Raw genomic sequence first — 72,089 nt, 5'->3', positions numbered from 1 at the left:
CTGACGATGGTAAGATAAAGAAAAACGCGTGCCACCGCATAAACTGATGCCATACTCACACTTTATCCCCCGCGATCAACATGAGCTGAAGAGGAAGAGTGCTGCTAGCTCGGCTGTGATGCTGAAGTCCGCGCGTGTGTGTGTGTGTGTGTGTGTGTGTGTGTGCTCAGACACTTGTTTCTCGCTGCTGAAGCGATGATGATGATGATGATGATGATGAAGACAGATGCTTGATGACGCTGGCAGCCGAAGACAAGCGAAGCATCATCCAAACTCACTCTATTCCTCCATCATTGCAATGGACTATTTACACATTTCCGTTTAGATGTAGCTTAAAGCAAAGAAAAGAAAAACACTTCTGGTATTTTGCTTTCAGATACTTTAGCTGGTGGTGCTTTTTCTATGATGTTGCAAACTGGTATATTTATTACAGTATTTTAATATATTTTCGTAAATAAAAACACACTGGTTTGCGCAAACAGTTTTACATTTACTGCACTTCTTGTTTTTGTTCTTTACACACACACACATACACACACAGTTTCTCTGTAGAGGACATTAAGGCTTGTTAAAGAAAAAACAGGTAACACTTTAAAATAAGTAAAGGTATCATTTGATAACAATAATACACTAACATGAAATAATGAACATTTTGTTCTTGCAGCATTTATTAATCTCAGTTAAAATGATCATGTTAGCTCACAGTTACAACTTTTACATTTTAGATTTTAATCATTTATAAAATGTTGGACATAACCTCACATAATATTAATAAATGCTGTGTAATTATCGTTAGTGTTAACTCATGCAGTGTAAATGCACATGTTCCTCTGTGGGTTTGAACCGTGTGGTTTCTCACAGTGAAATACTTCCAGCTGCACTCTTCAGCACAGTTAGGGGTTTCCTTCCACACTGCGCTGTATTTTCTTCTTACGTTTGCCCCTCAGTAAATGATGAAGCAAAAAGGTTTGTGATTATATCTTACAACACCACATCCATTTCTGCACACCTTCACAGGAGACGAAACAGGCTGAGATGCAGAGTATAGACTTCATCCATTACTTCACCTGAACGGAGCTATACATGCCATAGAAATATGTTGTATAATGATAAGCATGTGTGACTTTATGCATCCTAAAAGAGCAAAACTCTGATATATTGATTTGCATTCATTCACTTTTCATGTTTAAATGATGTACAATGGAAAAACAATCAAACGCCCAGATCAAGAACGCTTCAGAGTAATAAATGGCTGCTAAACTATTCAATCTTTCCAGTGTTTGGTCTGAAAATGACAGATGTGTCTGGTCCCCTGCTGTAAACCTCTGCACTGAACGCTCCCTCGCTCTCATTATTGGGTTTTCTGCATTGAATGCTCGTCTAAACTAAAAGACAGTGTAAGCCATGTTGATCTTGGACCCTCACCAACCTCCCACTTTTTGTATTTCGCTGGCTTCATCTAAATGACCGTTCTGACCGATTCGGTCATGGATGTCCGTGGGCCATGAAAACCTCTGTTAACCGTCTCGTCGTGTGCCAACATCCATCAGTGTTTGGCTTCGCCTGTCTTCTCTTGTGTGGTGCACATCAGCGGTCTGCTTTCTGACAGATCCAGTCTCTTTAGAAATATCCGGACGGAGACCAGTCATGTGCAATGGGTCGATGAATAAAGCGAAAATGAACTATACTTGCATTTTCTGCATTACTTACTAATGCTTGCATAGCTTGCATAATTCAGATCTGCCTTAAACTTGACTGTTGCCCTGTGTGTGTGTGTGTGTGTATATATATATATATATATATATATATATATATATATATATATATATATATATATATATATATATATATATATATATATATATTAGAAGAGCAATGATAATTCATGATGCAAATATTAGTGCAGTCTTACCAAAAATGCACAAATTTACTATACTTTAAAATGTATATGTCTTTTGGGAGATTTCAAAATGAAAAAGCATAAACAATTATGAATATCAAAAATAAATATCATATCTAATTTGTTTAGAAAAAATTACTAAATTAATCGTATTTGTTTATTGAAAATAAATAAAAAAATAAATTTATAAAAATAAATAAAGACACTTTTGTCAGTTTTTGGATATGATCAAATGGCTCAAGTGTATCACACTTTTGTGGAAAAAGGGAAATGCACTTGAATGCAATCTTTGGCTCATAGATGTGTTTAATAGCAGATATCTCTGATATGCTTTCTCTTGTAAGTCTGTACATGATCATTATCATCTCCATTAGAAGTCTGTGGCTGTATAACAGCTGTTTCTGTAATGCCTTTCTCTGCACTCACTCACTCACTGCCAAAACTGTCAAATTATTTTCCTGTTTGTTTTTCTTTTGCTGTTTGTTTCTATAACCTCACAGGCTTTGGTAATGTAAAAAAGATGAAACACAGAGCTCTCTTTTCTTAGGGCTCAACATTTACCACAATATCTTGTTTTCCCTGAATTATTTCTCTATTATCCTGTGGTATGTTGCCGCAGGCCTTTGCTGATTTCCAAGAATTATTGTGTGACCCTTGGATGAACCCTCAGCATTAAATCATTGAAACGTGAGCGTGGAGCGGCGACGGCTGAAAGGTGCCTCACAGATTCAGTGCAGTTACTGTATGCTCCTGTTCCCAGGTGTGCAGAAACCATTCAGCGTTCAGACTCCAGCAGCTGAGCCTAAAACATCAGGAAGGGATATTCACTGAATTAACAATTAATCTGATTCCTGCCACACTCTATGGGAAACTCAGCTTCTCTTTTTAAAGTATTTTTTATAGGCTATTTATTTTATTTTTTTTTTATATTTAAAGAATAGTAGCTACTAAAAAAAAATAAAAAAATTAAGACACAGAATGTGACTTCTTGTCCTGTAGCGGTTGAAGCATAAAACTACGAAAAACTTGCGGAGGAACATTGTTTTGTTCATTACGTGAGCTGTGCGTCGTCTGCGCTGTTCTTCGTGGATGAATCTGATGGTATGAATGTCCCAAATATCCCTTACAAAAAAGAAGTTTATTCAAGTGTGCTATTAGTGTACTTCTTTTAAACTACAAATAGGAAAGTATGCTTTTAGTTTACCTTTTATGTACTCCTGTACTATGTGACTAAATAAAAGAAAAAATAATAAAAAACGTTTCTTATAACACTAAATATATTTGAGCTGTACTTGTGCTCCTAGAAACCGTGTTTTCATTGTTATGCAGTAGAGGGCGCTAGTACACATCTTCTGCACAGAATTTACAAAAAATAGAAACAGCACATACTAGTCAGGCGGCAAGGAAGTCGACCGGAAGTTGAAGTCGGGTGGGGGCTGCCATCTTTTAGCAGAACTTCACTTGCGTTAGCATCCCATTGACTCCCATTCATTTTGGCGTCACTTTGACAGCGAATAACTTTACATCTGAGGCGTTTAAAGACTCCGTTTGTCCATTATTTATTTCTAAAGATACACGACAATGTATAAAGGGCTCCATTACCTTCTATTTTACATTATGGCCCCGTATAAACAGTTTTTGTAAAAAATAGGCTAACGATTGCGTCATAACCACTCGTCTCTCTGTCGCATTACCGTACAGACAGGAGGAGAAGCTCGCAGCCAATTAACTTAATATGGCGTACTAGTGTTTCATTTTAAAATACTATACAAAGTAATTAATCAGAATACTTACTCCTGCTCACTCACGACAAAGAACTCCCCGCTCAAGCTCGCCGTCTCTGCAAGATTAACGATGGCAGTTTGCACGCACAGCCACTTAGAAGATGTACATCTGTCAGACAGGTTGCTGACGTCGTCAAGCTTAGTTTGAGTCTGCGCGTCAGAAACGGAAGTGCTAAAAAACGCTAAAACTGGGCTTCATTTGTCTCAATTGAGTTCCAATGGGGTCGCTGTGTCCATTTCTTTTACTGTCTATGATACTAGCACACTTAATCTAACACGATCATGAGATGAAACAGCATCAAAACTGCAATGTTATGGAATAAAATGTTGACAGATGAAGAGGTAATAATTACAGTAAAACTTTGGGGTGTTGATCGACTTCATCTACGTTTTGATTATCATTCTGAATCCAGTTCATAGTCTTTTTTCAGCTTTTTGTTCATTTATTATTATTATTATTATTTATTTTTTTTTTCACGAAACTCACCCACATTAAAGTGTTAAAAAAAATAATGCATGAAGCTAGAAAACAATGTTTTTGTTTACACGCAGATACCCTGTTCTTTATTTGTATGCAAAATAAATACAAATTAAAACCTAAATAGGGACATAGTACGATGTAAAGTTCACTTCAAGAAAACTATACTTATATATACTTGTATACTTGCTGTATAAAATATACTATAGAGTGGTCCAGTTTAGTCCCATGGAGTATTGAAACAGCACTTACAAATGTTCTGCTATATTTGTATACTTGCTATATAAAGTATACTTAAAAATATACTGGAACTTTACTTAAATATACTTAGTAAAATAAACTTGAAGTATACTACTCTTTGGTAAAGGACAAATATAAACTGGTATGTGGCTTACACTGTTGATTTGACTTGCTGAAATCAGTTGTTTTACGCTGGTCACGAATTAACAAATTAGAAGCACCAAACGAGGATTAGTAAAGAGAAACGTTGGAGGATTTTGAAATAAGCCAAGAGGAGACTGGTTTTCTTTTGCTCCTACATTTCCCAGAGGCTCACACACGACTCAAACATCTTCCATCTTCCTCCAGACGTCTTCTGCATCCCACAGTCAGCAGATGTCAAAAAAAAGTGTTTATTATATTTAAACCTGGATTTTTATCTAACAAAAATGCATGGATTCGCTACAGGGGGACTTTATTCACCCAGCATGGTTATTTTAATTTAAACGCATGGAAATACAAATCCTGTTGTAAACAATGGTGAATTTCCATCATCATTCCTCATAGATAAATAGATATGGTTAACTGTTGCAACACACCAGAAACACTTCTAGACATTCAGCGCTCCTCCTCAACCTCATTCTCTCGTTCTCCACCTGCTCTTTCTCACTTTCCTCGTGAATTCTGTTGAATCGGAGCCTAAAGCAGAGGTCCAGCACATGTGAAGCTGATCGCTCTTCCCATTCAGCGGCTGTGAAATACAGGATGAACAGAAACACAGCAGCTGATATATTTGAGATTCCCCAGACATCAGGCTCAGGTTCCCAACGACTGAGTCAGTCATTTATTTGTCTGGGGATGGATAACATTCCACTTCTTCATTTCCACATGGATGTCTGTTTCTCTTTCCTTCTGATAAGCATGTAATATTCAGAGGTTCTCTTCATATCTGCGTGTTTTGTGTGTGTGAAACAGTGTGAGATAAGTGATTGTTCAAACAGCTTCATCAGAGCGATGACAATGTTTATGCAGCGGTCATCAGTCAAGTGCACTGACCAGCTCAACCCCATCCAGTAAGACATCCATCTCTTCAGCCAAAGCACCGACTGCTTTATTTCATCCTCAAAGTTTTATGTGCAGAAAAATAACAAGACGGAAACCTGAGCGCTGTGATTTTCTCCTCTTTTTGGTTTCGGGGAGGTATTTAAACAAAAGGCTTCTGTTGTTACTAAATCAATGTTAATTTGTGACTTGGCAGACGTTCGGTCAGAGGATGCTTGTGGTTTTCTTCACGTAGCTATCTTGTGTCTTTCTGTAGCACAAATGCTATACTTACACTCAACATGAGCTTGTAGATATGAGGGGAAATGCTTGAAACGTATGTAGGTTTTATTAGATCGTGTTTCATAGCTAACAATGAAGTACAGACAAACATCTTCATAACTTCTGATGCTCTTTTCTGAACATAGGATCTTATGCAAGCGCATTACTAAAAACATCTCAACATAAAAGATGCTAAATGAATATTGTAAGTCATCTCATCTATCTGTTTTCTATGTTTACTGAGTGTTTTTGGTCTGAAAGTGTAAATCAGATATCATCTTTAAACAGGAACATATGAGGTGTGTGTGAAAGAATCTGCGTTTATTTACAAACCCGTCAATACTTCTCTTTCTATCTCTCGTGCAACCCAATATACACGTGTTAAATTAGCCGTAAGAGAGTCCTACGCTCCAAACCCAGGTTTTGATTTCTGTGCTTTGACACAAATTGAAAGAGGCACAGTTCAGTTTCCCAGCGCTGGTGATCCAGAACATTGGTATTTCTTCACTCGGCCGTCTCACATCTGTCTCTGTCTTTATCCCAGTGATTTACTGCGCCACAATGTTGACATCTGCAGATCCCATACGAACACAGAAACAAGAATCAGTCGAGATGGGTTTCTTCAAAGATCTCTGGCTGTAAATGATGGATGGAGGGAGTTGTGTCGTACAGTGGTCTGTATTTTCAGTTTTAGAAATGGTATTGAAGTGCTCGGGCAATCTGCGCACATCTGGCGAGACGCGAGAGTTGCTCTGCAACAATTCCTGGCAGTGAATAACGGTGTGAACTTTTATGACGTGTCTCAGGCTGATATTCATGCTTAAGACATTAAACAGCTCTTTAAAGGAGAAAGCTGATGGACAAGCTTGTAATCAAAGCTGCCTAATTACAACCACTCTTCCCCATCTCAAATCCATAACTGTCACATGATTTCAATAAAAAAGAGGATATGTTTTCCTGCTTGTTCCTTTTCCTTTGCGGTAGAGTTTTACGAGTTACAGTACTTGAACAAATGTTTCTTTGTTTGCAGGAAATGTCAGCCATACAGGCTATTCTCTGGCATTGTAAAACTGAAATAATTAAATGAGTTCTGGCAACCCCTGCGTGTCAGAATTATTTCAGTAAGTGTTTAGCACCGGTACGATTGCAGGCATCTAATGAGCTAAAGGTCAAAGCATGGAATGAACTCAACGTGAAGCTGAGGTTTTCTTAAAGATGTATTACGGCGCAGCAGCTTGTTGTTGTTGTCAGTGTTACTTCGAAGGCTGTTGCTTTACGGAAACGAGTATAGATGCATGTGTCAACACCTAAATGTAATTCTTATAGAAAGAGGTTCACCCATAAACATAGATTTGCTGAAAATCTGTTCATCTTCAGGTCATTCAAGATATATGTTATATGAGTTTGTTTCTTCATCAGGTTTGTAGAAATGTAGCACTGCATCAGTGTCTCATCAATGGATGCTCTGCAGTGAATGGGTGCCGTCAGAATGAGAGTCTGATAAAAACATCACAATAATCCACATATACACAGTAATCCATCATTAAGATGTTTTCAACATCATACTGTTTATTCAGACTAAAATATGAGTCTATAATTCATAATAACACTTCCTCCAGTGAAAAAGTGTTCTGGTCTGAATCAGGAGAGAAATCTGCACAGATCAAGCAGCGTTTAAACAGATCTAAACTGTATTTTGATGTGAGAGACAACAGCAGATGCACCTTTTTCTCTGGAGGAAGTGTTATTCTGGATTATAGACTCTATGTGTTCGAGTTAAAATCATCTTTAATCCAGAATAACACTTCCTCCAGTAAAGAAGTGCATCTGCTGTTGTCTCTCACAGATTAGTTTAGATCTGTTTAAACGCTGCTTGATCTGTGCAGATTTCTCTCCTGATTCAGACCAGAACACTTTTTCACTGGAGGAAGTGTTATTATGGATTATTTGAGTTAAAATCATCTTAATGCTGGATGTGTTTCAGGTTTTGTCTTCTCCAGATGTTCACTGATGGACTGGAGTGCTGTGGATTATTGGGATGTTTTTATCAGACTCTCATTCTGACGGCACCCATTCACTGCAGAGCATCCATTGATGAGACACTGATGCAGTGCTACATTTCTACAAACCTGATGAAGAAACACACTCATCAATGTCTGATTTTTTTTAAAGTTTTTAAAACTGTGCTTTATATATATATTCCCATCAGGAAGCAGGGACATCCCTGTCCCCCTGTGAATGTTATTGGTCAGTCTATGGGTGTGTGCAGGTTACAGTCCTCACCCCTCACCACAAAACCAAACCAACCTATACGTGCTTGGACTGAAGCAGACATGGCGCTCCAACAAGCTTCTGTGAGTTCTCATGTGAAAAATGAGACAATGTCAGTGATAATATCAAGCTTTTAGAGCTGAAGAGCCTTGGATCAGGGCGGTCGGTGGGGTTTTGTGGTCCCGGGCCAAATCATGAAACATAAAAAAAAGTGAAATAATTCGAGTTGGGTGTATCCACACAGCAGAGCATTGTGATTCTTTCTTTTATGATTCTAAAAGATCCACAAAATGTAACTTTTTTTCTGTTCTACTACCAACATCTTTACTGGCTATACCACTAAAGATTAAATTATTATTATTATTATTTTAAGCTATTAATTTTTATATTGGCTATACACTTTTTTTTAAGTTTACAAATTGTTTGTTTACAAACTGTTTTATTCACTAATATTTTTTATTTACGAAAAAAAAAAAATACATGAAACAAGCTGAAAATTATATAACTTTGTATATAACTGTGTAAATTCATTCATGCATTTTGCTCAAAAAATGATGTAAAACTCAATATAATAACCCACATTTTTAGAAGACAGGTTTGCTGTTTCAGCCAGTTTTTTTTATTATGAAGTGTCTGTAATATATGTTTATGAACAATGTGTACTCTTTCTTACCCGGACCCAGATATATATGTTTATCTGTCTGCAAGAGTAAAAACAATATTAAGCTTCATACATCAATGCATTCCAGTGGTATTTTAAGATGCTGGTTTATATATATATATAACTCAGGTTAATCAAAATGTTGCCCTAGCAGCTAGCTGGAATATAAAAGTTTTTATTTATTTATTTTATTATTTTTGGTTTTAGTTTAACCATAATAATCCTTCTCTCTCATTACTTTTGAGTCCGGTCTTAAGTTCTTCTGTTGGCACTTTTATCAATTCTTTTATGTTACCTGACAACATTGGCATTATAAATATATAGACTCTATAAATGTTTAATGCATCAAAACCAGAGTCCGCTTACAGGAACTGGTGCAGAATATGAGTTATGTCTAAAGTGTGTATTACTGATACTGTATTTGAATAGTGGTGGTTATTGTGATTTAATGTGACGTTTGACCGAATGTAGAAATGGGTGAAGTGCCTTGAAATAGAAATCTTCACATTTATTGTGAATCATCTCCAGTGAGGGCCATAGATGACTCCAGCAGGAGTCTGAACATCGATGTGTTCGCTTCAAGCTAAGATTTAATATCTCAGAAGCAATGTATGGAGCATGTCTTTCATCCTCCGTTATACTTCTGAATAATACTGCACGTACGGACAAGACAGACCTCTTGATAAAGATCCATCCTCAGGTGGTTGTTGAGGACTGAAGTCGATGTGAATAGCATGTGCTCGCTCTGCCGTCAGCGAGAGGAAGGTGTCTGAAGTTCATTCCTGCTCATATGGAGTTGGCTGTAGAAACCAGTCAGGAGACTGAAACCTCCTCAACAAGCTCACACTCTCGCTAATCTGGAAAAACAAGGAGCGTATTTCTCGGCTTTTGAGAAGCGTAAGGTCTGCTGTTAATAATGGCACACTGATGTGGTTTGGCTCCGTCACACTACTGTGTCACTGTCTGGACGAGGCTTATGGGTATTTGTGGGCGACGAGTGAAAACGCTGAAAACTAAGATCTCTCCTGAATCTCTTGGTGCTGCTTCTCTTACATGCCTAGATTTATCCTCTGAACTGAGCTTAGAACACCAGGTGAAGAAACAATGAGCCAAGTGTGAGATATTACGACGGGAAAGCTTCCAGAAACTCCCAGTTCACACCTACTCTGGATCGTTTTCACGCGCGCTTGTTTCTCATTCCCTGTCTCGTATTCCCCCTCCCACATTATAGTTTTCAGTGTTGTGGTCTTTCTTTATGACTTGACTTTGCTTTTGTAAAGTCTCTCTATTTTCTATTTCAGCACTGCTGCTGTTTAGTTTAGTGTTAGCTATTAAAATATCCCACCAGTTATGCCAAAATCTAATCATTTCTATCAATCAAATTTATGACTGGTATCACATCACTTGTGCTCAATCTCGAGTCGGTTCAGTGATATATGATGCCTGATTTCTTTGCTTTTCCTGCTTATGCATGCATTTTTAATTAGGTTGTTTTGGGAGTTAATGCATTAGAAAATACACACGGTATTTAAAGTCTTCTGAAGTCATGTGATGGAAAGACCAAAATGCAAGTTCTTGTTCATGTTTGCGAATGCTCAGAATTTTATTTGCATTCGTGTTTAGATTAAAAATACCATTGATTCTTGCACACAGTCTGTTGCAGTTGATTGTGACATTCAGTCTTAGCATTCAGACTCATTTTGGTCTTTTCCTCTTCAAAATGTTATTGCTAAAAGTTAGCTGATTTAGCTTGACTGCTGTCAACATGGACGTCCAGAAAGAGCATCACAGTAAGATCTCTGTAGCGAGGACAAAGCAGACGTCTCCCTGCTGGGAAGTTGTCAAGGCAGGAGCAGGAATGTGTCCCCAATCACTCCGTCATGTTGTCATTCCCTCGCTGGGAATCAGAAGAGAAACAATATGGGATCTGTACTGGAAGACGTCTCAGCAACTACTTCTTCATCCAACAGCATGCATATCTTCATTTCTGTCTTAAAGGGCCAGTTTACCCAAAATATGATAATTGGGTCATTATTTACCTTGAGTCTTTATAAACCTGTATGACAAAGACTATCAGGTTGTTTTGGACCCCATTGACTTCCATTGTTTGTGTTCCACAGAAGAAAGTCACAGATTTGCAGCTATATGGTGAATATAAATCATGAAAGAGTTTTTATTTTGGGGGAAAAGCCACTTGTGAAAAAGTATTACACATTAGCATACATGTAAAAATATTACTTATTATGGAAGTAACAGAATATAAAGTGCAAAGTTCAGATTTAAAGTTGTTGGGCACTTAACTGCAAGTTAATTTTACATTTATATGGAGTGAAATCAGTTAAATTATTTTACCCACTTAAGTATGTTTATGCATTAAATATACTAAAATATACTTAAGTTTCATGTTTAATTGAAACTGCTATGCCATATTTAAATATATTTGTAATTAGTCATTATTTTGCAATTTAATTTAAAATATTTTAATTGCAAATGTTATATCAAATAACACTCTACAGTTAAAATTATAATCAAGTACTTTGGTATATTAGTCGACACGTCAACATATTATTAAAACATATTAAAGTGTCCTCTTGTAGTAAAACATTAAATTGGAAATGATCTTAAAGTTGACTTTTTAAAAGTGCACTTAAGTGTGTTAAGAAATCGTTGTGCACGTGTGTTGTCCCCTTAAGTGATCTTTTTATATCATTAATATTATATTATTTGCAAATAGTTTTTTTTTTAAAACATATATATATACTTTTAAGATTTGAAGTACATCTAATACACTTAAGTGCATTCCCTTTAAAAGCAGTGTTAGCAGTCATTTTCGTGTTTAAGAAGCCCTTCAGTATATATTTAATATATCTCTGCACACAGAGAGAAGTGGACGAAAGAGTCTTGTTTTGTGAATCATTAAGAGCGATGCAGCTGGTGTGTAAAAGTTGCTTTCTTCCTTTGCTTTGTCGCGTTATTCTGACAGTCTTGAGTCATAAAGTTTTCTCTCTTTTTTTGTCTTTAGAAGCTTCTCTTCCCTCCTCCATTAAACCATCTCTCCTCTCCAGATCGTTCTGCTCGATCGGACATGAGCACGAAAGAGCCACAGTCGCAGCGATGCCTGCTTTCTTGCCTGTTGAAAGGTAGAGGTGCCTCCCAAAAGTTACAGTCGCTGTCATTCAGCTGTAAAGAGCATAGATTTAGAAAGTGTCTGAGTTTGTCATGAAGTAGATTTATCATGTAGCCTAGGCTATAGTATATTTCACAAAGCAGCAATGCATTTTTAAACAAATTCAATCACTTCCAGTTTAGAAAATAACTAATCCCGTAACCTTAGTGGGATTTCTGAGAATAAACAAGAAAAAGAAAAACCAAAGCATTACTTATTTATCTGTTTATGGGAAATCTGTAATGAATAACAGCGATCATGTGTTGCTGGGGAGTTGATTTTGCATGCATGAGATTTTAGAAAGAGTTGATTCAGAGCCACAAACTGTTTGACGCTTGGCCAGAAGTCGCCTCAGGCTGTTTTTTTTTTTGTTGTTGTTGTTGTTTTCAATCAGAACTTGCATCGCCCATTAACTCGCAAAATGACACCCAAATTTGACTGTAATTGTTGTGATGGCGAGTGCATATGTTGTGCGCAGGATGCACACCTCGTGTTTACGGTTTCCCTCGTTGATCTGATGTTTTGTTTCTAAGCCGCCACAGCACAGCTTGAGGAATGGAAGTGTGTAATGTAAAGACAAAGGCTGTTTTAGAGCTGTTTGTTTTTGGGGAGCAGCAGGGGTGTGTATGCGGCTCGGGAGTTTTTCCAGACTGGAGGCCTGCGGTCGTCCTCTTGACCACCCACACCGGACCCTGGAGGACACAGACGTGTTCCCCTGATAACAGCGCAGTGAATGTGTGGTGATGCTGTGCATGTCAAACACACCGAGTTAAATTGGGCATCTGATCTAGTTTTTATTCTTTTTTTAATTTATTTATTTTTTCTTTTTTATTTGTTTTGCCATAATGCTTAACCCTCTGGTAGTATTGAAATAAATGAATTACTGTAAATAAATGCACTATATTTTAGATTGTTAATGTTTTTTGATTTAATATTTAGTATTTTTAGTTGATTTTATGTTACACTTTAGTACCACAAAAACAACTAAATGGCCCATACAACCACTTTTTGGGCATAGACCTTGAATGCATATCTTAAATGCTTTGGAGCATTGACTTAAGTTTGGTCTCTGTTTAAAGTAGACTCTTAATTATATATATCTATGAAAAATGCACAAAAATACAATTATATATATTTTTATGAATTATATATTTTCTGAAACATAGTAAATCTGCATGAAAATCAAACGCATAAATCTAAAAAGTAGCATTCCAAATGTAAAGGTTTGCTATCTCAAAACATTAGCTTCCAGTATGATTTTGTTTGAGCACAGTACCAAATATTTCCACAAAATGAAATTAATTTCCTACTCATTTCCAATGCAGCCATTTTTTACTTTTACCTTTTCAAATAATGTCCACATTTTTTTATGTATGTATGTGTGTGTGTGTGTGTGTGTGTGTGTGTGTTCACATAGCAAATGTCAGATCAAGTTTTGTGTCATTCTGATGAAGTAAAAATAACCGTTTTGTTCAAAGATGACCGAACCGCTCTAGAGAGTTCATGATATCTCTTTATGTAAGCAATAATGTATGAGAGGCCATGAATAGTTTAAGTTCAGTATCTTTGTTCATTTTGAAATCTCTGATGTTTAATTGAAGACTTGGCAAATCTTACGGTTTGACGCATTACTGCAATCTGAAACCGTTTACGCTGAAAATATGTGAGAATCCTGGAGCACCTGAATTTCAGCAGGTCTCAATGTCTTCTCTCTTTAATCGAAATATTAAATCATTCAGATTGTGTGAACATTGAAATATGTTCAACTTAAAATATGACTCTCCCCCTTCAGAGTTCAACATGAAGTATAGTTCTGTTTTCTTGTGAATGATTCATTAATACATGTATAATAATAATAATAATTTGCTTATTAGATATGACTTTCCTTTTACAGTGTCTCTCAGAAATATGAAAAAAGCGTCTCTCACCAAAAAGTCTCTTGTGCTCACCATGGGCACATTTCATTTAATTAGAAATAGAGTTAAAAATGTGAAATATTATTACGATTTAAATCAGCTGTTTTCTGTGTGAATCTGTGTTAAAGTGTAATGTATTTCTGTGATGCTCCGCTGTATTTTCAGCATCATTCCTCCAGTCTTCAGTGTCACATGATCTTCAGAAATCATGAAAATATGATGATTTACTGCTCAAGAAACATTTCTGATTATTATCAATGTTGAACACAGTGACAGAGAGAAATAAACCATCTCCTTTCTGTTTCTTCATTCAGGCGGTTATTATTATTGTTCTTGGAGCGTTGGCTTTTCGAGAGCTTCAAGCAAATCATGCTGGAACGAGGATGTTGCGTTCATCATTACGATCAGACTCTCATTGGGAAAGTTTATATATAGCTCAATGTGAGGAGAGATATTTGCATCAAGTTCAACCTGGAAATAAAATGATATTGACTGTCCTTCAACAAATCAAACGGTTGGATTGACAGAAAAGTTCAACCAAGGAGCTGTAAACCCTTGTACTTATGAGAAACTCAAAAGAATATAAATATATCCTGGCCCATAATAACACTTCCTAACAATTCCTGAAATAATTCTATTTGCAATCCGAGCCTGCATGATTCAAGTGTTCTTGTACTTTAGAGTAAATGTCACATGGTTTCTGTTCATCTGTTAGTTGTCACGGCTCATTTGCACCATCTGCTGGTAATTACCTGAACTCTAATTAGCTTCACTTCCTCCTCACAGTGAATGCTTGTGTCCACAATAATAAAACGTGCATCCATGCTAGAAGATCTGCAGGAAATGATTGTGAATGTTTATTGTGAGTGATTTATTCCTCTGGGAAACAGAGTGTTGAGGTTCTAGACCCACAGTGTCGTCATCATGTGAGGCGTGTGAAGGAGCAGAACACAGCTCGTGTCACATGGAGTCAGTGCGCTCTAGAGATGTGTGTTTACCTGGCTTTATACAGTCTGGTGTTTACCAGCTGGATTCCCTCCAACTTCACACAGCGTCTTCAGACATGCACGTCTTGCATGAAAAGCTGAGAAAAAAATGTATATATTTTGTTCAGATATTAAATTATTATTTTTTATTATGATGTAAAAATGCATTAAAAACATTTTCTTTTTTAATTATTTAAACATCACATAAAATTGACTAACTTTTTTTTTTTTCTTTTTTTTTTTATGATCTGCTTATTAGTACTAATTTTTAAAAAGTATAGATTTGGTCTTAACTTTCTCCAACAGCCAGATTTTTAATTTTTAATTCAGTCTTACAATACAACATTTGTTTTTGTTGGATTTCCTCTTATACTAAATAATAAATAAATAAAATTAAAATCACTTAAAATGTACTCTCGATACTTGAATATATGAATAAAAAAAATAAAAAAATCAAAATGAATTATTTAAATGATTTTCGATGCTGTCTCTTACATATTGGAGAAATCATTCTGCCACTAAATAAAAATATTATTATTAAATAGAAATTATAGTGTCTACATTTCTTGTGAATAAGTATAACACGATTAGAGAAGCTAGTGTTAGTTTTTATTTTATGAAAAACAAGCAGGGCACGTTTTTTAATAGAATAGAATTAGAATAGAGCGTGTTAGAGTTAGAGGGTCAAATAAAGTCAGAAGAGATGTGTTATAGCGATTCTTGAAGATGGACTCTGTCTATCACTCCTTCTACTGTCCATTCTTTTGTTCTATTCGTCGTTCATTGTGATTTCTGTCATCATTCTCTCGTTAGTTATTTCTATCTGTTATTTTTTTTTTCTATTGTCTGTTAGTTCCTTTATTCGATCCATTGTTGTCATCCATTAATTTGTTCTACCATTTGTTCCATAGTTCTATCCATCATTTGCTACTTCTTTCTACTTTCTTCATTAATTCGTTCTGTCATTCAATCTTTTCTTTCATTCTCTATCTATCGATCTATATATCTGTCTATATGTCTGTCGATCTATCTCTAAGATAAGGAACGATGTAGATCTCTGGTTTGAGGACATAATATTGACTCTAATGTAACATTAACACTATTGTGACATGTTCACTCTTTATTGCACACTTGAGGAACAGGTGGACACTGTAATACACAGAACATACTTCACTAAAAAAGACATATCTGAAATTAGTAGAAGTGGTAATCGTATTATTTTGACAGCAGGACACCATAGAAATCACAGTTAAGGTGAATGTGTGTATCGCAGTGATCTGACATCAGATTACATTACAGTATTCAGTGTGCAGCAGGATTAAAAGCTTTGTTTTGATGAATGTTTTCTGGAGCTGTAGCGCCGCCCTGTGGACACTTCCTGCTTCTGCGCAACAGGTCCAGCAGCTGCTGGGACATAAAAACAGGTCATGTTAACTACAGCTTAATCATCAATTGAACTATTTATTCACTCATTTAGAATTTTTTTTAAAACTTCAAATAAACCTATTAAACGGATATCTTAGCTTCAGTTGTAAGTGTAATTCTGCAGAATTAATTCAAATGCCTGTCTTGAATTTTTAAATGAGCTGAGCAGCTAAAAACCATTACCCTTTAAACAACAAACAACACTATGAAAGTCAGAGGGGACAGCATTCCTCTAAAATGTCCAAATGTTAGGTTAATACATACATTAGAGTTGAAATCTAAATGTAAATGGCTGTAATAACTTGTTTTCAGGACAGATTTATTCTAACATATTAAAAGAGCATCTGAACAACAGTTTGAATTGTTCCATAAACTCATAATAATGCTTCTTTCATTGATAAAGTGGTGTGGTCTGTATCAGGAAAGAAACCAGTGCCAAGACAGCTCTAAACTAATCTGTGTCTGGATTCTGATGAGACAGACAACAGCAGAAGCTCTTTTTCACTGGAGGAAGTGTTATTCTGGATTATAGACTCTATGTGTTTGAGTTAAAATCATCTTAATGCTGGATGTGTTTCAGGTTTTGTCTTCTCCAGATGTTCACTGATGGACTGGAGTGCTGTGGATTATTGGGATGTTTTTATCAGACTCTCATTCTGACGGCACCCATTCACTGCAGAGCATCCATTGATGAGACACTGATGCAGTGCTACATTTCTACAAACCTGATGAAGACACAAACTCATCCTGATCTTGCAAGGCCAGAGGGGGAGCAACTACTAAATTTGACCAATCGCGATTACAATTATAGATACCACAATTAATCGGCTCAAAGTTCTCTTGTGTTATTCTGCGTTCTGATGATGTGTCTTTTTCCTTCCTAAATGTTATCTTAAGGGTTTGTCCAATTATTAAAATATTGGTATAACATAGCCTACCATTCATATTTTAACTTTTTTATAAATTGAAGAAATCAATCAGATGTAGGTATATTTGATATTTGAGGCTTAATACTATAGAAAAGCACTAAAGGGTTTTCAATAAAAAAAAAAAAAAACAAATAAATTTTTTTGTACTTTTAATTTATTAGTGAGGAAATATGTCTATCTGTATAATTCTCAAATTATTCTATTACGAGATTACGGGCGACAAAAGGGTATGATTTTTCGATTAAAATAGGTCTAACTTTATAATTTCGAACCCCTTTTTTTATTTACAGAAATATCGTAAAATTTTTAAAGGAAATATTTACCTATAGTTGTTCAGGAAAATAATATTTTTAAGAGCGATTTCTTTCTTTCTCTCTCTCTCTCTTGTAAATGCGTTATTAATGCAATGCCACAAGAACACCAGGTATTACATATTCACAAGATCAAATTAACATTCGTGTTAGATTTCTTGCGATGTTCAATAATAAGCAACTCGACGTCATCGACACAACGCATAAACTGCGCACGTCACTTCCAAGCAACGACACGGTGACGTAGTACGCAAGTGTCCGCACTCCGCAGCTCAAGGCCTGCCAGTGCACGGAAGCTCACAGTGATCGAGTGCAGAGCTGGTGTCTTGAAGAGGAAAACAAGACGAACTCAGCAGGCTCCTGACCTCAGAGACACCGGTGCGGCTCTGAAGCGGCTCTAGAGCTGGCTGTGTCTCTGTTGAGAGGGTGAGTGAGGGGAACACTGACGGTTAAACCGCTGCTGTTTAAACTGCTCCGTGGGGGAGGGGCGCGCTCACCGTAAACAGCGCTCACTCGCTGCGGATCATACACATCTGCTGTTTAATACACATCTAGTGTTTAATACACATCTTCGTGTGTTAGAGTATTGTGTTTAACACTCTGTTGTACAGTATACCCTTTCGACAGGTCACATCTGCCATTACTGCTGTTAGTAACGTTACTCTGGTACTCCGTTATATACACCATGGTACTGGGTGATGTTTCATAGGTCAAACCAAAAAGTATTCAAACACCAGATATAATTTGATTTTTTTATATTTATTTATTTATTTGTTACTAGTGGGTACAGGACACTATAATTAATTTATGTAAGTGAGCAGAGCAAAATAAAGTATTCTGTGACATATTATACCCAAAGATTCTTCATACAGTGGACTAACAGAGAAATTTAGGGATCAGACATGATTCAGACAGTTTGACCGGAGCATGTTTTGCTGAATTTATTTTTCTTTAATTAGTAATGTGAACTTTTTTTTTTTACACCACAGACTGAACATAATGAAGCATCTCTTGGTAATTGGTTTTATCTAATTTTGTACTTTAAATTAACAGCTGAATATTTTTTGGTTGTTTGTAATCCATTACGTATCTTTCTTTCAAAGTTATCTGACATTATCAAGATGAATCAGTTTAATCCTGAATCCTCATAAGGCTGTGGTTCTCTCGGTTGGTTGTGCATCTTTTTCCTTCCAGTCAACTTTCTGTTAACATGCTTAGATACAGCACTCTGTGAACAGCCAGCTTCTTTGACAATGAATGTTTATGTCTTACCCTCCTTGTGAAGGAGGAAAAAACACCGTTGCAGGTGTTTGGAGTTGATTAGCTGATCGGCATGTCACCATATTCTAATTTAATGAGATAATTAATTGGTTGATTTTTGTTAAATGTGAGCCAAAATCATCACAATTAAAAGAACCAAAAACTTAAACTACTTCTACTTAAACTAAAATAATGACATGCACACTTTACGGTAGTGAATTAAATATTGTTATGGACAAAATGCATGTGAAATATAGCGGAGGACACAGACTGAATGGTGGAAGTTTGTCTAAAGTTTAGTCTGGTAATCTGAAATATCAGTATACATTTAGTCTGTTCTTTCTTTCTTTCTTTCTTTCTTTCTTGCAGTGTTTTACAATGTAATTTTCCTTCTTTTGCACATAATATATAACATAACCAACACACAAAAAGAAAATGTATTGATATTTTGCACAACTTTAATGCTAAATCTGGATATTGATGCATGTGCCGTTAAAAATAAAGCATGTTTTTTTTTTTCACAAAGCCAGAATTATTTTGATTTATAATCATATGTACAAAGAAGAATTAGCAGTATTTACTTACGTATAGTTATTCTAAAATAAAATGTTTAATATATAGTAAAAAAAAGCTGTTATATGCATAGCTTTGATTCATTCATGAAAAGGAGTTTATACTGTTTCTGAAATCTGAATTTCAGCTAAAATGCTTCAGTTTTCTAAACTCATGAGTGATGAAGGATCATGAAACTAGTCTAATAAATCAATCACCAAATATAAAGCACATTGCAGTATGCAAACTATTCCTCCATGTACAGTGGTGGCCAAAATGATTAAAACACTAGTATTTTAACCATCTAAAGAATGGTTTTAAGTCCGTTATTTCTATGTTTTGTTGTAGTGTGTCAGTGGGAAATCTCAGTTTACCTTTCCAAACGTTAATTTTTCCATTAATTGTAATAACCCAGTGAGATTTGTGTGCTCCACACAGAGATCTGATCATCATCTATAATTAGATGAATATTCTAGCTGCAATGCACTCTTGTATTAATTGACTAGTAGCCTAGCGATTAGCATTTATGCATATGACTTTAAAGGCCAATAGACTTTACTGAAAGTGTGTTTTTGGTTCTTTCTTTTCAACTGCATCATTAAAACAAACGCAGGACATTAATTTCTTTGTCTCTTCAGGTTTTTGAAGGGGAAGTTCTTCCTGAATGCCCAAGACACAGTCAGTAGGGTTTTCACCATGAACAGGAATAAGCGTGAGAAGGAGTATTACAGCATAGATGTAGGAGACTCGACGTTCACCGTTTTGAAGCGCTATCAGAATCTGAGACCGATCGGGTCTGGAGCACAGGGCATCGTCTGGTGAGTCCAGCTGGGTTTCTGTGATAGAAACAGATTATGGTGGCGGATGACAAGCATGTGTTTGGCCTTTTCTGTTTGTTTTTGTAGCTCAGCGTATGATCACGTCCTGGAACGAAATGTTGCGATTAAGAAACTCAGCCGACCCTTTCAGAACCAAACCCACGCCAAGCGAGCCTACAGAGAACTGGTCCTGATGAAATGTGTCAACCACAAAAATGTAAGACATGTTTTTCTCTGTCTCTGTCTGGGTGTGTGTGTCTAAAAAACTAAAAAGAAGTGAGGTTTGTCATGTTTTTGTCATGCTTTTATTTGATCGGAAGCACAGTAGTATTATAAACTATGATTACAATTTAAAAGAACTGTTTTCTGTGTGTATATATTTATTTCTGTGATGCTCCGCTGTATTTTCAGCATCATTCCTCCAGTCTTCAGTGTCACATGATCTTCAGAAATCATGAAAAGAACAGGGTTTATTTGAAATAGAAATCTTTTGCAGCATTATAAATGTCTTTACTGTCATCTTTGATCCATTTAATGCGTGCTTGATTAAACGTATTAACTTCTTGATCAGAAGTGTCCATAATATCTACTATTGTACTTATTTTTGTCATGCTATATTTTAGGTTAGAAGAGCTTGATTTAATCAGATATCAGCACGGGGCATATCTTTTACGCAGTATGCTTTAATTTCACAGATAATTGGCTTATTACATGTATTCACGCCACAGAAGACACTCGAAGAGTTCCAGGATATGTAAGTTCGTTCTGCTGTGATTTTAATGGAAGTGAAACCTGCATGAACCGCAGGTGTCTGTCTGTTTATATGCTTGTTCATGTGTGTTCCTCAGGTATCTGGTGATGGAGCTGATGGATGCTAACCTGTGCCAGGTCATTCAGATGGAGCTGGACCACGAGAGACTCTCATATCTGCTTTATCAGACGCTCTGCGGCATCAAACACCTGCACGCTGCTGGCATCATACACCGGGTACACACACACACACACACGCGCACACACCACGCACGCACACACACATGCACACACAGACACACACACACACACGCACACACACGTTTGTTTTTATGAAAAGTGGGGACATCCCATAGGTGTAATGGTTTTTGGTTGCTATATTTCAAAGGCTAATGAACTGGTTTGCTAGTGCAGGAGTTTTCAGATGTTTTGATGCCAATGACCCACAAAAAAGATGATCTCTTATGGTAGTCTATGTTTTATAGTTTATTTTCCATTGTATTAACCCATTTATGTTTTTAAAACGAAAATAGTGCAGAAAAATAGCAGTCCATTTTTCTCACTCTCGCATTATTTATTCAATATGGTAATACAATATGACAAAAGCTCATCACTAAACTGTGTCAGACCAGATTGATCTTGATAATGTCAGATAACTTTGATAGAAAGGTATGTAACAAAACATGGTCCGGTCAAAGCGTAAGAACAATTTTTGATCCCAAATTACACTGGTATTTTTGGTAATTGTCTAATAGCAAAAGTTTCATGATTTCAATACATTTGACATGCTTTTGATAACTAAAGTTTCATTCAACAATTAAAGAAAACTTAAATCCTGAAGAATAAAAAAAGAGCAGTAAATGGAGTATGTTTTACAAGAAAATGCTTCATTCTTTCTAATTAAAAATGTCACGTTTAATTCAATGCGTTACTTGCCATTTCATTGTGATTTACCAGCAGTTTCTGACCCCTGACCTCTGCACTCCCCAGGATCTGAAGCCCAGTAACATAGTGGTGAAATCGGACTGTACTCTGAAGATCCTGGACTTCGGTCTGGCCCGGACGGCTGCCACCGGTCTCCTCATGACTCCGTACGTGGTGACGCGGTACTACCGAGCGCCCGAGGTCATTCTGGGGATGGGTTACCAAGCCAATGGTGAGTGCTGACCTGATGTCACTGCATGTAAAGCACATCTGACCTCGGGCTCACTGTGGTGCTTTAACATCAGACTGGGCCCGATGATTCCTGCCATGCGCACCTAATCACGCACTTCGTCAAAATGTAGAATTAATTAATTAAAAGTAGGTCATTAAACTTAAAAGGGTAGTTCACCCAAAAATCTAAATTATGTCATTAATAAGTTATCCTCATGTCGTTCCAAACCCGTAAGACTTTGTTTATCTTTGGAATAATAATTAATGTACTCAAACAGTGACTGACTGAACTGCTGTGAAGAGAGAACTGAAGATGAACACCGAGCAGAGCCAGATAATGAACGAAAGATTGACTCATTCTAAAGTCAAGAACCGTTTCTGTCAGACATTACGTCGAGTCCAAAAGAACCGGTGAATTGTTTTCTTCAACCGGTTTATTAAATCAAACTGTCCGAAAGAACTACTGGTGATCTGAAAACCGATGCAACCAGTTCTTGACTCACGAACGAGTAACACTGCTGTTCATGAGAGCAGCTCTGCTTTGTTTACAGCGGTAACCAAGGAAACACTGTATCTCTGCTGTTCATGAGAGCAGCTCTGCTTTGTTTACAGCGGTAACCAAGGAGACACTGTATCTCTGCTGTTCATGAGAGCAGCTCTGCTTTGTTTACAGCGGTAACCAAGGAAACACTGTATCTCTGCTGTTCATGAGAGCAGCTCTGCTTTGTTTACAGCGGTAACCAAGGAGACACTGTATCTCTGCTGTTCATGAGAGCAGCTCTGCTTTGTTTACAGCGGTAACCAAGGAGACACTGTATCTCTGCTGTTCATGAGAGCAGCTCTGCTTTGTTTACAGCGGTAACCAAGGAGACACTGTATCTCTGCTGTTCATGAGAGCAGCTCTGCTTTGTTTACAGCGGTAACCAAGGAGACACTGTATCTCTGCTGTTCATGAGAGCAGCTCTGCTTTGTTTACAGCGGTAACCAAGGAGACACTGTATCTCTGCTGTTCATGAGAGCAGCTCTGCTTTGTTTACAGCGGTAACCAAGGAAACACTGTATCACTGCTGTTCATGAGAGCAGCTCTGCTTTGTTTACCGCAGTAACCAAGGAAACACTGTATCACTGCTGTTCATGAGCACCATCTCCTGGCAGAGAGTGAATCTGTGTCTCATTCAGTTCAGTTCAGCCTAATAAAATGACACCTTTTCATTTGATTTAAATATGTTTTCAATCTCAAATTGTCAGAAAAACAAATTATTAAATCAAAATCATGAATCGAACCATTAGTTGAGTGAATTGTTACGACCCTACTGTAAATATTAAGACGCAAAAAGGCTTTAAATATGAATCTTCTCTGTCTCTATTAAAGGGGTCATATGATGCAGTTTCAATAATTGTAATAATTTTTTCAGTAAATAATAAAAAATATTTAAAAAGGTTTGCTGCATGGTTAAAATAAGCTACACTATAAAAATGTTTTTTGAAAAAAACAAAACATAAGTTGCTTATAAGACGCATGTAATAATAAAAACTCCATGACTACAGGAGGAAGGAGGCGGGAACCGGCGCACAATCAAAACGAAACTTTAATAATTCAAAATAAACACAACAGCGCACCAGCCCCTCACGGACGACTGGTGCGCACAAAATAAAAAGCAAACATAAAATATGGCCCAGGCCTGGTCCTCTCTCGTCCTTCACTATCGTCGCTCCAGTTTTATATCCTTCCATCTCCTACGTGGGACTCGAGACCGGCGGTGGGGCGCAGGTGTCGCTGATTTCCCAATCATCTCGCCGCCTCCCTCCTTGTTCCCACGTCTCTCGGCCCCGTCCCACTCATCACAATGCACTTTATTATTTAATCCATAAATGGACTTTATGCCGTCGTGTATGTTTACAAACTTTATAATAAACACTGTAAACATAGCTTGACTATTTTAGTTCCCCTCACTCCACAACAAATCTTTTCAAACAACAGACATTTTAAAATTAAATTTATGCATTTAGCAGACGCTTTTATCCAAAGTGACTTACAGTGCATTCAGGCTGTCAGTTTTTACCTATCATGTGTTCCCGGGGAATCGAACCCACAACCTTGCGCTTGCTTACGCAACGCGTAACCAGTTGAGCTACAGGAACACTTAATTAATCATTTTTAATTTTAGAAAAGAAAAATGATTAAAAATATAAGAAGCTATAGCTATATAAACTACAAGCCAAAACTTATTAATTTAGCCTAAAACGAAACTGATATCTATATTTGGTCTCTCATTCAACACAAAATCAAATGTTTCCATATTTGTGATTGTAGTAAGTTCGTGTGGCAAGGAAGAGGACAAAGGGGTCGGCTGGACTGCTGACGTATTTATTTAACCAAAACTAAACAAAGAACAAAGAAAATCACAAACACCCAAATGGTGACTCTTATTCTGACACGCTCCGTCAAACTTCCGGTTCACTCCTTCCGGTTCGGGTCAGCAGTCCGTCTCTCTCTCGCTTGCATCCGTTTCTCCCGGCGTTTTATACTCTCTCCACACCAATTACTAGAACGAGAAACAGGTGATGATAATTTTTGCCCAAACCACTCACTTACCGCTCGTCTCCTGATTCTCTCTCCCGCTGCAGACTTCGTTAAACCACGCCCCCCCTGCCACATACCCCCACCGCCCGACTCAGGCCGGGGAGCCATCCGGCCTGCAGCCCCCCCCCCCCCATTTCTGGAGAGGAAGTCGGCCACCACCATCTGAACACCCGGCCTGTGGATCACCTTGAACTTAAAAGGCTGAAGAGCTAGATACCAACGAGTGATCCGCGCGTTGGTATCCTTCATGCGGTGGAGCCACTGCAGCGGAGCGTGGTCCGAACAGAGGGTGAACTCCCGTCCCAGGAGATAATAGCGGAGGGTGAGGACGGCCCATCTGATGGCAAGGCACTCTTTCTCGATGGTGCTGTACTTAGCCTCTCTCTTCGAGAGCTTCCGGCTAATGTACAGCACCGGCCGTTCCTCCCCCTCTATCTCCTGGGACAGGACTGCCCCCAGCCCCCTGTCCGATGCGTCTGTCTGCAACAGAAAAGGGAGAGAAAAATCAGGAGAGTGTAACAGCGGCCCGCCACACAGAGCAGCCTTGACCTGAGTAAAGGCCTGCTGACACGGCTCCGTCCACTGGACCGTATCTGGTACCTCCTTTTTAGTAAGGTCAGTCAAAGGGCTGGTGAGGTCCGAATAATTAGGAATAAACCGTCTATAATATCCCGCCAGCCCCAAGAACTGTCTTACCTCCTTTTTGGTCTTGGGTCGTGGGCAGGTCGCAATAGCGGCAGTCTTATCAATTTGGGGACGCACCTGCCCATGCCCCAAGTGGAAGCCCAGATACCTTACTTCCACACGCCCAATCGCACACTTCTTTGGGTTGGCCGTGAGCCCCGCTCCCCTCAGCGACCTCAGGACAGCCCTCAGATGCTGCATATGCCGCTGCCAGTCATTACTAAATATAATAATATCATCTAGGTAGGCAGCAGCATATGCAGCATGGGGCCGTAGAATCCGATCCATGAGGTGCTGGAAGGTAGCTGGGGCCCCGAACAAGCCAAACGGAAGGGTAACAAATTGGTGTAATCCGAACGGCGTTGTGAAAGCTGTCTTTTCTCTGGACAATGGAGACAAGGGGATCTGCCAATAGCCCTTTGTTAAGTCCAATGTCGAATAAAAGCGAGCCGTGCCTAGCCGATCAAGCAACTCGTCAACCCGCGGCATTGGATACGCGTCGAATTTCGACACAGCATTCACCTTGCGGTAATCTACACAGAATCGGACTGAGCCGTCCGTTTTCAGAACTAAAACTATCGGGCTCGCCCAGTTACTATTAGATTCTTCTATTACCCCCATGTCAAGCATAGCGCCCAATTCAGCCTGAACTACTTGTTTCTTGTGCTCAGGTAAACGATACGGCCGGCTGCGAACTACCACGCCCGGCTCGGTCTCGATATGGTGCTGAATTAGGTTAGTACGGCCCGGTAGGGGCGAGAAGACGTCGGCAAACTCTGCCTGCAATTTCGTTACATCAGTGAGTTGGGACGGCGAGAGGTGGTCTCCACCTGGAGCCAGGGCGAGGGATTGGGGTTTGATATTCGCCTCTGGCCCGAGATCATCCTCTCCGCCAATCACCGTTGCCAACATCACTGATTCCGCCTCATTCCATTTTTTAAGGAGGTTGAGGTGGTATATCTGACTGGACCCGTTCCTATCGGACCGTATTACCTCATAATCGAGATCTCCGACCTGTCGTGCGACCTCAAACGGTCCCTGCCACTTAGCCATTAATTTGGAGCTCGACGTTGGGAGTAATACAAGTACTTTCTCTCCCGGTGCAAATTTGCGTAACCTAGTTCCCCTGTTATACAGCTGGCTCTGGCGGTCCTGGGCTTGTAACAAATTCTCCATGGATAGCCCCCCAATGTGTGGAGTTTTGTTCTCAAGTCCAGCACATACTGAATTACGTTTTTGCCCTGAGACGGTCCCTCCTCCCAAGTTTCTCTCAGTACGTCAAGCACCCCCCGGGGCTGGCGTCCATAGAGAAGCTCGAAGGGGGAAAACCCCGTGGAGGCTTGTGGGACCTCTCGCACAGCAAATAACAAGGGCTCTAGCCACCTATCCCAATTTTTGGCGTCTTCGTGAACGAACTTACGAATCATGGATTTAAGTGTGCGATTAAATCGTTCGACCAGGCCGTCGGTTTGTGGGTGATAGACGCTAGTTCGAATCGATTTAATGCCCAACAATCCGTACAGTTCGCGTAGCGTACGTGACATAAACGCCGTGCCCTGATCGGTGAGGATTTCTTTTGGAACCCCCACCCGGGAGATAAGACGAAACAGGGCATCCGCAACACTTTTAGCGAAAATGTTGCGGAGGGCCACCGCTTCAGGATATCGTGTTGCATAATCAACTATGACTAATGCAAAGCGATGTCCTCGTGCCGATCGCTCTAATGGCCCGATGAGGTCCATGCCAATTCTCTCGAAGGGGACCTGCATTAAGGGAAGAGGGCGCAAAGGCGCTTTTGGGGTGGCCGGTGGGTTTACCAATTGACATTCCGGACAAGACGCGCACCACCTGCGCACGTTGTCATGAATGCCCGGCCAAAAGAAGCGGGCCATGAGGCGATTTAGTGTTGCGGCCTGTCCCAAATGGCCCGCCATAGGATTAGAATGAGCCGCCTGGAAAAGCATTTCCCGGCGGCTCTTTGGAATTAACAATTGGGTTGTATTCAATTTTGTCCGAGCTTCTTGGGTCACTCTATACAACCGGTCTTTTAAAATGGCAAAATACGGATAGGAGAGCGGGAGGGCAGGTTGGAGAGACTGGCCATCGATGGCGCGGACCTGTTGAAACGCATGTTTTAGTGTCTCATCCTGAGACTGCTCCAGAGGAAAGTCATCACGCTCCGAGAGAATTAGTCTCCCGATTTCGTTCAGTTCCCCTGAAGCAGACCACAGCGACCCTGGCTCAGTTTCTCCCACCTGTACCCGCACGGCCTCCTTCCGTGCCTTATTTCCCCAAGAGGCATCCGCACATAACGACCCCAATAAAACCGTAAACGCGGGCCAATTCGTTCCCAAAATTACCGGATGCCGGAGGTGGGGACTAACCGCCACCTCTACACTATGCTTTTGTCCCCGGAAATGAATGCTAATTGGGACAACCGGATACTCCACCACATCCCCGTGTACACACCGCACCTTAACCACGCATCTTGTATCCAATGCCCCCGGTTGAATCAGGCTTTGATGGATTGAGGTTTGGTTACATCCCGAATCCACCAAGGCCGGATATGTACCCCCCTTGATACTCACGGGTATTTGGTACTCGCCAGCCTGACCGGGGGTGACCTGTGGGACATCCGGGACCCGGATCATTGTCCCCACCTCCATCGCTGGACACCTGTCCACGAAATGCTCCGGGTCCCCGCAACGCCAACAGGCCAGCCCAGACCTACCCGCCGCCCCAGTGGCAGGGAGTGGATTGGAGAATTGGCGCGGAGAGAGTGGAGAAACGGAAGCACTGTCCCCCCCAGCAGGCACAATCCCTGCCCCCCTGGGCGGGGCCCTTGGGCTCCCGAAGTGTCCATGGTCGATCCCGCCCCGCCCCCGGGGCGGGACACGAGGAGGGCCGGGTGGACGGGACCTAGGGAGAGGGACAGGGCGAGAGAGAGAGGGGGGAGAGAGAGAAGGAGAGAGAGAGTTAGCAGGTGGGGGTGCGCCGACCCCTGGGCACGCCACCATGTGGTCCTCCGCCAGATGGATGGCCGAGTCCAGCGACGTGGGGCGGTGGCACTGGACCCACTCGGCCGTCTTCTTGGGAAGCCGAGCGATGAACTGCTCCAGCACCACCAGGTCGACGACATGCTCCACGTCACTTCCCTCGGCCAGTAGCCACTTGCGGCAGGAGTCCCGGAGCTGTTGGGCCATCGCGAAGGGCCGGCCGGCCTCGCCCAAATCCAGGGACCGGAAGCGCTGGCGATGTTGCTCTGGCGACCGGCCGACCCGCTGGATAATGGCCCTCTTGAGGTCGTCGAAGACCAGGAGGTTCGCCACCGGAAGTTGTTGCGCGGCCACCTGGGCCTCACCGGAGAGCAGGGGTATTAGGCGTACCGGCCACTGCTCGCGGGGCCACCCGTAGGCCTCCGCCGACTTTTCGAAGAGCTCCAGGAAGGAGGCCCCCATCTTGTGAAGCGGCAGGTGCATGGGGGCGGCGGGCGGCCCGGCGGCCTCGGCGCGAACCTCCCGATCCATCCAGCTCCGGAACCTCTCGCGGTCCTCCTGCTGGGCCTGAACGATGGCCTGGAATCGTCTCTCCTGATCGGTCCTCAGGTCCAGCAGGGCCTGATGTTGTTCTTGGTGCAGGACCGCGAGGGAAGCGATGATATCCGCAAGCGGCGTGGAGGACGGGCTTTGCATGGCGGCGGCGGTCCTTCTTCCTTCCCGGGTTTCGGCACCAGTGTAGTAAGTTCGTGTGGCAAGGAAGAGGACAAAGGGGTCGGCTGGACTGCTGACGTATTTATTTAACCAAAACTAAACAAAGAACAAAGAAAATCACAAACACCCAAACGGTGACTCTTATTCTGACACGCTCCGTCAAACTTCCGGTTCACTCCTTCCGGTTCGGGTCAGCAGTCCGTCTCTCTCTCGCTTGCATCCGTTTCTCCCGGCGTTTTATACTCTCTCCACGCCAATTACTAGAACGAGAAACAGGTGATGATAATTTTTGCCCAAACCACTCACTTACCGCTCGTCTCCTGATTCTCTCTCCCGCTGCAGACTTCGCTAAACCACGCCCCCCCTGCCACAGTGATGTATCTGAATGCCCAAATATTATTTAGGTTATTATGTATCCAGTAGCCCACTTCACTCACTTTCCAATATCCACATAAAACACAATTCTGTGCATAACGTTGAATATTTGAACCTCGAATGAATTATCGAATATTCTGGTCCAGGCCTAATTATTACCTACAAGAGTGTATAGTATTTGAAAAATTATGTGTTTTTTGAACACTAGAGCATGTCAACAATATTCTGTTACACCAAATACACAAAATAATGATCTTTAAAAAAGCATCATATCAAATCATATGGAATAAACTCTGTCAGAAATATATTATTGTATATAATACATTATTAAAAATTTATTTAGGAACCAATCACACAATGTTTTAATTTAAATAGTATTAAAATCTTTTGCCAAAATCAAAGAATTTCTGCAAAATAATTAAATAAAAATCTGAATATTTTATAGGGCTATTGTAAAATGTTTTAATGCATTCAAATAATGCTTAAACACAGAATTTGGTAACAATAAAACAGAACATGAGGGAAAAAATAGGGCTTTTGTTGTTAAACTTGTAATATATAGATGTTAAATTGTTAAGTTTCATGATTTTAATTAAGTAGACATGCTTTTTGATTAATACAATTTAATTTAACAGTTAAAATGGAGTCCAGAAAAATAATAAATTTTTTGAAAAGAAAAAATAAATGAAAGAGATTTCCTGGGGCCCTAGTCCAGGTCTGTGTAGGGATTGTTGTGTCCAGCTGAAGGGATGTGTTTGTCTGTAGCACTGAGCATCTAGAGAGGAACAGCTTTAGTCCCCGGATCACCAGTGCTGCAGTACAGACATCGATTCAACGGCCTGACACACTGAGGTTTAGTGCTGGATGAGAGCGCGGAGGAAACGTTTAGCCCTTCATGCTTTGCTCATGTTTTCTCCTTTTCCTCTATGCTACACTGGGGTAGTGGATATTTGGGCCGTGGGCTGCATTATGGCAGAGATGGTGCGGCACAAAATCCTTTTCCCAGGGAGGGACTGTATCCTTGTTCAGCCGAAGCCGTGTCTGGCTCTGTTACAGTTTCTGAGACGTCTGCATGCACGTGTCACCTGTGTTGCGTCCGCATCAATGCACCCTGTGTGTGTGTGTGTATGCGCTCGATTTTCAGTTCTTCATTTGTAAGATTTTTGTCATGTTAATTTGGCTGTCCCTTCATGTTTCAGTGGATGTCTGGTCTGTGGGCTGCATCATGGCAGAAATGGTCAGAGGTAGTGTGTTGTTTCCCGGCACGGACCGTATCCTTACCTGCTCGTCTGAGTTTGTGTGTGTGTGTGTTTCTTCTGTTGACTTATTTTACCCTGGATGTGTGTTTTGTCATTGATGTGCGAGACCTGATGAAAATTAAGGTACGGTTTTTAATACAATACAGTGTTAAGTGTCAAATGTATTCATTTCCCAAAGTAAATCTCATTCATCTAAAACTCCCACTCTACATTTGTGTAGTTTAATGATGTTCATTTATTACAGATGTATACAGAGTACATAAAAAAGATAATTAGAAAAGAAAGACTATTCATAATCATATGTAGTACACAACCTCCATAACTGTTTAAGCAGACATATTTCATATCTTATTGATTTCCATATTTAAAAAAAAAAAAAAGGTTCAATTTTCCCTCCAGTGGATTATATGATTATTAATTCCGCCACTATTTCTAAAGGTTCATTTGCCATATCATAATTGAGAATGTATTAATATTTCTCTAGCTTTTGATCAAATAAATGCAGTTTTTGTGAGCAAGAGAGACTTGTGTTAAAATAGAGAGATAATGTAAAAATTAAAAAGATCAAAAAGTAGTGGTGTATATACATCTAAATTTATAATTTTTAAGAAATGTATAAACCAAATTTATAATATATATATATATAAATAAGCAAAACTATGTTGTAAAAACCTGATATAATTGTCATGAACCAACAAACACACATTTCCATTATCAGTACTAATGATATATGTAGGCATATGTACACACACACACACACACACACACACACAAACACCAGTTAATATAACATTTTAACTTTCAACTGGGGCTGAAAAAAAGGCTTAATGTCACTCCATATCAGGAAAATCTTGTGTCATTCTTAAATTTAATAAAGAAGTTAACTGCACAAGTGAACATTATAATAGCTGAAAGTGAAACCGTGTCAGTGTCCAGCAGCACAGAAGAGTCATCAGTGTCACGGACCTATATCTGGAGAAATACACAACAACACACTGTGTCACAGTTATACATCTCTCTTTTATACCAAAAATATTAAGTAAAGATCATGTTCTATGAAGATATTTAGTAAACCTCCTACTGTAAATATATCAACACTTAATGTTTGATTAGTAATGTGCATTGCTAAGATCTCCATCTGAACACCCGGTGAGAGAGTCAGTAGTCTCCTTAGCTTGCTCTGAAGACATCGACCAGTGGAACAAGGTGATCGAGCAGCTGGGCACGCCGTCTCAGGAGTTCATGCTGAAGCTCAACCAGTCTGTGAGGACGTATGTGGAGAACCGGCCCCGCTACGCTGGATACAGCTTCGAGAAGCTCTTCCCCGACGTGCTGTTCCCCGCAGACTCCGACCACAACAAACTGAAGGGTGAGATCTACAGGCTGCTCACTTTCTACAGACTGATAACAGACACGAATCGTTCTGATCGGATGAGCCGTGTTCAAAGATGCACCGCAGAGAAATGCTAACTTCTGATTCTGAAGGCCACAGGCTAATGATGCTAGGCTAGTGTGTTTTGCTTGCTGCAAATATTGTTTTTATTTATAATTGTGAATATTGATTAAACATGGTGCGTTTTGGTATTTTACGTAAATGAATGTAAATCAAAAAAAATGCATTTGATGTCACATTAACAGCTTTTCGACAAATCTTACTAAAAGTATTTAATTGGAAGGTGTAATTATTTTAAGATAATAAATTATTTTTAAATTATTATTATTGTTATTATTAATAATAATACCATTAATAGCAATAATAATAATAACAGTTATAAGTTGCTTTATTATTTATCCGCCTTAAAATAAATACCAAAAAGAAGAAAAAACTAAAGGAATACAGAAATGTAAAGAATGCAATAGAGCGTAAATTATTGTAACAAACCACAATTACAGCACAACAAAATTGAAGAATAATTAGTTTTTTTATTTTACAAATTCAATGTTAAAATGCATATCAAAGCAGAAGCTGCTCTAAAATAAATTCAGTTCCTGATTGAAATGCAATGTTTTGCAGCGAGCCAGGCGCGAGACTTGTTGTCGAAGATGCTGGTGATCGATGCGTCCAAGCGGATCTCTGTGGACGAGGCTCTCCAGCACCCCTACATCAACGTGTGGTTCGACCCGGCAGAAGTGGAAGCGGTGAGTTCAGATGACCTCTCCAGAGACCAGGACTGATCCCGAGCGTGCTCCTGACGTTTATCTGCTCTGTTTCAGCCTCCGCCGGCCATCAGCGACAAACAGCTGGACGAGAGAGAACACACGGTGGACGAGTGGAAAGGTAATTCAGATCCAGTCTCTGGTGAGATACAGGTTTAAGATGGAAGCAAAATAATGCCATGTGTGTTAGAAACAAACAAAGCATGTTGAATAGAAACAATGCATTGCATTAAAAGTGATGCATTTAATTGCCTTGGGTTTCCAGGGCTTGCACTTTTAGCTCCTTTACATTTTAAATGGTTCACCTCATACAGCTTTTTTTCCCTTAATAAATGCAATAATTATTTCAAAACTGCATTTTATATTTCATGGGTTATCTTTGCGTAATATTAAAGTTAGTTTGATGATCTGAATCATTCAAGTGTGACAAATAAGCCCAAAAATTATAAAAAAGAAAAAAAAGAAGGGGGACGAATATATATTGTGTGTGTCTGTATAATATAAGTTTTATTTATTTTATAAAAATATATTTATTAAATCACAATTTGATTGTGTCTATTTTTTGGAATCCATTGATTGCAAGCTTTATCATATATGTATGATGATTTTCTCTTTTAATTAGGATCTTAATGGGTGATATAAGACTGCCGTGATGGCATCAGTGACTTGTTTCTTTGTGTAGCTTTAGCTCCTCTGTGTCTGTTCTCTGATCAGAGCTAATATATCAGGAAGTGATGGACTGGGAGGAACGAACGAAAAACGGCGTGGTCCGAGGACAGCCGGCTTCACTAGGTTAGTGTCCTCCTCGGTCTTTAGAAACCAAACTGTTCTCATTTGCATGCGTGGAGCGTCTTTGGATGTTGTTTTGTGTTTTAGCATTTTTTAAGCTAATTATTATTGCATCATTGCTATTATATATGCATTTAAAATCATTTTAAAAGTAATTCTTTGCTTAGGTTTATTTTTATTACCACAAAATAAATAAAAACAATGAATCATCATAATAATCGACAGATTACTCTATTAACAAAATAAACATTAGTGACAGCTAGGGTTGAGAGTTGAATCGGATGCTTGTTGTTCCTCCGATCACTTCCTGTGTGCTTTTAGTTTTTCCTAAGGGGCTGTTAAATATGTACAAGAGATTGATTCATCAGTAAATCCTGAGTGAGTCACTGAATCTGAATCCATCCATGCATTCCATGAGGTTGTGTTTAGTTCTCTAATATTTTTTTTTAGAATTGTGAGAGAACTGCAAATTCTATTTATAAGAAAAAGTCAATTTATCCAGAATTGTGCAGCTCTATTTTGCATACTAACAGCTCTTCATCGAGTTTTTATGAAGCTAGCTAAAACATGATTGTAAAGCGCTCTGAGTGTACAGCAATACTCAGCGTTATAGAAATGCATCCTTCATTCATTTAAAGTCAAAGCTCTGAAGAGTGCCTGTCTGATAAATATGGGCTCTGTATCTCAGCACAGGTGCAGCAGTGAGCAATGACTCCCATGAGTCCTCCTCAAACGAGGTCTCGTCCATGTCCACCGACACAGACCGCAGTCAGGAGACGAGCGCAGGACCGCTGCGCTGCTGCAGATGACTATCCTCCTCCTCCTCCATCATCATCATCATCCATGCTAGCTCACGTCAGTCCTCCTTTCGGTCTCAAACTGACACCTTCTTCTGAGTGGAGTGTAAGTGTAAGAACGGAGGTACGAGTTTTGGAGGGTATCTCCAAACCAGCATTACTCCGATCGCTTTCGTTTTCCGCAGATGAAGCTACTGCTGCGCCATCTTGACATTCAGATGTGGACTGATTGAGTTTATTTCTATTATAAAGATGAATGGGGAATATATTTTTAAGGTGTTTAATTGTTTTGTGTTTCTCTTCTTTTTTTGAGAGAGAGAGAGTCACTAATAAGTGGAAGTTCATTAAACAGCACATCTGTTTCCTGGATAAACCAGTGCTTCCTCACGGTTAATACTGCTTTGGAGTCAGTGGTGTATAAATCACAGTTTGTCTGGCAGCAGACCGGACGTTTTGGACGTTTTGTCTTGTTAAAACACGTTTGGGTTTTCAGTCGTCTCTGTATTTAATCTAGTGTGTACATATTTCAGCTTTAGACACAGAACACAGTAACCCAGTTTCCATTACACTTCAGCCTGATGTAAAGGTCTTGTCTGAACACTTGGTTATTATGATCTGAAACCCAAACTGGGTGTTTTGCTCATGCATATGAAACGCTTATGATCTGTAATACTCAAACTGCATCAATCAGAGCGCTCTTTCTTTAATAATAATGTTGTTTCAGATGGAGCAGTCATGCTAAATGAATGGAGACGTATTAGATTGGAGGTTCAGAATGATATGTCTGTCTAACGCTAAAGAATAGCCATCGGTATCAGATACTTTCCATTCTAATGCTTAGAAAAATGTGATTGAGTCCTAGTGTGTGTGGCGTAAACTCTGCTCCTCTTAAAACAGGAACATTACCAACCAATACCATTGCTAAATTTGGACATTTATACCTATGTTTTTTGTTTAGCTTTCAAAATGGAGAAAGTGCCTGAGTCCAGCGTTCATTCCTGAATGATTAGAAAGATGAGGAAATGTGAGGTTTTTCTAAAGTAATACCGCTCCGATCATGTTGGAGTGTCTATTTTTCGGTCGTGCTGGACGTATGTGATGTCGATTGAAAGGTCGGGGCATGTAGAGAAGATGAGCTGGAAAGGAAAGCAAATTGGAAAGTTTTTGGTATGTGTTTATGGTTTGCAGCTTTATTTTGTTTATGAAAATATGCAAGATATTGCATCAAATGCTGTAGGTGGGAACTCCATTTCCCATGAGGCAGTGCGGTCTAATGTACATGCGGGATAGATGGGAGTTGTAGGAACTAAAGGTTTGAGTTTGAATAATGATTTTATTTTAAGTGCTCTTATTTTATTCTTCGCTCTCTTTAAGGGAAGTTGATGGATTTTAACTTTAGATTTTTCATTGCATCTGCTTTTATTTCATCTCTCAGAAATGTTATGATTCAGATGAAGTAGGCTTTGATGAACTACCTCACTCTAAATTTCTACAGAATTCTCTTTTCTTTCTTCTCTACGTGACTAGCTGCCTGTAAGACGGATGTTAATACAGATCTCATTATTTATTTATTTCTGAAGTGAACTATTGTCAATAGTAGGCAAGGTATAGTTTTGTACATTATGTATATTTCACCTAGAAGTAAAAGAACTGAAATGTAAATTTGATCTTTTTTGTTTAACTTTACTTTGTACTCATTTTTTACAGTTCATGTGCAATACCCACTGCCGTCGCGATCGACAGATCTAGACTTATTCGTTTTATGAACCCCGAGGTAGAGATATGTTTGGTACTGTCAGATACATTCATGTTTTTGTCTTTTTAAATCTGGATTTTATTTGTATTTATTGTTTTCCATTTGGCTTATACTGTCAATGTTACATAACCCATCTTACCAAAAACACAAATCTGTGGCTGATGTTAGCAGGTTGTTAAGTTTAGCCACTGGACTCTGATTCAAGGCATCTGTAGAATATCTTCAAATAGTACCAACATGTTGAGGTTTGGTGCTGGTGTGTAATATTGGCTAGCAATGCCAGCCCTACAGTTATATAGACATGGCTAGCTCTGTGTGTGCTAAACGGCGTACAGACACTGAGAAGACACTACTACACAGAATGCACTGGGATCTTATGATACCAAATATATATGTGCTGCAAATAAACACCAGTTTGAATCCGAACGGTCTCCTCCTCCTCCGTCTCATTGCCTTTACACCACAGTTTAATATACAGAATATACTTTTCAGTTCGTTTAATTGAGTCCTTTGTGAATAATTACACTTTTTAGCACAGCACGGACTAATCGTGATGTATAACATCTTCACATACTCTACATATGCACTGAAGTCCTTTGTAAAAGCTGTTCTAGAGAAATCCAAATAATATCCAAGTGGATTGATGACTAAACGTGTTGAGCAGCAGAAAGCAGTTTGCTCGAGGGCACAGCGGTGATGTCCAGTTTCTGGGTCTCTTCTTCTTGAGATTGAACCTGAATCATCATGTTAGCAGCCTGGAGAGGGAACCATTAGGCTGATGTAGAATAAAACCCACTGCGGTCAGAAAATGAGTCTAAAGCTATGACAGTATTTGACCACTCACATCCACATGTTTCCAGCCTTCCTACACACATCACCTGTGTAAAATACATATAAAATCAGATAAAATGATAAAAGTCACATTTAATCCTTTTTTTTTTTTTTTTTTATGAAAGTGGCACTAACGGTCACTGACAGTCTTGAATTGTTTCTTCATCAGGTTTGTAGAAATGTAGCACTGCATCAGTGTCTCATCAATGGATGCTCTGCAGTGAATGGGTGCCGTCAGAATGAGAGTCCAAACAGCTGATAAAAACAAAAGCCAATGACTCTGCTCTAATCGTCATTATTATCATTGGGATCCCTGAACATGCAAAAGATTCCTCTGAACTGATTTCAGGACAGGATTCAGACGTTCCATTTGTTTCTGTGTCACCTAAAGCTTCCGGAAAGAAATCGCTTTTAAAATGTCAAGAGTAAAATGGCTTTAGTAAACGCTTCACTGCTGAAACGATGGGAAAAGTAACCAGTTTAGATTAAGTGTGATAGTGGAAGGCCTTTTAAATGATTTGATGAACACAATATTCTGCAAACATTAAATTGTCCACATGATTACGGAGAAGCCGGAGTGCTCTGGTCCTCGTGTCTTTGGGTGTGTTTATTTTTTGCGTTAAATGTCACTTGTCCGGCTTCCAAGAGCCAGATCCCCCAGCGTGGAGAAGAATTCTTCCATCTCCTTCTCCAGGAGGCGATTGCGGCTCTCTGCGTCCTCACGAGCACGCTCAGAGTTTCTCAGCTTGATCTCAAGCATTCCTTTTCTTTTTCTCTCCTGTTCCATCTCCTGCTCGAGTCTCTCCATCTGTGCACACAGAGCTGAACTCGACTCTTGCAGCCTGCAGAGATCAACACAGAAGTGTGTGAGAGTGAGTGAGTGGACAACACAGATATATCACAATGAACTGGTGCTTGTTTCAGACTAGGCTTGTGGGATCCTGAGGGGCCGCAGTTGGAGAGAGAAAAAAATTATGTAATAAAAAAAAATAAAAATTTTTTACTTAAATTTGAATTTAAACAAGACATTTTCAAAAACTTCAGTAAGTTTAAAAATGTATTATTAATGGATGATAATGTTTCAGAGGACCCCCAAATTATTAAAAAAAATTGTGGAAAAAAAAAAATATATATATATATATATATATATATATATATATATATATATATATATATATATATATATATATATATATATACATTATGTATAAATATATATATATATATATATATATATATTATATATATATATATATATATATATATATATATATATATATATATATATATATATATATATATATATATATATGGACATTTTGTCTTCCTCATAGGATGTTTTCTCACACAGTATAAATGGATCTTTATTCATGAAATTGATGTTTATAAATTATATATTTTATGAATGATGATACATTGTTTTGATTTTTAATGCCAATTATGCTAAAAAAAAATAAAAAATTCCAGATTCAGTTATAGTAAGGATTCAACAATGAACACCTAACCCTAAAAGTACAAATTCTGGCAATAAATTAATTCTAGAGAGCCTCAGACCGGATTCATTTCAAAACAATATTTATTTTACAATTGTTAACAGAGTTGTTTTGTGATTTTTCGGAGGACCCCCAAATTATTAAAATAAAATAAAAACACATTTTTTTTCCCCCAATTTTATTTTCTAAGGATTTGTGGAGAGATTCAAATTAAAATCACAAAATGTTGTCTTAATAATATGTTGCTTAAATTTTTTCCCTACATAGTATAAATTAGTACTTAAACATTAAATTATGTACATGCAACTGTTTGGTAACTAACATTCTTCAAAATATCTTATTTTGTGTTCAGCAGAAGGAGGAAACATATTGGTTTGGAACAACTTGATTTGAAATAAATTATGATTTATGATATTCTTTATAAAAGTTGACTTGTCCACACATTCCTAAAACACCTCGTTTAGACACGCCCCCTCATGTCTACATCACTGTGGGAAGATTTGCATAACGCCGCACAAATGTTCACACAGAAAGAAGGCGTCGCTTTTATTCTCGCTGTAGTATTGTTGTCATGGAGACGCTGTGTGTTTCCAAATATGGTAACATTTCCGTCACATGCTTGAGGTATTTTGGATAGCTGGCCAATCAGAGCACACCTCGCTTTTCAGACTGATGAGCTTTGTAGAAATCAGTGCGTTTCAGAAAGACACGGCAGAGAGGAGCGACAATAAAGTACGGTGTGTGGAAAATAATCTAGTGTTTTTTTTTTTTTTTACCTTAAACTGTAAACACATTGCATTACACCAAATAGACAACATAATGCAATTTTTAGCATCACCACATGACCCGTTTAACATAGGTGTCATTTTTAAACAATTCCAACCGCCCTTGTAAAAAACAACAACAACAGCCTTACTTTTCAATTCTAGATTCATAAGTCTGTTTCTGCTTCCTCAGCTCTTCTTTCAGTTCTGTCACGACGCCGAGCAGAGACGAAGGGCTTTCTTCTGCATCTCCGTCTTCCTCCACGACTCTAATGACCGGTGTGATACAGAACAATCCGCTCGCACGCTTCTCCTCAGCATCCTCCTGATGTTCCTCAGGCTTCACCTCCTCCTCGCTCCGTCTGTCTTCTGTCCCCAGCGGCTCGCTCGAGTCTGTGACGGAGATCTCACAGGACGAGCTGGACCACGGCGTGCTGTCCACACTCAGACTCGATGAAGACGTGATGTTGTCGTAAGTAGACAGTCTCTGAGAGGAGCCCGAGTCCCTGGAGCGTTCCCCAGCTGAGGTTCGGCGGTGTCCCCTCAGTGAGGACAGACCGTTCATTAACCAGTTCCCACCGTCCACCGCGGAGCCTCTGAAGGTGTGCTTCCATCCTGGAAGCGTCTTGGCCTGCTTACTAGGGCTGACGGCTGTCTCTCCCTTCCCCTGAGACGAGGTGTGGAGATCCTCCTCAGAGATCACGTCCACCAGGTCGGACTGCAGAAGTTGCTGGCTTTGGTCCTCCAGCTCCGTCTGGTTCTGTGATGTTTCTGAGGGTTTCTCAGTGTACAGGTGCTCGTGATTACTGATGAGCAGCGTCATGAGATGCTGAACAAGGGAGGTGCCTATAACACACACACACACACACACACACAAGCATAAAACGCCTCTTATACTGCATGCATGGGGAATGGCTGAACATGCAAGATCCGCTAGCCAATTTTCATTAGCAATTTCCCATTAATCAGAGAGGATGCGGGGTCCCAGGACCCCTAATGTTGTCATGACATAACATCTTCATCAGGGAACAAGGGTTGCATACATAACCCAGACGTTGCACATTATAATGTTTACAGACAATAAGTCGCACTGGGTCAAAACTGCATTGTTGAGAGGAAAAACGTTGCATTGGTTTATAGGTGAAATTTTATTAGTACATTTAGAAAAAAATTCAAATGCACTGTAAAAACAATTTTTTGAAGTTCTAAATAAAACAAAAAAAAATATTTGGAGTATCTTTACAAAATAATTCAGTATCTTTACTTGTTTCAGTCCTGCTACTTAAAACAATGTCATGATTAATTTAGTTTTGTACTTGCCATTTCTTTGTAAATGCTTATACAATTTGGGTGTACAACTGATTTCTAACATATGTGACATGAAATAAAATTAATTTTTTAATATTATGAAACTGTATCTTGCTGTACATGCTAAAATATTTAATCGTGTGTAGATTATAATTGCGTTTATGCCACACATATAGACTACATTAGGCACAGCTCGTCCCGCAGGTGTCTAGTTCTGAAGAGTTCAATATAAATTCAACAATATAAGTGTGTACCTTCCATGATAGCTACTGGATCCTCCATGTTGGGACGGAGGATATTTGGTCCAAACACGGTGGCCAGGTTCTGCACACCCATTTTATTTTCATTTTCGTGAGACTGCACCTCATCCAGAAATCTACGAGGACAGAGCTCACGGTCAGCAGCGAAGCACGCAAACTCTGTGTCTGAGATGATTATGTTGGACATACTTGCATATATATTTCAGAAGGTTGTAATTGGCAGCTGGAAGGGTCGTCACTAGCTTCCCTAATTCTTGTATTCCCTGTGGGAAGTCATTGAAGCGATCAAAACGTCTCGAGGATCAAATTCAAGTGAAAATATCACTGGTTTATTTTATAGTAAAGTCAATCAGCCTTCTCTAAAAAAAAAATAAAATAAAATCAAGTGCTTGAAATCATGCATAGATTATGTGTGCGGTGCAGTCGCTAACCTCGTCCTCGTCTCTGGCCAGGATCTGAGCACACGTGAGGAAGTCCTCGTACTTGCAGAAGGGAACGACGGGTTCGGGAAGCTCCCTGAGATACAGCTTCAGCAGGGAAGCCACGGTGTGCACATCCGTGTCACTAGAAATCACAATCATAGGGTTAGCATGAAGGGTTGGTAAGGGTTTAGCGCTCCACGTGTGCTCTCGGAGAAGACGTGTACCTGTCAAACTGAGGTTTATCTCCACAGTCAAACGCCTCCTGAAGCTCCTTCACCAGGTTGGCTTGTCCTGGCATCCGGAACAAACCTTCTTCATCGAGACCCTGTTCCCTGATGAAATCCACACACTGCTCCACCACGAGAGGGGCGAGACGAGGACCAAACTTACTCTCATATTGTACAGTGTCCTCCAAACGCTGGCCAAATATGCCTGCAGAGACCAAACAGCTCATGTTTAGCTTATATCAGTCAAAAAAAGTACGGTACAGTGATAATACTATTGCAGTTTGATCATTACCACACTGATTTGCCTTTGATATTAACTCTTTTCTTACTCTACATGTAACGAATCTGGAATATATGAAAGTTTCACTTTTTGAAAAATCCAAGATGTACAATGTCAATGCTACAACGTATAAGCTGAAACTCAACAGTATTTTACGCAACATTTACTTAAAATCCACCACTGTTGTGAACACAGAAGTTGTTTCATTATATATTTAATTACACCAAATTCCCCGTACGTTCCTGACTGCCAGCTTTACTCCAGACGACACTTACAGTGGACATCAAGTATTTCAGTCGTTTTACACAAGCGTATTCTCTTTCCATTGACCTCCTCTCAGCGCATGTTTCTCATCCAGGTGTGAATCTTGTTTGTGGCAGAAATCTGCGCAAACTATTGAGGCGTTTCAAATGCTAATGACTAGAAGACCATGATCAGAGAAAGTTTTGATGTGGACACAGTCCTTAGATGATATCTTAGGCCAAGCTGTCTTAATAAAGTCAATCCAACTGTAAAGCAGTCTCTAAAACAATCCAGTAGATTGACTCTTCTTCTCATTGGCGTCGTAAGAAAATCTCTTTGGTGTTATACTTCATCTAAAGATAACGTCAGCAGGGCTTTTACAGTTCTAGCTGCTAACAGGAGTGGTGCTTTACATTGCTTGTTTGATCTTTCTATTAATATCATGACTTTGTAATTGAATCTGTGGATAGTGAGGCATACTCTGCTCCGTGATATTTGTGTAACACTGGTGATATCATGTGAACACACTGTACATGAAACATTCAGAGGAGGAGAGAAGTAATGACTATGTAGCAGTGTATGTATTTTAATTTGGTGGGTTTACCTCCTCCTAAAGGAGCCCAAATGACCCGTCTGATGGCCTTCACCCAGTCGTCCATGTCACTCTGGGAGTTGGCCATGAGAAGAAAAGACTCATGGCTCATCGCAGCCTTGTCTTTCTCACCAGCTGAGACAGAAACAATAGAGGCTTCTTTCACCACTACATCACTGTTTATTATTCAGAGATACATATCCATTCATAAACATTGCTATTATTGCTTGCAGCTAATTTATGTGCCAAGACAAGAAATGACCACAGATGCAAGGGTTGCACTTTATTTTACAGTACGTGTACTAACATGTACTTATAGTGTACTTACAGTGTATTTATCTAAGAAAGTTCTGGTAATACAAGGTAACTACATGGGGTAGGGTTAGGTTTAGGGGTAGGTTCAGCCAGGGTTAGTACCTAGTTATTGTAATTACTATAATAAGTACATAGTATGTACATGAGGAACAGGACTGTAAAATAAAGTGCTACCAAGATGTATTTATATATGCCGTTATATTTGGACATGTAGAAATGTAATGCAGTTATTGTATAATGCTGTTTAGCCTGAAATAATATATTTATTGAGGTGCTGTAACTGTAACTACACTGTAAAAAATTTCTTGTTTTTACAAAAACTTTTTGGCAGCTGTGGTTGCCAGAATAATTTTGTAAAAATACAGAAAACTGTAAAAACATTTACGTCAAAAACTGTTAATTTTACAATATAAAGCTGTAATTTACAAACAAGAAAATGTAAATATAAACCAGTAAATTCAACAACACACAAAATTAAATCTGTTTTGTACCTTGAAAATACTGACAACCACCATAATAATAAAGATGGTACTGTATAAGAGAAAGCCACATGAAGTATCAGAGCTCATCACAAGTAGCTTCACCACAAGCAGAAGTATATATTAACATATAGAAGGTGCACATTTATGGAAACACAAAACACCATCATGGTAACACACGTGATACTTAAATAATGCAAAAAACTTTCATTAAGCAACAGAAGATGTAACATAAAGCTCAAATGTACATAACTGATAACAGGAACTATTTAAAAACTTGATTATTTAAACAAAATACTTTCAAACGTGGAGTGTCACGCAGGGAATTCTGGGAATATCAGTTTACAGTTTTAGACTGTAAATTATACATTGATTTGTTCTTTTTTTACTTCTAAAAGCTGTATAATTAACAGAATTTTACTGTAAATTTACATTAAATGCTTTGTTAGATCTTTTACAGTTTTTCCCTGTATATAGTACGGGAACTTACTGTTAACCTATTATCAGTTTTTTTCCGTAGCATTTTTACAAAATTTTACAGTTAAAATTACACTTATTTTTTACAGTGTAATCATTCAGTCTTCTTTTTATGGAAGCTTATTTATGCTGTTGAAAAACTTTGTGAGTTTATATCCCATAATTCTTTAAATCTTGCAATTATGAGAAAAAAAAAAATCTAAATTGTGAGAAAAAATGTCATTATTATCTTTGAATTCCTTTTTATTTTGCGGTGGAAACAACCTACCACATCTTTTAGATGGAGTCTATATGTGTATCTCTATTGTCACGTATCAGTGAGATATATTTCAGTATTACTTCAGTGTTTTGGTACTAACTTGCTGTCCGTCTCGCCATCATTGGCATGAGAAGTTGAACACGTCACAGATCTTCAATTTAAAACAGACTTAAAAAGACCAAAGTAACAAAGACATTTCCAGTTACCCACTGGGTTTGCAACAGTAAAGGATAAAGACCTCCACAATGGCTTCAGTTCAGAGCTTCACACTGATAAAAGCATTGAACAGCCAATACTCTGCTGGCCAGATAAAATGACTGGAGGAATTAGTCATGAGAAGATAAGTGCTTACAGCAGTCGACTGAACAAAAACAAATACTGATGCAATTAAGATAAATAAGAGAAGCAAACCCAGCAGTTGTAGAAAAAAAAAAAAAGGGGCTTGTGGTGAAAGAACAACAGTGATCTGATTAAAAGTGAATTCTGGGGACTTTTTCCTTTTTCAAACAACTGAATTGTGTTTATTTAATCGTGGAATACAGACTGAGTGCAGGCTTTTACAGATACACAATTATGTGCTCAGCGTGCAATTGTGTTTTATCTGTTTTATCCATGAATTTGGCAGTGGTTGTGTGCGTTCCTGGGACTTTGCACGTGATCTGGATTATGTGTTGTGTAGTTATGCACAGGACTGAAGAAGGTCTCTGATTTCACAAGTACAACATGTTCCCAGAACAACATTCCAATCAACCAATCAGAATTGAGGAATAACTTTTCAGGAAATATCTGTTTTAGGCTTAAAGCCATGGTTAGGTGCTTCTTCACCCTTCTTAATAATTTCACACTGATTTAGGAATACATTACGGGTAGGGTTAGGTTTCGGGTTAAGTTTATTTGGACAATAATGTTGATCTAGGATCATCGAAAGATGTTGATCCAGGAACATGTCTTGGGAAAATCAAGGCCACCAAGTAGATTATCTCAAATTGATGTTTGGAGAAATATTACGAGGAGGAGTTTCAATTTGGGAAGTGGAACTGACTGTCTTCAGAAAAGTTTCATTTATATATATATGAGAAGCACAAGGGAGCTCTGAAATCGGATTTTTTTTATATATTTTATTGTTTGCTTTGCACGAAAAGGGACTCAAAGGAGCTGAAGCGTGCTGGTCAGATGGAGACTGTGGTTATGGGTTCTTCTCTGTGTTTACTGATCTGACATGAGGAAGTGCTGTTGGGTGTAGCAAACTGCTGCTAGTGTCCTATGCTTTGTGTGTTTGGCTGTTTTATTTATTGTGTTTGGTGCATACTTAGGCTAACACCAAATTCAGTTATCTAAATGTTTATGATGCATTTTAGGGGTGAACAATTTATTCACTGATGCATCCTGATATAATATTATTTATTTTTTATTTTTTCTTAAATTATTCTTGATCAGAATTTTTCATTAATTATATGCAAAACTATTCAGCGTATTGTTCTAATTACAGGACAATTATTTGTAATCTGATTTTTTTTCTTCTTTTTAGTCACATCGCTGTCTTTGGCTTGAGCAGACGCGGTCTGCATTTTCATAGATTTTCACCATTTGAATATCATTATTGTGTGCAAAAAAGAGAAATGAATATCTTGTAAACTCTGAATGTGTTTGGATGTTGACCCCAGTTTTCTTTACTTTATTGTTTAGAAAAGGAAGCTCTGGTGGGTGTCACACTCATGTTCTTTACTTGTCATAAATAAGATATACACACAGTCAGCGTCAGTAAATAATTTCATGGCAAAATCTTTAATCAGTGTGTTCTGGAAAGCCTAATTAATTTGAAAAGCCATGCATGCTGGTTTCAGTTCAGGACATTGATTTGATGATTTGATGTGAAGATCTGCTCACCTGGCACAATCTCAAAAAGCTGTCGGCCGGGTTCTTCTGTGTTGGCTGTCAGTTCATTCACCTGGCTGCCCTTCAGTGAGATGCAGCCCTGCACAGACAAAGAGTTAGAAATGCATCACATAACCATAACCTCTTGGATATCATTCTTTAATCAGCATCAAGTGTCCTAGTCTTCTGGAAATGTGTTGCCAGGGATTTTGAGCCTACTGTACAATCAAAAGCTTGAACATTTGGTGGTTTGCCATACTGCATATTTTCGAAACGCCTCCTTCAATTAGATAAACTGTAAACTGAATAAAGTTCAGAGATTATTCACCAGGCCAATCCAATCCAATCAAGCTGAATCCTTTAGCAGACACTTTCCTTTGATTGGTTGTTGTTTTTTGAAATATTTTGAACAGATTGAATCTTTAAAAAATCTTCTTAAGAAAGAAATAAAGATATTTTTTAGGTTGAATTCCAAGAAGTTTGTAAGAATGCTCAATTCTTGAAAAATTGTTTAGGAGGTTAAAGAATATGTCATATTTAAATTCACATTTTCTCAAGAACATCTTACTTAAGAAGAAAATGACAAGCTTTGGTATCTGATTGTATGATGGTCTTTGCATTGAACTTGAAAACCAACTCACACGTTTTTATTTTATTTTATTTGTTGTTTTATTTTTGCACTACCTCCATATTACTGTATAATAACTACATTTTTTTTGTGTATGGCCACTCCCATATTTGCTAAAAAAAAAAAAAATCTTAAAAAATTTAAAACAAACTCATTATTTTTTAAAAATATATCCTTTGTGGATTCAAGTCAAGTTGGAGGTTGTTTTAACTTTAAGAATTTTATTTATGATCAGTTTTCAAGAAGAAAATACTGTAGCAGTTTTTTTCACATATCCAGTCCCAGCTCTACTTCTGAACAACTATCAAATACCCCGGATCATAATGCTAATAACATTATAATCGTAATGCTCAATACGGCCCAGTCTCCACTGTCACCTTTTATCTCAGCGTGAGATTTGATATGGTATTTTTCTACACAGGCCTTCCACTTTGTATTCTATTGATTAAAGTCAAGAAAAGCGGGAGGGATTGACATTTCCGCACACATCTTGGCCAGCGCAGCATGGGCACCGATTAATGGTGCTTTGATGAGTATTGACATTCTCCTGTGAGGAATGCTTTTCATCTGAAGAACTCACCAAGGCTGGATTTTATTGATTGCTTAATATGAGATGGTCGAAACCTGCTGAAGGCAATGTGCAGGCTCGGATTGTGCTGGAAATATGACGCAACTGGGCATAAATGGAAGAGTTCACACTTACTAATAGCTCTATGTCACATAATGCTCTAACATAAAGTGCTGTCTAGAATCTAGAAAGGATGCATAGTGTTAATGTGACGGATATCACATTTATTGACTGTTTTTTTGCCATCTTTTGTTGGAAAAAGGACTCTCACTAAAATATGGCATGGGTTGTGACTCTCATTTGTGAATGTCTTGCGTTAAGATAAATGAAGAAACGTTGAATACTCTGAGATGTTTCTTAGCAGTATCACAACAAGGCTAGTGCATTTTTTCAGTGAATATTTGTGCTTATGATAGGGATATCTCTATTTGACTTTATCTGACATACAGATAAAGCTATACAAAATTAGAATCAGAAATCATAAGAGCTTTATTGACAATTTGTTTTAGTGACATAAGCTTCCAGTACAGACACAACAACACACAGACCAAAAAAAAAAAAAAAGTTAATATAAATACAAATATTACAAAATAGCTCAAACAATAAATGAAATGTATGAACAGTTTTGCTATAGATGATAATGGAATAGAATAGAGTGAGATGCAGGGATGTACTAGGATGGAGAGGTAACAAATAAACAGAAGAATATTGCACATTTTTATTGCATAAGTGGGGAACATTTAACTGTTCATGAGGTAGATTGCCTGGGGGAAGAAACTGTTCCTGTGCCTTGCTGTTCTGGTGTTTGCGGCTCTGAGGCGCCGGCCAGATGGCAAAAGTTCAAAAATGGGGTGACTTGGATGTGAGGGATCCAGAGTGATTTTCTGAGCCCTTTTCCTCACTCTGGATGTATACAGTTCTTGAAGGGTGGGCAGGGGAGCACCAATAATCCTTTCAGCAGTCCGAACAGTTCTCTGTAGTCTTCTGATGTCTGATTTTGTTGCTGAACCAAACCAGACAGTTATTGAAGTACAGAGGACAGACTCAATGACGGCTGAGTAGAACTGTTTCAGCAGCTCCTGTGGCAAGGTAAACTTCCTCAGCTGGCGAAGGAAGTACAACCTCTGCTGGGCCTTTTTTTACAATGGAGTCAATGTGACTGTCCCACTTTAGGTCCTGAAAGTCCACAAATGTCACTTTTCACATTGTTGTGGGTTCAGGGCGTCAGGTAAGTTGAAAATGTATTTTATTTTATTTTTTCTTTAATTTTGATTTAGGAAGTGTAGAGGGTTAACAAAAAGATGATTTTTGTTTGTTATTTTGGCCTTGTCTGCCCCTGACGCTAAGCGCCAACTTGTAAATAAATTATTGTTATTCAACATCTCTCTGGTTCTGAGACTCTCTTCCTTTTCCTGTTACTGCTGACCCCTAGCAGTCGTAACATAAATTGGGGGCTCGTCCGTGATATCTGGGTCAGGTGAAGAGGAGAACCAATCACAGCCTCTGACAAATTATCTCCAGGAACCGCCCATCTGATACAAACATACACAGAGAGAACACAAGAGGACAGAATGGAAACAACCAATAAATGACTTGGGCTCATAACAAGGATTCTCACATAAGTCCCTGTTTTGTCCAGATGTTGCAGGATGAAGTGCAATCCCATGTTGATTGCATCATCCACGGACCTGTTTGCTCGGTAAGCAAACTGCAGGGGGTCCAGTAAGGGTCCAGTGATGTCCTTCAGATAACCCAGAACCAGTTTTTCGAACGACTTCATGACGACAGACGTTAGAGCCACAGGTCTGTAGTCGTTAAGTCCTGTTATCTTGGGTTTCTTTGGGATGGGGATGATGGTGGAGCGTTTGAAGCAGGAAGGTACTTCACACAACTCCAGGGATCTGTTGAAGATCTGTGAAAAGATGGGGGCCAGCTGGTCAGCACAGGTTTTCAGACAGGCTGGTGTAATAACATCTGGGCCTGGTGCTTTTCTTCTGTTGTTCTTCTTGAAGACCTGGCGCACATCATCTTCACAGATTTGAAGAGCAGTAGGTGTGGAACGGGGGATTGCAGGAGGTGTAAACGGTTGTGTAGGGAGATGGTCAGAATGGGTGTTGGGGGTTTCAAATCTGCAATAAAACTCATTCAGGTCTTTAGCAAGTCGTTGATTTGCCTCAATGCAGGGAGATGGTGTCTTGTAGTTAGTGATGGCTCTCAGCCCTTTCCACACTGCAGTTTACTCATTGGAAGTGAACTGATCGAAACGCCTATTTATGAACTATTAATTATTTATTAAATGTGCATTTTTTTCAGTTTATATGACTTTTGAATTAATGACCCTTTAGATGTTATTATTGTTTTTAGTGATTAAAAACACATTTACTGATATATTTGATTCCAAAATGAGTTGTTTCTTTTTGGTAGATCAAACAGCTAATTTTGCCAACAGTGCGAAAAAAAGTGTTTATTACGTTTGAAATATTAAGAAAACTATTTTTAATATAACTCATCGAAAGAAGAAAGTCATATACACCTGTAGTAAAACACTGGTTAATTTTCATTTTTGTGTAAACATGCCTTTAGCCCTGTTGTACCCTTCTTTAGATGTACTGTAAGTCTTGGGACAATTGTTCTCAGTAGTGCAGTGATGCAAATTCAGAGTAGTTCAACCGCCAAATTTCCTTTTATAGCCATATTTCTGTACGTCTTCAAGGCTGAACATACCTGTGGTTTGGTCTCCTCTTCATCCTTGTAGAAGTAGAGGTGGTCAGCACGCAGCACAAACCAGCGCAGCTGCCAGTTCTTCATAATGCTCCTCTGCTTCTTCAGCCAGCCGGCCTTTAGCACTCCCTCCTGGAGACTCGGTGAGCCACGTGATGCTTCTCCCATCACCATGCTCTTGGACCTGGCTGCAGGTGATGACAAGAGACGTACATGTCAGTGATCAAAGACATCATCATCATCTTCATCATCATTTGTAGTCATGCATCATTTAAGGATGACAAGCACTTACAGTAGCAGAGGGGAAACTGTCATAATTTACACAAAAGCAGAATTGTAGGCTATTGTATGATTTCAGAAGACTTCATGAGTCATACCAACCACTTTTTATGAGACTTTGGCAGTGCTTTTGAGTCTTTTTTGAAGCTTGACAGCTTCACTCTCCATATTCACATAAACACATGGAAAAATTGATCTAAGCGATTAAAAAAAATATATTATTTTGGTTTTCCACGATTGAAAGAAACTTCACAAAAAACGTGTAGCTTAGTGACAGGTGCTGTGTTTATCCTGTGAGCCAGTAATTTATACTAAATAATCAATAAATGAGATACTTGATAATCTAAAAAAAAAATTTAGTATCATTGAAATGTATTTTTTATATATATATAATAGTATTTAAAATTTTAGTATTTTCCATTTTCTATTAATTTTTAGTAAAAATGTTGGTAATTTATTTGTGTTTCTGTCATTTTTATGTCATGTCATGCCTCTGGGTTCTAGACTCAAAATCAATGTTTTGCTTTCTTAGAAAGAGAGGGAATTCAATGTTTTTTTTTTCTTATTTATTTTATTATAATAAATTATTTTTCCCTCCCAATCCACTGGTGAGCTTCTATATAGTTTCTATTATTTGTACTAGTTGATATAAAATGCACATATATTTAATTAAGTTTCAGTTAACATTTATTTTAAGTTGTAAAAATGAATTAGTTCTATAATAACCCTGCTATAAGCTTCTTTGCTTTGTGTGCTCCGATTCATCCTCTCTGGTCTGTACCACTTACCCTCTGGTAAATACATGTGTGATCCTCCAGTATCTCTTTCCCAGAGGGAGTGAGTGCTCATGCTCTAATAGGATCTCCAGAGTGTAATTTAGCCAGAGGCTCACTTGATATAGAAGCTTCTGCAGTCTGCCAATGTAGTTATGATGTTCAAGGACCACTTTTTCATGGACCAAAAGATTTTGTTTTGATTCTCCTGATTTTGCTCTGACACAGGCCATGCAGGCTTAAATCTGGACTACTGTATGAACAATCTGTGTCACCATTGATAATGTATAGGAGTCTGTCTAGCCTCAGTCATCTAATGCCTCTGGGCTGTAGACTCCAAATCAATGCATGCGTGGCTTTCAGAGAAAGAAAAGAAATCGATGTGTCCTTCTCATTTATATTATTGTATTATGTTTCACTCCCAATCCACTGGTGAGCTGGACTGCTGACTGGTCTTTAAGTCTGTAATTCATATAGAGTGCAACGGTCCGGATCCGGAATTAAAAGTTCCATGTTTTCTCAATGGTTTTGAATAGTAACGTATATAACCATTACTGTGAGCTAAGAGGTTGTTAATTGATGATATACGCTTTTGTTTCAGCCAACATATTAATAATAATTAAAGAAAAAAATAATGTTTAATCATCCTGTTGAAAAACTATATTACCCACAATTCTGCAAAGAAATCTCTACCAATCAGAGCATCAAAACAAGATAAATACGGCAAAATAAATCTTTAGTGCTCTCCTATGAAGCACTACAAATGACCTCCCAATGCTCTAAACAGAAAAACGTAACAGAAACAGCGGATGGGCTGAATGACACACATCTCGCTCTCTGCCAGCAGGTGGCGCATATGGAACAGCAGATTTTCTTGGTTTCTGTAAACAAAGCAGTGCTGCACTTATAAACACTGCTTTAATATGGATTATCCAGAGGCAAGGGGAAAAGAAAATACCAACTAAACAAATTTTTCAGTAATATTTTTCAGTAATACAGTAATATAAACAAACTTGCATCTCGAACCATGCTTCGTCTGCTATAATATTTTTCTCCTCTTTGCGTCCATCTTCAGCGTATCTGGCCTCTAATAATGGCTGTTTGCAAACTTTTTAATATTTTCACACAAATTACATTTTTTCTTTAATTATTGCAATGCAGTTTGTTGCAATTCTGTAACAGAGATCGGCTGAAATAATCTTGTAAGTTCCAGGGAACTTTCTATCTCTAGAAAAATAAAAAATAAAAATTAATACAAAATGCTCATAGCGCAGGAACAGTATAATAGAAACCATGATTTATTTATTTTGTAAACTGCGATATATACCTTGAAACAGGTTATTCATATTCCGCAGCCCTAACTATGAACTTGGTAGTGGCAAATGAAAACCTCAAGTTTCAATTTCTAACATGGTTCACTCATCAAATGTTTACTCTGACTTGGCGGGATGATTATTGCAGCCTTTGTTTCAGATTTTAAAGTTTATTTTTTATACATTTTTTTGTGAACACTGTAAGTACCAATTTGCTCAAATAATTTTCCATTTTATTTGTGGGAGTATTCTGCAGTATAAACTAATAAAATATAAATCCTGCACACTACTTAAGTTTGGATCATCACAAAAATATTTTAATGAGCAGTGTTTTGGTCAATTGACTTTCCACAGGCTTACGAAACATGCAAAGTAGAAGCACATTTATAAACACATTTATAGTGAGTTAAATCTACTGTTAGTAATGCCAGTTTGTCCAGCGTTCCTTATCCAGTGCACCTACAATTGGTTTGGTTGTGCGAGGCACTATATATATATATAGTGACTATTATGCAGAAGTAGGAACTTTCAGCTTTGATGTGTAGCAGAAATGCAAACATTGAGTGTTTTAAAACTCCCTCAAAGCTGTCCATCTGTGGAGCCCATGATGGAAATGTTTTCCCTCCACGAGTGTTCGGTGGCCATCAGTTTGGAGTATTTTCAGTGCTGAAGTCAAATGGAACAGAGTGCAGACACCCAGTTTGCAAATCTCTCTACACGATGATTCATACCTTCCCACATTGTATTGGGCGTTTCTAGGATGTGGTCACCAAAACTGCCTGTTTTGGCACGTACAGGACCAACTCTGAGAATAGTTGTCTCTAAAGTTGCAGTTAAAATATACTGGATAGAATGTTTTCAAGTTGTGCATGATGACAGTGAGCGTACTGGAGCCTTGATAGTGGCATATCAATTAGGCACCTTAGATAAAGTCCACCGCGATTAGCAACAGCAAGAAACCACCTAGAGCGTGGGTTTGCATACTTTAAGACATTAACTATATTACATATAGTACATATTGTTACATATTATTTATTTTTCATTTTATTGGTTGTGGTTCTATTATTTTTTTTTTTTTGTAGATTATTTTTTTTTACTACATATTACTTTTGAATTTGTGAAGTTTTCGTAATTTAGTAATTTCTGAAATTACACACTCACACACACACACACACACACACACAGACACACACACACACACACACACACACACACACACACACACACACACACACACACACACACACACACATATATATATATATATATATATATATATATATATGACAAAATATCCATCCATCCATCCATCCATCAAAGAAATATGTGTTATATTATGTTTTGTCATAAATTAATTGGTTTGATTCTGTTATAAGACAAATCTAGTATTTCTATATAACAAGTATTTGTTTTATTCTAGATATGTCAATTTTTTTTTTTAATTGTAGAACTCTAGCAACATCAGAGTCTGATTATGTTCGATTTCCGTTGAATGCATGAACTAAATGAATGTATACCTTCAATGCAAATCTCTTTGTATTAAAGCATCTGTCAAATGCATGCATATGATGTAATGTCCACTGGGAAATAAACAAGGTCTAATGTACAGTCAGCTGGCGATATCGTGAAACAAACCCCTTGATATAAGACCCTGCCTCTAAGCAGAGAGGTCTCAAATTGCCCTGAAGGGTTTATTTTGCGATTATGAGCGACTGACTGCACATTATCCAGCATAGTGCATGTCCTCTGCCAAATAAATGAGTGCAAATATTAATCTGAGCAAGATCTCTGTTACCTGGAAGATCAGTTTTCAGCTAGAAACTCTTTATACAATAAATGTGAGTGATGCAGAATGCTGTGACTGACCAGTGAGAATCAAGCTTTCCAGAGAGAAATAAATAAATGCATGGTTCACGGTTGAACATCTCCCAGCAGATGCCGTGATGCTCAGCTGCTGGGGGAAGGGGAGGTGTGAGAGGACATAAAGGGCTGAATTACTCAGCCTTTTACATGCATTGCTTATTTCCATCAGGTTGATGCATGATGAATGAAACCCTGCGCTCTGGCTGTATTTCACATCAACAGGCTGCTGATGAAGGACGATCGGCGCTCTGTGTGTAAAAGCCTCAGCGTGCTGCAGATGATAGCAGAATGTGTGTGACATGCATCGCTAAACGCTTGTGGTTGATCTTATGGTCGGCCATAACACAATGAGAGTAAAGAGATAAGACTTATTAAGTGTTTGTACATTCATATCTATCTGTTTAGCAGAATCAGAGTTTTGATGGAGTAAATAGCTGAATAATCAGTCGGACAGCTTTGTATCAGTCGTCGACTACTATGGGCGTTTATTTCCAAATATGGACATCTTTTATGGCAAATAATTTTCTCATTTATAATATAAGGTCAATTCAATTTAATTACATCAGTTGGAATGTAAACATATACACTGAAACTATATTTTTTCATAATCAATAAAAAGCTGACATATAGTGGGAAACTTAGTAGCAAATTAGTAGCAAAATATAATTTAAAATCATAAATCATAAATTATATTATATATTATATACATTTACTAATATCTATCTATCTATCTAAAACAATTATATTTATAGTTGTCCATATATATATATAGAGATATTAAGTGATATAATGGAGATGATCGAGTGATGTGCTGAACAGCTGAAGCAGAGACGCTGTGAGATGAAGCAGGTTCAGATGAAACACAGAAGCGCTGTACTGTACCTCTCCTGGTCTGTCTGATCTTTGGACTCAGCATGGCTGCCATCGATGGGCTGCGCTTCCTACGCTCGTCATGTTCCTCCTCGTCAGATCTTCTCTCGGTACATTCTCCCTCCTGCTCCTGTCCTCCTCGCTCTCTCCTCTCTTCTCCGCTCGCTCGCTGGCTTCATGTTGCAGACTGGTTGGGGGCTGGGGGAGGGATTCCTCACACACACATGCTCGCTCTCCAGTTCTTACTCACACACACACACACACACACTGGTCCACATCCACCGGGCGATGATGCATTATTCATCATCGCTCCTCTACATTGAGCAGTGTGTGTATGGTTACAGCAGGCTGTCCTAGAGAGTACAGCGCCCATCTCTTAATTGGTCTGAGGCATGTGTTCTTGCACTCCTCCGTCTCTGGAGATGTCTCACCCTGTCTGTCTCTTGTACACACACATATCTCCATCAGAGGTGTGCACTACTGAAGCTGGCCACTCTGTAAAAAATGACATTGAATTTAATGGTAAAAGACTGTAAAAATGCTACAGTAAAAACCTGTTAAATGGTTAACGGTAAGTTAACCTACTATATGTATATGGTGAAAAATATTTCAGCATTGATTTCAGCATTTTTATCATTTTTACAAAAGTTTAATAGGAGCCAGAATCTTTTGTTCATCACCGATTAGAAAACGAATGCATATAAAGCTAAATGTGTGACGCTAAGCTTCAAATGCATCAGTTTTCAAATCTTACAGCATGCTAAAATTGTTTAGAAATCATAACATAATATTTCTTCAAGTAATTATGTGAAAATTAGGCTTTTTATTAAACGAAGCTGGGGACCTGCAAATCATACTTTGTGTGAAAAGGAATAAAAGTTGTGGGAGAGGCACGTATTTATTTGGGTTTTTGGATTACATGAGACATCATTAACATTTCTGCAATAATTTATTTATGTTTGAATTTATTTGAATTAATTCATTTATTTCTATATTCATAACAGAGATGCTTCCCATTAAAACAAAACATTCTGCTTTTAACTTTTAATTAGATACTTACACAATTATACATACAAATTGAATATACATGCATATATAATATACAATGACTTTTTGGGTGGGTGAACTATCACTTTAATGCTTTTAATCCAATTATAATCTCATGAAATTAAGTTATTTTGAAACTGTTGAATCCAGCATATATATATATATATGGTTTTTCCTGGGTTACTGGAGTGTTCAACCTCCAAATGACTCAAATTGCCCGTCTCAAATCTCCATTTAGTGTTCTCTCCGCCCTGTTTCTCCTCCTGCCCTCGTCTTTCCTTTCTTCCCGTCTTTTTCTTAAGCCACCCCCAGTACAGCAGATAATAGCAGCAGCTCCACCAATGCCATTCAATCCGCTCAGCCCTGTAGACCACAGCTGCTCCTCAGAAAAGATGCAGGTGGCAATAAAAACCTCATTCAACTGCTTCTAACCAGCACTGACCCACCAGTCCCCAAATACACTCCACTCTCTCAAATAAAGCGCTTTGTTCTCTCCCAACATGTTTGTTTATTCAGAATATCTTTTCATAATTGCCGTCTAGCTAATCTGTCGTCTGCCCGGAAAAAATGCCTTCTGCATTTCCACAAAATGATTTATTCCCATAAACATCCTCTTTGTCAAATGCTTTGATGCATCTCTTTTGGAAATGCACATGTCCTAAACCACTTAGATGGGATGCACTTGACCGTCTGGGGATTTAATACCCACATGAGCTGGGTTATTGATGATTTAGCTGTTTGTTTGAAAGTGTTCTTTGTCCATTGCAAGTGGTCAGGATGTTAAGTCTCATCATTGCTGGATTATTTGACCTTGAGATGTGTTTTTGAATTGGACAATGTCTTTTCTTTCAAAATATGCCTTTTATTATTATTATTATTATTATTATTATTATTATTATTATTATTATTATTATTATTATTAAAGAACCTATTCTGCTCTGGCTTAAATTACACTTGAAGCTGTACTGAAAAGATTGGCTGATAAATGTACTTGGTTGAAGCTGTCAGATAGCAGTGACTCAAACAACACATAGTTCATATTGATAGAAAAAAATGTTGTCTGTCACAGTAATGTTGCAGTTTCAAACCCTTCAATAGATCTTCAGTCATTCAGACCAATTCTGATTACTGCTTCTGTTGCTGTCGACTGAGATGTAATGTCACAAGACTTATTGATTTAGCAAGACATTGATAATTCAGAAGGGCATCTCTGGAGACATCACAAGCGGTGATGGAGCAACGGAGATTTTCAAAATAATATATATAAATCCCATGAAATCAACTTATTTTGAAACTGTTAAAGGGCGAAGTCTTATGTTTGTGAATAAAATGTTTCATGTACATTTAGATTTACATTTCATTTATCTCATATGACAGATTTTGTTGTGAATTTTATCTTCTTTATTTGCAATGTTAACTATAGATAAACAGAGAGACATATTTTTAGAAATTTAAAATGTCTCTTGTCATGTCATGAGCAGATCATTAAAACAGTGCCAATGTGGGAGAATCAATAGAATTGAGCCGAGTGATAATTAGAGAAGTGTTTCTCAAGAGAAATGAGAAAAGGAAGAAGAAAAATCAATATGGACATAATTACATTCACCACCACTTGTTCTTCACAACAAAAAGTAGATGATTGGGTAAGTAATGAATCTACTGCACTTGTTGAAGCTCTAGCATAAGTATTTATAATGCATTGGTGACCTTTCAATCTCTTATAAGTTTAATGCTGCCTGTCTCTCTCCATTTACAGTCATTAAACTCATATTGGCATCTTCAAAGTGACATTTTTTTTTTCCTGAATGAATATTAGACTTTAGCTTTAAATAATTTACATCTTTATGTAGCCTAAAACCTCAGCAAATGCACACAGCAACATCCGGTGTGGTGTTACACTTTCCAGATGTGATTGTAATGTCACTGTATCTGCTGAAGGGGGCAGTAGTGAGAACTGAGGCCGTTTAGAGATTTGCTTCTCCCTGGTGACGCACAGAAGCTATTACCAAGGGGCAAGGAACTCGACCGGAAGTTGAAGTCGGGTGGGGGCTGCCATCTTTTAGCAGAACTTCACTTGCGTTAGCATTCCCATTGACTCCCATTCATTTTGGCGTCACTTTGACAGCGAATAACTTTACATCTGAGGCGTTTAAAGACTCCGTTTGTCCATTATTTATTTCTAAAGATACACGACAATGTATAAAGGGCTCCATTACCTTCTATGTTACATTATGGCCCCGTATAAACAGTTTTTGTAAAAAATAGGCTAACGATTGCGTCATAACCACTCGACTCTCTGTCGCATTACCGTACAGACAGGAGGAGAAGCTCGCAGGCAATTAACTTAATATGGCGTACTGGCGTTACATTTTAAAATACTATACAAAATAATTAATCAGAATACTAACTCCTGCTCACTCACGACAAAGAACTCCCCGCTCAAGCTCGCCGTCTCTGCAAGATTAACGATGGCAGTTTGCACGCACAGCTACTAGAAGATTTACATCTGTCAGACAGGTTGCTGACGTCGTCAAGCTTCGTTGGAGTCTGCGCGTCAGAAACGGAAGTGCTAAAAAACGCTAAAACTGGGCTTCATTTGTCTCAATTGAGTTCCAATGGGGTCGCTGTGTCCATTTCTTTTACTGTCTATGGCTATTACAAGATCAACTTCAACTGAGCATCTGCATTAGTGTTTATTTTTTATTTTTTAATCTGTTTGGACCTTTGCTTGCTAAGACCTAGACCCACCTGGCAGACATTCTGTCATTTGAGACTTAATTCAAATAGTGTAAATAATGAAAGGATGTTAAAAGTTTTTCATGGAACCTTTGATACCAAAACATTTACAGCCTGGTACAGTATTTTTTTTTTTTTTTTTTTGGTCTAAATAGCTATTTTTGCCCTTCATGATAATTGTTTAAATGTTTAAATTATATTAAGCATTAAAGTGCTGCATAATTAAGGGCGTGGCCACTTGAGTGACAGGTGGATTGCCACTGCTGTCGCTGCTGTTGTGCTAGGTGGGCGTGGCTTCTGCAGCCAGCTCCCGCCTTTTTGCCTATTTTCGATGATCCGGGAATGACATGCTGCAAATATGGCGACGGCCCACTCTGCCTACTTTTGGCTTCAAAAACTATCTTCAGAAACCTATGGGTGCCGTCACAGACACTACAAATCAAGCCGTTCACAGATTCACTATTGTGTCTAGGAGCAATGCAACATTGGGTACATTTTTTTTAGAAACAACATTAATTTGTGACCCTAGGATTGAGACACATCATTTGAAAGCTGAATAAATAATTTGTTTACGTATGTTTGTTAGGAGGACAATATTTGGCTCAGATACAATTATTTGAAATATCTGGAATCTAAGGGTCCAAAAAAAAAAAAAAAAAAAAAAAAAAAGATTAATAAAATCAAATATTGAGAAAAATCACATTAAAAGTTGTCCTAAATTAAGTCATTAGCAATGCATATTAGTAATCAAAAATTAAGTTTTAATATATTTATGGTAGAAAATGTACAAAACATCTTTATGGAACATGATCTTAACTCAAAATCCTAATGACTTTTGGCATAAAATAAAAATGTATAATTGTGATCCATACAATGTATTGTTGTCTATTGCTACAGATATCCCTGTGACCCTGATGTTGTGCTCCAGTGACACACAGTAAATGTGTGGGCTATGCCCAGTGGGCAGCATTTCAATGCATTGTAGTTCCAATAATGCACTGGCAAGTTATTTGAAAAAGTCCAGCCAAAAAGGTGGATGAGGTGAGAGAAATTATGCTGAAATCAATAAATGTATCAATAAAAACATTCCTATTACAATTTAATTTTTGACCCAGTGTGTGTACTTTAGGGCACAACAGGGCAAAAGGCACACAGAAATGTAAATGCTTCATTATTATTATTATTATTACTATTATTATTATTATTATTATTATTATTATTATTATTATTATTATTATTATTCCTTTAGTGTATGACTGAAAAAAAAAGAAGAAAAAAAAAGAATATTAATGAAGCAAATAATTTTGTAGGAAAATAAATGCGTTTTCTTTTATTTTACTTAATTTTATTTGAAAATATTTTTTTGTTCTATTTGTCTAGTTTTACTTATTTTTGTTTTAAAACGTTTATTAATTTTTCATTTTATTTTGGTTTAACTATTTTATTTTTGTTTTATTGTAGTGCATTCCATTCATTAATGTATTTATTTATTTATTTTGAAAGTGTAACCATTTCCACACTAATAGTTGTTAAACATTGTTAATTCACAAGCTGTCCTTCTGCTCACGATGATTATTAGTCCGGTCCCTGGAGACACATCTGAGACGTGTTTGACAGAGGTGTGTGTCATGCTCCAGCGCTGCTGCTGAAGGACACAGAGACCAGTCAAACGCTGCTCAAACTGCTGTGGTCAGCGTGTGTTTCTGCATTACATGAGTGTATGCCAGCACACGGCTCACAGAACACAAAACACACAACACCTTACTGTACATCAGTCCATGCATTAGAGATCTGAAACTAAAATCAATCAATCTTTACAGTTTGCTTTTAAAAATAATAATAATATTCATGATACATTAACTGATATTAATTTAATTTAAGCAAGTTAATGTTTTAATCTAAGTAAATGTTCAGATTTAAAATGCTATTTTTTTGTTAGGTCGTTAATTTATGGTAAATGAATGTTATTTCAATTAAACAACTTGAAATGTTGCAGACTGCAGAAAAGTAAACAGATATCTGTGTATTCAATATGGCAAGCAACATTATGACAGAAATGCTTGTTCTTGCCTGCTGTGACTGGATCTGTGTTCTGCCGTTTGTTAGTAGACGACTGATGAGTTCATTATATTTTTCTGCACAGATGTTCGTATGCATGTTTCAGTGTTGTTGTGGATAGTTGTACCCTTTGAGATCCGTACCTGACAGAGAGCGAGTTAGAAATGGATGTACAGTAGTTTGGCTGAATGTACAGTAAATTATTCCTGAAAGCAAGCCAGACTCAGCTTTTTATAGTATATGCTATTTATGATATATGGTATACTCCACACTTTGTGTTTTAAAATTAATACAAGGCTTTATTATTGTATTTTTTAATTTAATTCAATTTAATTGTACTTTATTTTGTTTTTGTTTGACCTTATTTAAATTTATTTTATTAATTAAATAAGAAAACAATTTATTTCATTTTTTTTTTTTAACTTTTAAATTTATTTAACTTTTGTTTAATTTAATTTAATTTTAAATTTAAATTAACGTTTATTTTATTTTATTTTGAAACAGGACAGAACAGTGACGCAAAATATCAGTACGTCTGTCATGGCGTTTTAAGACCAACAGAGGGCAGCAAACTGCTTTGACGTTTATTTACCTGATACATGATGCAAACGTATTTTAAAAGCATGCAACAAACATCATGCAACATGCATGCCACTACTGAAAAAATACTACAGTTTTCTTGTAATCACTGAAAGAGAATGTATTTTTATCTTTTCAAATCTGGTGTTTTTCTGCAGCTCAGTCTCAGATGAGTCATGAGTAAAGATGTTTAGCTGATTTCTGACTCACTCCTTTAGTGTATTTTGATCAGTAGGTGTAATCTAGGTCACTTACACCCCCTCGTTCTGCAGAGTAGGGTGTTCTTCCGGATCTTGTTAGGGTTTGGAGCTGGCTGTGTTTGTTTGTTTGATGCAGATGTTGCTCCAGGAAGAGCAAAAGTGATGATCCAGGGAGACGTGATGCTCTTCCAAATCATGGCCACGCACCCAGACTCCTGTCATCAACCGATAGATGCTCTTTTCACCAGAGGACAGCATTTGTTTAGTGATATTTTGGATACTGCTTTACCTTAAGAACTCAAAATAACTTAATTTTTTTTTTTTATTTTATTTTATTTTTTTTTTTTGTTTTTTTTTTTAAACCTTCTTGAACTTTTTTTGCACACTATAACATACTAGATTATTTTATTTGCTTATTTATTTTGCTTGGTTTTGTAATCATTTAAATATTTTGAAAGTTTTGCTATGTTACATTAGATTTACTTTTAAAAATGTTTTTAATGTACACTAAAGTTTTGGGCTTAGTAATTACTAATAACTTTTGCAGATAATACAATTTGGTGTTATTTTACTGTATTTATTTTAAAAGACCTTCATTCAACCTTTTTGCACACTTTAACACTAAATTTTTATTTCAATAACTTTTATTTGTGTTAAATGATATATCAAGAAACATATATCAAGTTTTGGTTTTGGTTGAATGTTATGGTTAAATTATTGTTAAATAACATAACATTAAAATAAAACATACTTATATATATGTATGTATATAATCTGTATATATAAAACATTGAGTTATTATTGTTAACAAAACAAAAAATAAAAACACTCTATCTAATGGTCTTTGTCTTTCCAGAGATATGATAATTGGTTGATTGATTGATTTCTTCCAAAAAACAACACAATTTTGTGTCCTTATAACAAATCAAACAAATATGTAATACTTAAGGTTAAAGTTATTATCAAAATATGAATAACAGCCTATTATTATGTTATTTTATTAAGTTCCTAGGATAGCAAAGTCCACTAAAGGAGGTAGAGCTTTCTCACATTTGGCTCCCAAACTCTGGAATAGCCTTCCTGATAATGTTCGGGGTTCAGACACACTCTCTCTGTTTAAATCTAGATTAAAAACACATCTCTTTCGCCAAGCATTAGAATAATGTATCTCTTAAATTGTGAGTGTAGTTGCATCTGATCAAATGTGCATTCTTATTCATTAGCTTGGGTTAAACTAATTTTACTTTGTTGGAACAGCAGCTATGTTAATGATGTCTCTATGTGTTTCTCTGTTTCTGCTGGATCTTCATCCCGTGGTAACTAGGATTTACACAAGCTCCAGTCTGGATCCAGAACACCTGAGAAGAGATGATGCTGACCCTCAGAGGACCTCAGATGATGCTGACCCTGAATCAACAAACAGAACTAACAATTATTGATACAAGTGTGACTGCATCATATAATAACTGCTGTTAATAATGTTCATCGTCTGGCTGACTACGTCTTGTATTAATATTTCAGAAAAATCCTGTCATATACGCACAAACTGGCAGTCACCACCATAAGCTACTACTAAATATTGTAGAAACATAATTTTCTGTAAAGTTGCTTTGTAATGATTTGTATTTGAATTGAATCTAAATAGCACATTAATTTGTTGTTATATTAAATCTATGTTTGATTATTTCTAAGGGTTTGTTGGTATGACCCAGGTGTCTTGTTCAGGAATAGATTGAACTCTCTCTTAAGATGATCTCTGGAAAACTGGCAAATGGAAGTTTCTTTGAATCAAGGATGTGGTTTTGCTCAGTTTTAGGCCACGTGCAGACCTCAGCTGACCTACTTCATAAATGTTTATCTAGAAATCTTGTCTGAGACTCATCTGACGCTCCAGAAACAGAAACCTTTCTTTTATGAGCTAATTCAAACCGTGTCTACTTTTAGTCTAATGTTAGCTTGAGCTTTCTGTGTCTCAAGGGTGTTTTAGTGCAGTGTTTTCTGTCCTAATCAGGTGAAATATTAAAGATGACTCATGAGCGAAGCTCCTGTAGACCTGGGTGTAAAGCAGAAGTTATTCCTGCACTTCAAACACAGTTTAGATGAAGACTATACTTGAAAGATGACGTGTAGAAGCATTACTCCTTGTGTTTCCCCAAGTGTGTTAAAGGTTTAGCTCTTGGGAAAATGTAGAGTAGGACAGTGAAGAAGATTCATTAAATACATGTCACTGGCTGTGTCTATGAGGAAAAGAAAAACTAAAGAAAACAAGAAGAATATCAAGGAAAACAAAATCACACATACACACAATAATCACTTACAATATTCTTAGTATTACCTGTAATCCAGAGGAAATCTGAATCTGTTGTTCTTTCAGACGGTTAATGTACGGTTACTTAATCACGCAATGGCATCACATATACACGATTATAATACTAAAGCATCCATTAATGACATGAACAATGGACGTTTTACATGTCTAAAGCATATAAAGTGAATGAATTCACAATTCAGACGATCTGGTGAACTGATTCATCTGTTTTACTACAGAAAAGATCCGTCGCTGAACCGGACATCACTCCAGACCATTTAAATGAGGCTCTGGATTAAAGATAATAATGTTAGAAGTAATAAAGTTCAGTTTCTTGCACAGACTGATCATTTCGCTTCATAAGACCTCAGTATATCATCAGATTACGTTTTGCTCGAATGATATGCAGACTCTCAGAGTAGCCCAAGCTGCATTTATCTGCAATTAATCTCTGACGGTCTGAGGGTAAATTAACAGCACATTTTTATTTTTGGATGAGCCATGTCTTTAAGAGATTAAAGTGACAGTGTAATATGATAACTTGACACACACTGCTTCATGTCTTTCTAACGTGGTCCTGTTTTTATTTCTGAAACGGCCAGAAGGAAACCTCCCATTTAAACACAAACACATGTCAAACTTTGCCTCGTTCAATCCCACAAACCACCGTACACACAAACCCTCGCAGAAACTGAATCGGATTGTTTTTTAGAGACAGATTTTGGACACACACGGTAAAAGCAGTCATGTTCTTCCACATAGAAATGTTTCATGTACACTTACAAAACAGAAGAGAAACGTGACAGACAGTATATATCTGGCATGTGTTGAGCAGAGCTGGTTCTTGTTAGTGGTGAAGGTGGTGGGCTTTCCGGACCCTCTGCATTTCACAGTTAAATAACTTTCTTACACATCTGTGTGTCAAAAACCCTTGGAGTGAGAGATTGTGTCTTATTTATTCCTAAAGAGTCAGACAGACACGGAAAGTTCAGATCGGTGGTGTCTGCACGTCTGCTCCAGATACAGATACACCCTGATATTTCATTAGCTTCCCATTATTAAATAAAAAATGCTCTTCCATTAAAAGAAGTCATAAAAAGGAACAATAAAGGAATTTTCTGGGTTTAATACGAGTTGAGCTTCTGTGGCCTGCTTTCCTTCACCACAGAAATAATTCAGGCTTGTGCAAACACTAACAGTAGTGTATCTGCACTGCAAAACCATCTAAGTGTGCGGAAATACTTCAGAAGCAAAATGACTGAAAAACAGTTTAACCCTAAAAAAAACTTGCAAAAAATCTAGTTTTCCCTTTGAATAAAGTTTTTTTTTTTTTAAGTTTTTGCATAATTCTGCATATTTTATTTCTTTAAAGCCTAAATCCACTTAATTGTAATACATTTCTCTCAAATAATAATAATAAAAAAAAATAATATGTAATGTAATTTTTGCTTTATAATTTGTGAGAATGTTTAGATATATATTGTAGGAAACAAGACAAAAATACTGATCGGAAAATCATTTTATCATTGTATAATGAAAGTTGTGCACATGATTAAATGTTAAAATACTGTTTCAAAAGCCAAAACATTTACATTATATTTAATATTTTTACAGTTAATTTGAGTCAGGTGTGAAAAAGTCATTTATTAGCTTGTCTACTCAAAGTTATATGAAGTATTTATTTACAATAATGTATAAAGCATTGAAACAAAGTTGACATAAAGGGATGAGGTTGTACTTTGTAAAAAAAAAAAAAAATTGGATATGCAAATGTGAAGTTCATCTGCTTAGAAAACGGACGGTTTACACAACTTTTCATCTCTAATAACTCATCTCTTTACAGAATAATTAATATAAGTTGAAACACATCCAGTGCAGACCACAGAAGCTTTTCAGAGATGAATCTGCATTGAACCCAGAACATTCCTAAAAAGATTTCCACGTTTTTCATTTGTGCAAAATATCCTCATATAAATAATTAGTTTATTAACAGCTTGTATGAATTCAAATGGTTAATATTTGTTGGTGTATTTACCTACATAATCTTCACATAATGTCTCAGAACGATTGCTTACTGTGTTTATGTGCCTTTTAGTTACAGAATGCAGTTTTCGCATGACAGTGATTTGGTTTTGCTAAATATTATTATTATTTATTTATTTTTATTTTTTTGTCACAGATAGAACAACTTAGAAAGTAAAGAATATACATATACAATATGTGCAATTCACTTAATGTTGCATGTATAAAACATCAGAAAAATGGTGACGAATAAAATCAACGTTGTGTTATTATAAATAAAGTTTCCTCCAAGAGAATGTAATGCTACACAGGCTTGTGCTCAAAGAATATCTGAGCGTACACTGTTCCTGTGGTGGCAGTTTTGGCTTCGGGCAGCGGCTTCATCAGCTCCAGCTCAGCGTACGTCAGACTCTCTTCTGTAATTCTGGGCTGTTGGATCAGGACATCAGCAGAGTTACAGCTCACATTAAACAAATATTAACTACAACAACTGGCAGTTCTGCAGTACAAATTATATCTTTCTGTGTATTTCATTTATGTAACTTACCAAAACCACTTTTCTGGGCTGAGGTTTTAAAAGCTTCGGCTTTCGAATTTTGTCTGCAATAGGGGCTGAGATGCAATATTGGAATATATTAGCTATTAAACTAGAAATAATGTACGGTGACACACAGAGGTCATTTTGGGAATGTTACTCCACCTTTAGCCGGTATCTCTGGTGGCATGTCTGGCTGCTCCACACTTTTATTTTTCTTATACTTTCTCATCTTCTTGGGAAGAGCTGGAGAGAGACTGACCACACTAGTGACCGTCTCGCCTGAACTGGACACACATGAACACAGCTTCAGTTTGTGAAGAAGAATGGCCTTCTCATATGCAATTAGACATTTTTTTTATGTTTTCTCACCTGTTCTGCGGACTCTTGACCAAATGATAGTTTTCTGGCAAAAAGTAAGTGTTGATGAGCATCTTATATGATTAAGATCATTACACGAGCATCATTAACATGCTGAAGGAATAGTTCATTTAAAAAAGCTGAAAATATCCTCATTCTTGGGCCATACAAGATTAGGATGAGTTTGTTTCTTCATCAGGTTTGTAGAAATGTAGCATTGCATCAGTGTCTCATCAATGGATGCTCTGCAGTGAATGGGTGCCGTCAGAATGAGAGTCTGATAAAAACATCACAATAATCCACAAGTGATCCACAGAACTCCATCCATATTGAAAGCTGCATGTTTGTTAGAAACAAAAACAGTTTTTAAGACGTTTTATCTGTATTCCTTTTTCCATAATATTGTCTCGTCTGAATCAGGAGAGAAATTTGCACAGATGGAGCACTGATTACAAGCCAAAACATCTAAAACAGTTCTAAACGAATATATCATATGGATTTGTTTCAGGTTTTGTCTTCTCCAGATGTTCACTGATGGACTGGAGTGCTGTGGATTATTGGGATGTTTTTATCAGACTCTCATTCTGACGGCACCCATTCACTGCAGAGCATCCATCGATGAGACACTGATGCAGTGCTGCATTTCTCCAAACCTGATGAAGAAACAAACTCATATTTTGGATAGCCTAAGGGTGAGTTAACCTTCAGAGAATTTAATTTTTTGGATCGAACTACTTCTTTACTGTTACCAGACTATTTTATATCACCAACAGCGAGAACCATACCTTTCAATCGTCTCTTCCTCGTCAGATACTGACAGCTCACAACTATAGTGAACATACACATGCACAAGAGCCCGACACAGCACACCAACACAGCACATAGATACACATCTGAAACACACACACACACAATACACTTAATGCAGCGGTAATGAATGCATACTGTATGTTTACTGCAGAGAAAATATAGACATGACACACCAGTAACAACACATAAAAACACCTTGTATTGAGGTATTTACTCATGCCTTTTAAAGGTTATCCAGTATAAGCCGGTTTGATGTCAAGAAACACAGAACAGCCAGTGACATTTAATGGCATAGATGCCAAACCTCAATTCAGATTTGGTGAATAATGGAAATTTTGTCATAAATAAGTTAATAATAGATCTGGACCAGTACATTAAAATGAAAAACATTTTACACTTTTAAATGAATCTCCAGATCAATAGTAGTTACTGAAGACTTGGTAATACTTGAGTGATTAGTAATTAAGATTTGTTGGGTTTAAGGGGGTTCAAAGAGCCACGAAAGTAGCGCAATGACCATATCTGAAATGTTTCAATACAAGCATTTCAGTCAAATGTAATCTATGCACTAGTTCAAACCTTTAACCCGTGGGAAACTATCAACCCTTCTCAAGATTTATTTGGCAACCCTGAATCCAGCATGATGTGTGAAATTGAATTCAATAATAGAATGTTTGTGGGAGCAGGCAGTAATGGTCAGAAATCCAGCGAGAGCGGGTTAAAGAAACCAGTACAAACATTTAAAACAAACAATACAGACATTTTTGGACATTCCTTCCATTACTATTAGACTATTTACTGCATCTGAAACATGTTTAGCAACACTTTTTTTGTTTTGTTTTTGGTCCAACACAATATGGTTGAACAGCTTTGTGGCTTACCTTCAAACAGACTCCACAGTTCCTCCATTGGTTTGCCGGCTGGGATAACATGGACTGTGAGAGGAAGAAGAGAGAATTGCACACTCATCACTGTGGCTCCAGTCCCTCGTAATTACACGGCACATGCAGTTAAATCAAGTAAATTGCAGGGGCAGTAGTGTGTGGGATGACAGCAGTGAGGCTTTCCCTCTCTCTGGATATGGCCCTGGCTAACACCCACTGTGATGCCCTGAAATACACATAACCACAGCAGCTGACGACAATAAGGCGAGCTGGCCCAACAAACACAGCCACCTCGGCTGCTGAGGCAGTTTAACCGCCTGTTTGGGTGTGCAACAGACCACTAAAGAACACATTTTATTTACTTGAATCAAACGAGTTGAATCTGGTGTGTTCTGTCAGCAGTGAAAGTGTAAATTAAGCAATAAAACTGGAAAGAAAAGCATTATTTTATATATAATAATATTGTATATAACATACTGTAAATGTATCACATCCCAGTCACATTGGAACACCGTACTTTAGCATTTGGTTTATAGAATAAGGCAAAAGAAAAGAGGGGACATTTTGGGGAATCAGAAATTGTCTGATTAGCTAACAGCTTGGCCACAGAAACAACAGGTCAGCTAGCTTATTTGAGTCATTAGGGTTAGTTCACCCAAAAATAAAATAATCCCATGAATTACTCACCTTCAGGGAATCCTAGTGTATATGACTTTCTTGACAAATCCAATCGGAGTTATATAAAAAAATATATATATTTTAAAATTAACTGTTTGGATGCACTTTATTTCACTTCTTTTGGACTGATGCACTACAACACCCGCCGGGTGACAGCTCGGAAGATCAAAGACAATTTTTAATATAACTCAGTTTGGATTAGTCTGAAAATAAAAGAAATTCATATACACATAGTATGACTTGAGGATGAGTAATTCATAGGCTAATTTACATTTCTGGATGAACCAACCCTTTAAGCTCATTTTCGTATTTATAAACTGCTATGTCGCATCAGACACAGAATTAAATTTAGAGCATGCACGGCATTTCCAGTTGTCTATGCATTCTTATTAACCACACTGCAAATGTCTTCTGCTTTTTCTGCTTGCACATGAACTATATTTATTTCTCCATTCATGGCTCCTGCAGAAATGTGCTTATATTTGGATCTCGTGCTCATGCTTGACCGAACTGGAGAGGGACAAAAGCTCTATTGAGTTATATGGTTCAAAAGAGGAGCCAGATACAAAATCTCCAGTGATTTACTGAAGGCTTCTGTCACTGTACAGTCATTTGTTGAAGACCTCACAGACACATGAATAGAGATGCACGTTCCAATAGAGCAGCTGCATCAACTGACATATTAATTATTTCATTGCACGACCTCAGCGCATTCAGCTATGAAAAGAAGTAGTGAATATATGAAAGTGTATAAAAATGTAGGGAATTTAAAGTCATTAGCATTCTTCTCTGTCTTGGCAATATGAATGATCACACTGTGACATTCACTAAGCCTTGGTGGTTGGCCTGCCTTATATTCAATATGACAAGTTATTTGCCTTTGAGCAATGGAAACAAAAATGGCCACAACAAAACTGCATAAATAATACAAACCATTTAGGTCAAATCATTTTTTTTTTCTTCATAGAAACAGCCTTCAGTAGACTTTATTGATTTGCATCACATCCTGACAAGACAAGAGCCATACAAAACATGTCCCTACCGCATTGTATTACCCACAAACACGGTCAGTATTCCCTGCTCTCTCTGTTCTGTTGTGCATTTGAGTCTGCACCACATCCTCCCTCACATGGCAGAGACACTCAGTGGTTCTCCTTACAAACACTGTCCGTGGAAAATGTGATGATGCTTCAGAAAACAAAGTTTCGAGCTTGGTATGGCTTGGTTTGGGACTACTTTACTTGGATATCTCATTGGTTGCTTGGAACACAAATTCTCATTTAATTGTTATTAAATGTGTTTATGTATGTTTAAGCATCAACAGGGGTATATAATCATTCCCTACTAAGTAGTTTTCGTGTTATGTATGGAATAGCTTAGCCAAGGATCTAGGGTTCTATGAATATATTAGTTAGTGGATATGCAATTTTTGTTTTGCATGTCACTTCATCATTATATCTGTTCCTCCCCTTTTTCAAGCAATCCTCATTTTGAAGTTAACATGTAATCAGAGTTGATCATATTTACTTTATTGATGCAAGTCTTGGTATTTATCATTTTCTGCAAAGAATTATGCCTCATAAATAAATGGTTTGTAATATTTTATTAAAATCGAACGACTAAATTGAAACAACCTTTCAGCAGAAGTCATGAATCTTTCTAACTTTTCAACCCATCTGCTTGGCTTTTTTTCTTGTTTGTCTAATCAGATCAGTTCTTGATGAATATTATATCTTCCAATCACCAAATTACAGCAATAATACTTTTTGAAATGTTTCTACACTGCCAAAATTGAAGACCGCATTAAATGGCTTGACAATCACCTTGGTCTCCCATGTGTTTATTTATGATTGAAACTGTGGCTTCTTGCATAATCTATGACACTCTGAAAGTGAAATGCCAAGTGAGTGCTGCTAAAAGCATGTTCAGATTTACCTGAAACAGAATTTGCCAACATTATGTGTGAAACATCCTGTGACCGGTGCTTAAAGGTTAATGCTGCATTACATTTGAAAATAATGTAGCAGCTACACTAAACTCAGTGTAAACCTAACCAATAGTGCTAACAAAAGCAAGCATGAGATAACAAACTTGCTTAGGCAATCATGTGGAAGCAAGATAAAATGACAAGTCTTTGATCGTTTGAATCTTTTATCATGATTCGTGTCACTCGTGTTTCACCAGACTCATAAGGGAGAGCTTCACATCACAAGTGTTATACTGTACCAGGTGCTCTACCAAGCAACTTTACTACACTAAACAAAATTATAAACCCAACACTTTTGTTTTTGCCTCATAGAGAGTCCTATTATTGTGGCCAGCCTAAGGCACACCTGTGCAATAATCACGCTGTCTAAACAGCATCTTGATATACCACACCTGTGAGGTGGATGGATTATCTCAGCAAAGAAGAAGTGCTCACGAACACAGATTTAGACAGATTTGTGAACAATATTTGAGAGAAATAGGCCTTTTGTGTACATAGAAAAAAGTCTTAGATCTTTAAGTTCAGCTCATGAAAAATGGGGACAAAAAAGGGTTGCACTTATCATTTTGTTTACTGTACATCAGTAAAGCCATACATGGTTATGTTATGCAAACATCAAAATGTGCTTGTTTACAAATCATGCTAATAGCATTTTTATTATAGCATATTATTGCCCAAGAAACCAAACGAGTTTTTAACAATCTGCAGCATAATTATAGTTTGTTGAGAAAAGTTAATAAAAGTTGTTGATGTTTTACTATCACTAGTATTCATTATAAATGGAAATGTCAGTGGAGTGTATGTATAGGTAGCCTTTTCCAATGAGCACAATATTACACATACATATTATGTTGGAATTGCTACTTGCTATTGCTTGTTTTTGGTTGATTTGGAGAACGTTTGTTTACAGGAGGAGTCGGCCAAAAGTAGTTTTGGTCAGTATTACCTAAAGGGAGAAACTGCAATTTTTAAATGTTTGCTAAAAGTAAATTTTGCAGATGTTTGGCAGTACACTCACATGTAGGTCTCA

General features: G+C 37.8%; 4 protein-coding genes across 8 annotated transcripts in view; 1 reads left to right on the top strand and 3 right to left on the bottom strand.

The window, feature by feature from the left end:
• The window catches only part of LOC113112063 (growth/differentiation factor 10-like), a 5,558-nt gene extending 5,286 nt beyond the window's left edge, over nt 1–272 (bottom strand). For both annotated transcript variants that reach the window (XR_003293385.1, XM_026277438.1), the window contains exon 1: nt 1–272. This exon is cut by the window's left edge and continues 230 nt beyond it. Coding sequence is in view for 1 of the 2 variants with exons in the window: in XM_026277438.1 (XP_026133223.1) it covers nt 1–53 (53 nt within the window). In the remaining variant the exon portion in view is untranslated.
• Nucleotides 273–17,620: 17,348 nt separating this feature from the next.
• Nucleotides 17,621–36,438, top strand: LOC113112062 (mitogen-activated protein kinase 8-like). 3 transcript variants are annotated; one of them, XM_026277435.1, is made up of 12 exons: nt 17,621–17,795; nt 19,820–19,999; nt 20,087–20,216; nt 20,695–20,753; nt 20,848–20,986; nt 21,740–21,905; nt 30,457–30,528; nt 31,703–31,885; nt 32,531–32,655; nt 32,731–32,794; nt 33,388–33,465; nt 34,156–36,438. In XM_026277435.1, the coding sequence occupies exons 2-12, from the start codon at nt 19,878–19,880 to the stop codon at nt 34,269–34,271; spliced, it is 1,254 nt and encodes a 417-aa protein (XP_026133220.1). In that variant the 5' UTR covers nt 17,621–17,795; nt 19,820–19,877; the 3' UTR covers nt 34,272–36,438. The 3 variants fall into 3 exon arrangements, with proteins under 3 accessions (XP_026133220.1, XP_026133221.1, XP_026133222.1); XM_026277436.1 differs by having other exon boundaries at nt 34,151–34,346; XM_026277437.1 differs by lacking the exons at nt 17,621–17,795; nt 30,457–30,528 and adding an exon at nt 30,201–30,272 and having other exon boundaries at nt 19,823–19,999.
• A 154-nt stretch (nt 36,439–36,592) lies between these two features.
• On the bottom strand, nt 36,593–55,368 carry LOC113112061 (rho GTPase-activating protein 22-like). Its single transcript, XM_026277433.1, has 10 exons — nt 54,868–55,368; nt 49,761–49,945; nt 45,853–45,940; nt 42,448–42,570; nt 41,318–41,525; nt 41,103–41,235; nt 40,861–40,934; nt 40,666–40,787; nt 39,256–39,949; nt 36,593–37,688 (listed from the first exon to the last, which is right to left on the bottom strand). The coding sequence occupies exons 1-10, from the start codon at nt 54,908–54,910 to the stop codon at nt 37,466–37,468; spliced, it is 1,893 nt and encodes a 630-aa protein (XP_026133218.1). The 5' UTR covers nt 54,911–55,368; the 3' UTR covers nt 36,593–37,465.
• Nucleotides 55,369–65,249: 9,881 nt separating this feature from the next.
• The window catches only part of LOC113112060 (V-set and transmembrane domain-containing protein 4-like), an 11,862-nt gene continuing 5,022 nt past the window's right edge, over nt 65,250–72,089 (bottom strand). The window contains exons 3-8 of one of the 2 annotated variants that reach the window (XM_026277431.1): nt 68,392–68,445; nt 67,486–67,593; nt 66,713–66,746; nt 66,506–66,627; nt 66,353–66,417; nt 65,251–66,234 (exon numbers count right to left, since the gene is read on the bottom strand). In XM_026277431.1, the coding sequence (XP_026133216.1) occupies nt 66,109–66,234; nt 66,353–66,417; nt 66,506–66,627; nt 66,713–66,746; nt 67,486–67,593; nt 68,392–68,445 (509 nt within the window). In that variant the 3' untranslated portion in view covers nt 65,251–66,108. Of the gene's footprint in view, nt 66,235–66,352; nt 66,418–66,505; nt 66,628–66,712; nt 66,747–67,485; nt 67,594–68,391; nt 68,446–72,089 lie in introns of both variants that reach the window. The other variant, XM_026277432.1, reaches the window with a different exon arrangement.

The sequence above is a fragment of the Carassius auratus genome, chromosome 12 (assembly GCF_003368295.1).
Source record: "Carassius auratus strain Wakin chromosome 12, ASM336829v1, whole genome shotgun sequence".
Taxonomy (NCBI): Eukaryota; Metazoa; Chordata; class Actinopteri; order Cypriniformes; family Cyprinidae; genus Carassius; species Carassius auratus.
The sequence above is the reverse complement of the archived record's forward strand: the minus strand, read 5'-3'. Positions and strand labels throughout refer to the sequence as shown.

Excerpts from the sequence above, each read along its gene's own strand:
- LOC113112062 (XM_026277435.1), top strand. The coding sequence starts at position 19,878 with ATGAACAGGAATAAGCGTGAGAAGGAGTATTACAGCATAGATGTAGGA. Across the intron at positions 20,217-20,694 it reads AATGTGTCAACCACAAAAAT|ATAATTGGCTTATTACATGT; the intron begins GTAAGACATGTT and ends TTAATTTCACAG. Across the intron at positions 21,906-30,456 it reads GATGGGTTACCAAGCCAATG|TGGATGTCTGGTCTGTGGGC; the intron begins GTGAGTGCTGAC and ends TTCATGTTTCAG.
- LOC113112061 (XM_026277433.1), bottom strand. The coding sequence starts at position 54,910 with ATGGCAGCCATGCTGAGTCCAAAGATCAGACAGACCAGGAGAG. Across the intron at positions 49,946-54,867 it reads GATCAGACAGACCAGGAGAG|CCAGGTCCAAGAGCATGGTG; the intron begins GTACAGTACAGC and ends CATCACCTGCAG. Across the intron at positions 40,935-41,102 it reads TGGCCAGAGACGAGGACGAG|GGAATACAAGAATTAGGGAA; the intron begins GTTAGCGACTGC and ends GACTTCCCACAG.